Consider the following 57349-nt stretch of genomic DNA (forward strand, 5'->3'; position numbering starts at 1 on the left):
TCAAGAGTGACTTAGAGCATTTTTTCATATGACTGTAGATATCTTTAATTTCTTCCTCTGAAAATTTTTCATATTCTTTGACCACTTATCAATTGGGGAACGACTTGTGTTCTTCTAAATTTGACTCAGTTCTCTATATATTTTAGAAATGAGGCCTTTATCACAGACACTAGTTGCAAAAATTCTTTCCCAGTTTTCTGCTTCCCTCCTAATCTTGGTTGCATTGGATTTGGTTGTACAAAAACTTTTCAATTTAATGTAATCAAAATTATCTCTTTTGCATTTCATAATGTTTTCTGTCTCTTGTTTAGTCAAAAATTCTTCTCTTCTCCATAAATCTGATAAATACTCTATTCCTTGCTCCACTGATTTGTTTATAGTATCAATCTTTATACCTAGATCATGTACCCATTTAGACTTTATTTTTGTGTACGGTGTCAGGCATTGGTCTATGCCTACTTTCTGCCACACTGTTATTCAGTTTTCCCAGCAATTTTTGTCAAATAGTGAGTTCTTATCCCAGAAGCTGGGGTCACCAGGCTGTATTTTTGTACATGTAAGCTGTATTGCAGCTTACATATTAGGAATATAGTAAGTCTAACTGATCATATCAATAACAAAAGTAATGATTCTATCAATAGATGTAGAAGAAGCTTTTGACAAAATACAGTGCCCATGACTGTCAAAGAGACTAAAATCTATAGAAATAAATGAAGAGCATCTTAAAATGTTAGGTTGTATTTTTCTAAAACTAAAACTATGTGTAATGGGGGATAAACTATAAGCCTTTCCAATAAGCTCAAGGGCAAAGCAAGGATGCCCATTATCCCCATTCCTATTACATATTGTACTAGAAATCTTTCCTTTAAGGGTATGATATGAAAAAAAATGAAGGAATAGGCAGATGACATGATGGTATACTTCGAGAAACTTTGAGAGTCTCAATGAATAAACTGAAACTATTAACAACTTTAGCAAAGTTTAAGGATATAATCTAAACCCACACAAATAATTATACATGCATATATATGTGCATATATAATTATTTGTGATATACACATATTATACATACATTTTACATAAAACCAAGAAGGAAGAGATAGCAGAGGAAATTCCATTTAAAATAACGGTAGTTACTATGAAATACTTGGCAAGAGACTCCCAGGAACTAAATGAACCCAAATATAAAACACTCTTCACATGAGAGAGATCTAAATCATTAAAGAAATAATTGCTTGTGGGTAGGCTGAGCTAGTCCAATAAAATTATAATACTATCTAAGTTAATTTACTTGTTCAGTGCCATATCATGGTAATGAAATGCTTTATGGAACTGGAAGAAAAAAGAACAAAATTCTTCTGGAGGGACAAAAGGTTGAGAAATTGAAGGAAAACAATGGGAAAAAAAGTAAAGTAACCCAGCAGGACCAGATCTCAAAACATATGATATAATGTTCATCATCAAAATAATTTGGTACTGAATATGAGGTAGAGTGATGGAGCAATGGAATAGATCAGGTACGCAGACATAACAGTAAATGAGTTCAGTAGCCTAGTGTTACGTAAATCTGAAGATGCCAGCTATTGGGATGAGAACTCACTATTTCCCAAAACCTGTGAGGAAAACTCGAAATTAATCTGGCAGAAACTAGGCATAGAACAATAGTACAAGAAAAATGAAAGTGAAAAAGAATATGCTTCAGTCTGCACTCCAAGTCTGAACTTCAAGTTCATCAATTGTTTCTTCTTATTTCATAGTTTGTCCTATGGACTTTTCTTGGATCATTGTAATGTAACAGAAGCTGTTTCAACATCTGGAGAAAGAAAGGCTTCTACCAAATTCCTTTTACAAACAGAGATGATGAGATAAGACTTAGAGAAAGAAAGGAGCTGAACTGGGCAAATGGGTTACCAGTGAGGCAGCTCAGACTACTCACAGATTATTGTTTGTCTTTCATTTTGGAAGAAGACTATGTCATCGGGAAAATGACATGCAAATGAATTGGGTTTAAGTGAGGGAGGGTTGTACAAGGTCACCAGTTCCACTTTCTCCTAAGGAACCATTTGACTTCAATGCCCAGATAGATATCAGGAAGATTGGAGATGATCCTTGCTGTTGTTGGAGGTACAACTTGGACCAGCCATTCTTGAAAGCAATTTGAAATATTACTAGACTGTGCACATAACTTTTGGCCCAGCAACATTACTGCTAGGTTCAAAGGGCTCAAAGAAAGAAGAATAATCCCTACGTACGAACATATAACTGGCAGTTCTGTTTGTGGTGGCAAAGAATTAGAAACTGAGAAGATTCCCATCATTTGTAGAATGGCTGCACACATTATGGTACACAAAGGTGACAGAAAAATACTGCAATATAAGTAATCACATAAGTAATCTTTTCATAAAACCCAAGGAAGACTTGTATGAATCACTGTAGAATGAGTAAGCAGAGCAGGAGAAAAAATTATCCAATGACAATATTGTAAAGACAAACAATTTTGAAAGATTTAAAAACTCTGATCATCACAATGACCAATCACTTTTTTCAACAGGATTTATGATGACATATACTATCCAAGTTCTGACATTTTATGTGATTGACTTTGTTACTTGTTGTTTCAATGAATAATCTGAATTCCATTCTTTAAACATTGACAGATTTCATCACTTTGCTTTCCAAGGGAATCTCAAAAATATTCTCCAGCACCACAATTCAAAAAGATCCATTCTGTGGCACTCAGCTTTCCTCATATGTTGGAAGTGGTCAATGAAGAACTTGTTCTGCTTGACTATGAACTGTTACTACAAGGATTTTGGAAGTGGAATAGCTAGAAAACAGAGCTTTGGAAAAGGTGACTGTCCTTCCTTAGACTGAATGAGGAAGGATGAGAAGAATCCCTTTGAGTCTGGGCCTTCCTCCCTCCTGTTGTTGAATGTGAATATGTTCATCATGGTGGGGGCGTAGCACTGATGAAGGGGAGATGGTCTTGTTCTGCAAGTGGCCACGGAATTGTAACCAATCTACTCTTTACTCCTTTTCTAAACATGCAAGTGTGTGGACTAGATGAGTTTTGATTGCAAAACCTACACAAGCTAGGGCCACTCCAGGAAAATGTGTATTGTGCCTTGACTGGGGCAGAATAAATGGGCCAGTCCCTTCACCCCAGTTTCCACACATATAAGAGGCGTGTATGAAAGCATCAGCAGCCCAGGGTTGCGGTGAGGTCCCGAAGAGAAAGTCCTCACAAAGGACTTAACAGGGCCCGGGACGCGGGGAGCTCCAGGTAAATGCTGACTGTATATTTCCTCTGATATGTTATACCTTTTTGTCCAACATAAAGTAAGGGTTTAAGATTCAGGTTTTTGATTCCTATGTGCTTTTTGGGTAAATGTTATCTTAAAGTGAATTAAACCAGAGATTGAAAAGGGAGCAGAGTACAAGAGTCTTCTGTATCAGAATACTTGCATTTGAGATTCAGCTGGAATTTTTAATAGCCAATTGACTTAAAGCCTAACTACTGCTGGGAATAAAAATGACTTTTAATAGCCATCAACGGAGGATGAATAAAAAAAGAAATAGAGGAATGCAAGAAAAAAAGAGTAGTGGAGAAACAACAAAGTCTGAAACAAATTATTCTGGTGCAAATGTTACCAAAAGGTTTTAAAAACATAGCTTAGAGGCAAGATCAGAGACTAGTGAAGACCATGTTTCATGTGTGATGGGATGATGGTGATAAGAAGGGATACCTGTGAGAAAGATATACAAATTAAATCTTCTTGCCTTTTGTTTTCTCATTGAAGAATGATGAACTTGGACCTAGGAATGAGAACCCAAAAATTGTCAACAGGACCATGATACCAGAAGTATTAGGAGACAGAAGCAGCAGAGTTTTCCTTTTTTCAATTATTAGCTGATGTTTTTGAGTGTTCTTGACCCCAATAAATCAATGCACTGCTGTGCACCCAGTCTCTAAATGTTGCCCACTCTTTTTCTGACTTATTGAGTAGGATGAAGGTTTTAGTGAAGACTTCACATGATACGAATATAGAATATAATTGAATTTGGGAATTGATTCTGTAAGATTCAGATATTTAGTTTCTAGGAATCTGGGGCCTGAAGGCAGTAAGTGCCTTCCCTTTCTTTTCTTAATGCTGTTTCAGCACTAAGATTCTATCATATAAGGGAATAGTGAGATTGCAGGTAGTGAGGGCCCACTGGACATTACCTAATCTATGGAGCCTCACAGCCACCTCTGCATTACATTTGCCAAGTAGGGCAGAAGTCCCCTTCCCATCTCTCCTTTGTTTCAGCTATAGCTATGCCACATCAGCCGGTAGCTACTAAATAAGGAGATGTTTGGATCGGTTGTGCTTCACTTCCTGGGTCTTGGTCTAGCTCTTCCAGCCTAGATTGTAAGTCCACCTCCAAGACAATGGAGAGGTGGGATAGTGGAGGGCAGGATTCTTTGCTTTAGGATATGTACCGGTGCTTTATTTTTGGCAAGGTGCCTCCTTCCTCCAGTCCATCCTGGTGGAGGTGATGCCCCTTTCTCAGGAGAACTTAATACTTTTTGTTCTTACTTGGAGATACCTCTTTACTTTATAAATTTTTGAGTAAGGGTCTTCTACCCCGCACACTACTGTTGCCAATTGTGTCTTGCCTCAACTTTTCCTCCAAGTTAACAAGAAACTTCCTGCTTAGAGAAGTGCTCTGATGTGTTGACTCTTATCCTTCCAGTACTTCTTTTCTCTTGGGGTTGCAATTGTTGTTGAATGTGAATAAGTTCATCATGGTGGGGGCGTAGCACTGATGAAGGGGAGATGGTCTTGTTCTGCAAGTGGCCACGGAATTGTAACCAATCTACTCTTTACTCCTTTTCTAAACATGCAAGTGTGTGGACTAGATGAGTTTTGATTGCAAAACCTACACAAGCTAGGGCCACTCCAGGAAAATGTGTATTGTGCCTTGACTGGGGCAGAATAAATGGGCCAGTCCCTTCACCCCAGTTTCCACACATATAAGAGGCGTGTATGAAAGCATCAGCAGCCCAGGGTTGTGGTGAGGTCCCGAAGAGAAAGTCCTCGCAAAGGACTTAACAGGGCCCGGGACGCGGGGAGCTCCAGGTAAATGCCGACTGTATATTTCCTCTGGCCTGGACTAGGAAAGGGGAGGGGGCGGGGCCGGGAGGGGCGGGGCCGCCTTTCAGGCAGGAGGAAGGGCCGGGCTCCAGGCATGCGCAGCACCTCAGGGCCATGTTCCGCGCCCAAGGACGGAGGAGGGGACTTCCGCCTTTGACGTCACTTCCCCCTAGTTTCCTCCCGGTTCTTCCTTCCCCTTCTCGGACTTGAGCTGAGGTGTGCGGGGCTGAGGGGCAGCGGAGAGCGGGCCCAGACCCAGGCGGAGGCCGGCTGCGGGGGTGCGGCGGGGTCGGGGCCCCGGGGACAGGGTGGGACGTCACGAGAAGGGGAGGGGCGTCCTCCTGAGAGGTAGGAAGCCCCGGAGGGCTTGGAGGGCCTCGGGGGCGGCCCTAGTGGGGGGCGGGTTCTAATCCTCCCTCGGTGACGCCCGCGTCCCATGACCGGGTGCGGTCCTGCCCCTTCCGGCCGCGGTCCTCCCGCGGTGCCCGGGTCCGAGGACAAGTGCTCCCCACGTGGGCCCGTGTGTTCCTCATTCCGGCCCTCCCTGTGACCTCATCTCCCCCCGGCATCCTCCGGTGCACCCTCCTGCGGGAAGCCTTCCCGGATGTCCCCGGGGGTCCGTGTGGCCCCCTGCTGAGAGGGTCCCAAGCCCTCCAGGTTTGGTTCTAAAGCGACATTGCCCCGCCCCCCTGCACCCCCTCCCTCTCTGATACCCCCCCACCCAAGGGTAGAAGTGGCGATTCCTGGTCCCCGAGCCGGGCAGACCCCCAGCGTGGCCCGTGCTTCTCACTGTTCTCCTTCCCTCCCCAGCCCTGCCCCGCGTGTCCTGTGCCCAGTGGGGGGGAGCCTGCAGGAAGAGGGATGGCCCCTGTGCTGACAGCCAGGCCTGGACAGGTGAGTGCCTCCCGCTGCTCTCCTGACACCCAGTGAGAGCAGAGAGACCCCGGGGTACGGTTCTGCGTCGTGTGCTGTAACCCTAGAAATTGTGGCCACGAGGGAATCAGATTGAGAGCTAAATGACCCCTGAGACCCCCGTTTGTCCTCTCCCCACGTGCAGGAGAGCCTTGTATTTTCTTTGTCCTTTTTTAAAATTACAACTAATTAAGGACGAATAAAAGAAGACATCAGTGTGAAGAAAGATTCGTGGAGAGACAATAAGCCTGAGAAATGATTGTGGAGATCAATGTTCCAAAGAGCTTTTCAAAGCCTGACTTGGAGGCAAGATGAGAAGAGTGAAGACCATGTTTCAGGGTGGATGGGATGCTGGTGATAGGGAGGGACATGTGGGAGGAAGCTCTACAACTGAAATCTCCCTTAGGTTTTGTTTTCTCCTTGAAGAATGATGAACTTGGACCTAGGAAGGAGAGCCCCAGAAGTTGTCAGCAGGAGGTGGATTCAGGAAAAGGAGACAGACAGGATCCAGCTGTTGTGAGAGGAGTGTCTAATGTGCTTCATTGCTTAGCCACTGTCATGTGTCCCTGAAAGGTCTTGTTGAATGGGGTGAGGTGCTGCAGGACTGCAGAAGGGGCCATTTACCAAGTGTGCAAAAGAGGGTCCATTCTGTAAAGCCTAGGCTAGTGAATTTGGTTCTGGCACATTCTTCCAATGTAGTAGCAGTTGGCTGTTGTCCATCATTCTCCATGGGGACCAAAATGACATGGCTGTGTTAGAGTCCAGGTGCAGTGTGTCTGACTGGCTGATCACATGAGTGTGAGCTGGGAATGCTCGCCCACAAGTGTGGCACAAATCGTCCATGTGAACATTTGGAATGGATTCTCTCAGTTAGCACATGTCTTTCTTTTGAGCTACTTCCATTCTGGTTTTCTCATAGAGCACAGTGCTTTCCTTGATGAGGGCAGGCCATGTTGGTGGTCTTGGGCAGGTGTCTCCCAGGAGACCCAGTGAATTCCAAAGTTCTTTAGAGAGATCCTGACAGTGTCCTTGTATCACTTCTTCTGACCACCATGTTAGGGCTTCCCTATGTGAGTTATCCATAAATAGTGCTTTTGGAAAGCATAGTTTTGGCATTGGAACAATGTGGGCAGACCACCATAGTTGTGCTCTAGTCTATAGTCGAATTTGAATGCTTGTCACCAGGAAGTGAGCTTTGTGATCCCTAAAAGGCTACTGAGACACCCTTGGGGCTGGCAAACCCCACTGCTGCTTCCAGTAAGAAGATGACCCTGTGGTGTGAGCTGGCTGTTTGCAGGGTTGTGACTGTAGCTCTTGGTGTATCTGCATTTGCTGCTTCAACATTTGCCTTGTGCCACAGGATTTTGAGATCCATTAAAATGGTAAAGTGGTCTGGGTCATGTCTTTAGATTTCTGTATAAGTTGAATTTAAGTGAGGTAGAGGAGGATGTCAGTCTCTCTTCCAGAGTCATCACAGTCCAGTGGCAATACAAGAGTCAAAAGGACTGATGATGACTCAAGTTGCCATGGATTGCCTTGCTGTCTTCACTGTCTAACCAGGCTCTAAGCACTCCACCAGCCCCTGTTTCACCTGCCTTCTGACCTTTGGAAGAAATTGTTCCCATCCACCCATTCCACCAGGGAAGTCTCCACATCCTTAGGGGTCCACCTCCCACTTCTCTCAGTCACCAACACGTTTTAGACCCCTTGGCTATTCTCAACCTGCTTTAGCCAGTCTGCTCAAAGGTTTTATTGGGGTGTAGACCTTGTGGCCACAGGGGAGAGTTAGGTGGACCAGTGCAAACAGCCCTGAAAAAGGCTCATGGGCCCTCACACCAGAGGTACTAGCCTTCCCTGAACTGACACTGCCCTTACATAATGGTAATAGGGTTTAAATATAGACTCAGATATCATCACCTGCATCATCATCAACATCATTGATCTGATCTGATGCACTTCATGTCTCTCCTCTACACCTGAGTTCATCAGACGTTTCCACATCTCTCTAAGTTTCTTTTACCCACTTCCCAACCCCGGTGACTTTTTTTTTTTTTTGCTATTTTGTTGAAATCTTTCCTTGTTTGAAAATGAACTTGTATTCTAAACTATTGTTAGCTTTCTCCACTTGGTAGATGAAGCCCTGGAATCAAACATGAAATATATAAACCTAGACATAGTTATGTGTGTTCTCTACAAATTTAGAAAGCTACATGTGTACACTTAAGTGTGTTGTTCTGTCATTTTCAGTCATGTCTGATTCTTCTTGAACCCATTGGGGTTTTCTTGGCAGAGATAATGGAGAACTTCACCATTTCCTTCTTCAACTCATTTTGCAGATGAGGAAACTGAGGCAAACAGGGTGAAGTAATTTGCCTAAGGCCACGTAACTTTTAAGTGTCTGTGGCCAGATTTGAACCCAGGAAGATGAGTCTTTCTGACTCCAGGCACAGCACTCTATGCACTGAGGGGTCTAGCTGCCTTCCTAGAGATTAATGTATATTTACACATACATAGATATATGCATACAGTCAAGTTTTTACCCAAAGGAAATCCTCCTTTTCAGTCTAATTCTCTGCTCTTGAAGCAGTGTGGAATGGTAGAAACTGCATGTTTTGTGTTCAAAGGATGTGAGTTTGAGTCTGGACTCTGACAATTATTCCTATTGTGAAACTGGGGAAATTGTTCACCCTCCCTGAGCTCAGTTTTTCAGGAAAATTAGGAGGTTGTAATAGCTGACCTCTGAGATCTCAGATCGTTCTAAATCTGTGATCCTACAATATAAATCAGTGGGCTTCAACTTCATTATGAGAGATTTCAGTGTTGTGGAATCCTCTTTTGATAGGAATAGTCTAGACAATTCTCCAGAAGCTATGCAGATCATCTAGAAAGTTTTCCCAGCGTTGGTGTATTTAAAAGCATCCTAAAGGAACAGATGTTGTATTATCCTAGGCTATTTCCCTGCCCTTTGGAACTAATCTTCTCAAGCAAGGAAAGGTTATGTATGTTAGTATAATTCTGTGGTCTCCTTCCCTGTCCCTCTGAATACTGTGGCCTTTTTCTTAAGACAGTTGCTGGTGTCCACTGCCGATATGACTGCCCCATGCACTGTCTCCTGTGGACTATAACATCAAGATGCCATTCCTTGGATAGTGTTAAATAATTCAGGGTCCTCCTGCCCCCAACATATGCTAAACAAAGAGCTTAGTCTGCTGACAGGCACCTTTAATAAACATGGATTCTATTTAAGCTTACAGCAAATGAATTTTTGAACCCCAAAATATCTTGGTTTTTACTTCTTTTTATTGCTATATGTGCTTCCTTCCCCCAGTCTCCACAGCTACTACCACCACCCCTTTTGATAAAACTAAATTTCATAGGCCTCCGTATATATTTTATGGAAAACCTGATTCTTCTAGCTGCCACAATTAAAACAAAAAGACTGTATGACTCCTTTGACTCCCGTTAGATAGCCTTGATTTTTTTTTTTTTAAAGAAACTATTGTCAACAACAGATTACGTTGAATAAGTCACTTGGTGTGTGTTTTCTGCTCATTTCTAATTATAAATAAGTATCCTAAACTTTTGAAGGTAAATGTAAAACAAAGATAAAATAAAATAAAATCCTGGCTGCTTCAAATCACAAGGTAATTTCTTGCTTTGGGACCCTCCACCCTAGTAGGAGCTTTCATAAGGGGGAGAAAACTAAAGAGGAGTTATTTTGGTTTACCTTGTTTAATGCAATTGGCAGGTCCATCAAAAGTCGTGTTAATCAAATCATATTTTTCAGTACATCAGAGAAGTTTATAGGACCTGTTGTATATTCTTTCATAAAGCAAAACCTCCTTTTATGCATTCATTTGATAGATGAATCATGTTGTTAATGCCAGTAATCATTCCCTTCTTGATTAGTTGAGTCTTTTTAGGTTTAAATGAGCATTTTGTGTATTTGGTTTGGTAAATCAGGGCACCTGTGTAGTTAAAATAGTGAGACGTTTTTGTCATTTTGTTATTGTCATGTGGTAGATTGTTTTGAGACTCTCTGGACAGAATTGTAATCACAACTGTCACAAAGATTTCATGCTCATTGGATCTCCAAACAATGCCATTCATCTGCTTTTAATAGCAATGTGCTATTCACATATGAAGAGGAAAGGAACTTGTCCTCCAAAGTCCTGAATTTAGACTTGCATTAGTGTCTCAGTTAGGCCAGATATATAGCTTGCATTGATCCTTCCTAGGTCCCTTCTTGTTAGATTCAGCTCATTCTTCTAAACTCTTGAAGACTTTTTAAATTCTTCTTTCGTCCAATCTGGATGGAAGGGGTTAAATCACTAGTTCACCAGGGCGTAAAGTCACCAGCCTAGAGTATGAAGAATCAGTGTCTTCTTTACCTTTGTGAAAGTTTCCAAATGTTTGTTGCCTAACACAATTACTGGCCACAGAAGGGCCTTTTTTTAAAGCCCATCTTTTAAAGAAAGCCTGTGAAGGGTGACTGAATGTACACAGTAATTGAAGCAGTTATGGCTCTTTCTCCAAGGAAGGCCACAGCCCCTGAGTTACCTGGCTTTTTTAGCATGTGGCTAACCCAGAGGAGACATGATGTCAGGCTACTGCTATACTGGCAAACAGCTATGTTTGAGGACCTCTTGTGGCTGGAGAGCAGGCTTCACTGAAACATTTAAAGGGTACAAAGGGCATTGGGACAGAGACTGCATCATCAATGTATGGAATGAGTGGGTAGAGAGCAATTAGAAGGGTTTCTTTTGTTCTTTCTGTAAGGTCTGGTGCTTTTTCACCTCAGTCATTTTCTGGAAAAAGACTTCATTTTTCCTTCCTGCTCCAAATTTGATGCTCCTTTTTACCAAAGAAGTACTTGCACAAAAGTCCCAATGATAGTGACTTTACCTGAGTGGTGTCTATTTTCCCTGCTCTCAGAAGTGATAATGTTTTTTATTTCATCTTTAATTTGTGGACTAAAACAAGCTGGATCCTTCCCACCCCTGCCACTCTTGCAGCACAGCTGGGTCTGGCATTCCTTATCAGCAGAGGTTTGTTCAATCTTCCCAGGCTCAAACACCCAACTCCCCTCACTATCCCAGGGGTAAAAGTTCCTGTGGCTGGGGCAGAGGCAGCCCCTCAAACCAGCTAACCCCAGGGCTGATTGTTTGAAAGGAACCTAGCCTAGAGGTGTTTACTCTTCCTGGGGATGAAACCTCAAAATTGTCCCAGGAAGACCCAGGTTGTGCCCCTATTCTTGTTTATCTCCACCCACACTTTGTTCCCCCTTAGGTGCTGTTGTAACTTTTTATGGGGGAAAACCTTGAGAGCTTGTAATTTTCTGACCTACTCCACCATCTTCCCAGAATCTTCTCCTCACTTATTTCTTGTGGCACAGTAGTATTCCATTACAGTCATGTACCACAACTTGTTCAGCCTTTCCTTCATTGATGGGCATCCCTGCAATTTCCAGTTCTGCACCACCAGAAGGAGAGTTCCTGTAAACATTTTGCAACATATGGGTTCTTTTCCTTTATCCCTAACCATCTCTGGAGATTGACCATGGAGTGGTATTGCTGGGCCTAAGGGGCAAAAGCCCAGATTGCTCAGCACAATGGTTGGATTATTTTATGATTACACCAACAATGAAATAGTGTTCCGGTTTTTTCCCATCCTTTGCCATATTTGTCACTTTCCCCTTCTGTGGTTTTAGCTACTGTGGCCAGCACAGTCCAGCAGGTCCGGGGCAGTTATGGGGCTCACAGAGCGAGGATGAAAAGACTGGCGGGACACAGCAGTCTGAACAAGCTGAGTTTATTCTAGATATACTGAGCCAATAAATTAGGGGGTCAGGGTGCTTAAATAGTAAAAAACCATAGGGGTAGCAATTGAGGCATGAAACAGAACAGATTGTGATAAGGAGAAAGGGAGACCTCAAGGCCTCTTTATCGGAATGTTATCGTGTATAGCTGGGGCCCTGATTCCTGGAACTTCAACACCCGAATTCAAGGACTTGCACCTGAGAAGAATATATCACTGAACTTCTCAAGTAAGCTACTCTCCCTTGGAGGAGGGGAACTCTTGATAAGGGGCTCTTTCAAACCCCTCAAGGTTCTCTACATTTAGCCAATCTAGAAATGCAAATGATCTCTCAAGGTTGTTTTAATTGACATTTCTCTAATCAGTCATGACTTAGAGCATTTTTTATGTGACTATAAATTGTTTTGATTTCTTCCCTAGATAGCTGCCTATTTATATCCTTTGACTATCAGTTGGGTAATGATTTATATTCTTATAGCTTTGACAAATTTCTTCATATATTGTAGACATGAGACCTTTATCTAAGAAATTGTCTGTAAAAATTTTCACGCAATTTTCTTCTTTCCATCTAATCTTGATTATATTTGTTTTCTTTTTGCAAAACCTTTTTATTTAATGTAATCAAAATTATCCATTTTTAACTGACATTACTATCTCTTATTTATTCATAAATTGTTCACCTATCTATAAGTCTGGTAAACAATATGTTCATATTTTTGTTTTCTTGTCCTTACTGTTTTACCATGTTTCTTACTTGTAGTTCAGCATCTTTGTTGCTTTTTAGAAAAATTATATTTTTGTAATGTTTTGTGTTTTGTTGTGTTTATTCTGCTTATTTTACACCATGTTAGTGAATATATACTGTCCAATACTTCTCAGAATTCCTCATGTGTGTCATTTTTAAGTGCACAAATGACTGCGATACATATGCTGTTTTTTTCTGGCTGTCTTTTACTGGTGAGAATTCAGATTGTTTCCAGTTCTGTGCTGTCCCAGAAAGTGCTCTTATGAATGTTTTTGTGCAACAGCTCAGTTGTGGCCTTGGTCTTGTTATACAGAAAGGGAATGACAACATGCTACAGTGAGAATAGCCCTGGTTTTTAATCCAGAAGGATCTGGTGTCACAGGGCACATGTACCATTTACTCCCCTTTTGACCTTAAGCAAGTCACTTTCTCTCTCTGGGCCTCCCTTTTCTAAGGTGTAAAATCAAAAAATTGGACTCTGAAGTGTCTTTCAGGTGTAAAAATATGAATTGGAAACCTGTAGTCGTTTTAACACAATTTTCAGCAGTAAAAATTATTCACATGCTGTTACATACAGGAGATTGTAGTCCCCCATGCTCACCTTTGCTCTTGTCGTTGCAGGAGCATTGAACACAATCATGTTCATTTCAGAGGAGCACATTTAAGAAGTGCAGCAATTGGATGAAAAGAGGAAGGTGACTGAATGCCTTAGTTGTGATGAGATCAGGCTGATGGGTGAAGGGGACTGGGCTTGTGTAGATTGGAAGAGAAGACTTAGGACCACAGGACAGCTGTCTTCAACTATTTCATTTTCGTTTATTTCAGGAAGTGGAAAAGGAATTACCCATATTGCTGCTTCAGCTCAGAGGGCAGAAGTAGGAGCCATGGTGCCCATTGTATAAAAAAAAAAAAAACAAAACCACTCACCAAAAAACCCTATACATTTAAAATTAGTGTCTTTGGAACCCTTTACAACAGGAAACTTTTATTAAGCACCTATGTGAGAAACATGCTCACTGTAAACAAAGAACAATACTTGTTGTGAAATCAGGAAAGCTGCTGTTTATCTTTATGTTTCTTCCACTCAATGAATGGGTAGTTTCTCATGGACTGCTACATTTGTTTAGACCAGTGCAAGCTTTTTTATGCCCTGTTTCCAATTCGAATTTCCCACCTGCCTCCCATTGACCAGCACTCCAGGATTCACCCCACTCCACAGAGGCCACATTCCTCCTTTTCTTTATAGAATGATATGATATAAAATCTTTTAAAGGAATTCCTTTAATTGATGTGCAGTCTTTCTAGTTTCGACCTGAAAGTTTATTTAAAGAGGCAAACAGTCTATGTGATATCTTAATGGAATAGGTGGTAAGTATAATAAGATAAGAAAGTTGACAAAGTATCATTGGAAATTACAACCCAGGATATCTGTGTTTTCTTTACCATTAACATGCCACAACATAGTATGTGTCCATAAAATATTTAAAAAAAGTTCCATTATTCAAGATAGTGTCCCAGGTTAAGGATCACATAAAGAATGCTCTTTAGTCAGTCCCATCTGGCCTTGTTGACATGGGAACAGGTATTTTCTGAGTTTACTTAGAAAACAAAGAAACAGTTTGGTCCAGGCTCTTCTTCTGGTTGATTATTTCAGACTCTGGCCCTTGTTAAGGTCCAAAAATGATATGAAATGATTATCACTGGTGTTACAGATATTACATATTTTCTGTGGAAACATAAGTTCAATTCATTTCTCACATCTACAAAGTGCCAGGTACTCTGGTAAGTGTGGAGGATGCAAAGGATGGCAATAATGACTCTTACCCTTAATGATCTTACAAGTTAATCAGAGTGGAATACTTTTCTGAAATTTTTTATTCATTTAATTTTTAACTTATGGAATAAACAAGCATTTCCAAAACAAAGTATGATTAAAAATAAAAAGATGATTGAACATGAAACTTCAAATCTATTATGTACAATTTGCTATTCTTTTCAAACACATACTCAAGTTATCATGTAAATTTCTTTTTTTTTCTCTGTTCTCTCCCTCCACTACCCTAAAGATTGCTACTATTAGATAGAAATCTCTCTTTCTGTTTGTGTGTATGTGTATGTAAAATCATTCTATACATAGTTTTATTTGTCAGTTCTTCTTCTGTTGAGGAATGCTTAAATGCCTGGTGTATACCAGACACTGTGCTGGGATACAGTAAACAAATGAAACAGTGCCTTATGACAAGTGAAAGATGAAATGACGGAGGAAACAAAGGTTCAATCTTTTGGGCATACCAGTTTTATATTAAGCAAGGCATGACAGTTGCAGGACAAACTGGTACCAGGTCCCTTCCTCAAGTTAAAGCTGGATCCAGAAGATCGGGGTACATGTAATTTTATACATTAAAAACAAACAAGACCAAATAATACAATGTTAGATAATCTGATTTCTCATTGGAGGAAAGATTAGGGTCTTTCCATGTTAAGAGGTGGTGATCAACAGGTTTAGTTCCCTGAATTGAGACAAACAGGTGCCCTACTCCCCCTAACTGTTTGCATACAATCAAAACAAAAGAACCCATGAACAATTAGTCACTGTTTACCATCAAGTCAGTTTTCAGAGAATATATACAGGTTGCTTGAGATGTAGTATTGTGAGAATTTCTTACTTGTGTCTTTTTTGGATATTACTGAGTTTCTGGTCAGCGTAACCCAGGTCCTTAGTGAAGGGTCTCTAAACAGCAGGTGGAAGTGATCTGGTTTCCCAGCCATGCAGGGCTAGGTTCAAACAATGCAATAAGGTTTTCTCCCAGTTCCCACAACTGAATAAATTTTTCTCACAAGACAGAGAGTTGACTAGACTTGAACAGAATTGAACAGAAAAAGAAGTGAGCTGCCTCTAGAATTGAGTCACAGAATGTAGTCAGTGTGGTTTGCTGGGGTTGGAAGCTCAATTCCATGTGGACAGTCTCAGGCGGGTAAAGGTGGGAACTTCTAAATCTTAGAGTTCTCACGAGGCCCCCCCAGGAAACACTGGGAATCGAGGTGAACCGAGCTATCTCGTGTACTTCCGCCTCTTCCCATGAGAAACGTGATGGGAGAGAGCTCTCCCTGCCCTCGAGATTGTCCCGGATCTGGGCACACCTAACAGCACGGTATTCAGATGCAAACTATGCGGCTGGAGAGCTTAAGTAGGATCAGGAAAGCCTGAAAGTTCTCTTGGGCGGAGGGGCCACGTGTGAGGACAACAAGGCTCCGCTTTTCCTCTCTCCTCTCTCCCCTCCCCCTCTCTCCCCACTTATACTTCTACTTCCAATCTCTTATTGTAAGATCTTTGCCTCCTTGGGAGATTCTTCGCTCCCTCCTAAGGAAGAATTCCCCTGCACTTGTAACTAGACCCTGAAATAAAGCTCAACCCTTGTTCAACTCTGGAACGTCCTTTCTCTCATCCGGTTTGGCCAACCGAAGACCTCCGATAGAGGTAAGGGAAGACTCGGGTAGCCCACAGGCCTCTAGGCCTGGCAGTGGTTGACTCAGTCCCCTCCATTTCCTGTACCAATTGCTCTCCTAATGCCCTACATTCTCTTACTTTGCTGGCAAGCAGTTTACATTTCAACTTCATAACAATTGGACTTATAGCTGGGTAAACACAAATGTTTTTGGCATTTCAGGAATCATTCACATTCAAGGATGTGGCTGTGGACTTCACTCGAGAGGAATGGGAACAATTGAACCCATCTCAGAAAAAGTTGTACAGGGATGTGATGCTGGAGAACTATAGGAACTTGGTGTCTTTGGGTAAGAACAGCTACCCCTTTGGAGTCTTGATATCTGCTACTTCAGCTTTCAAGATATGACCTGTTGTTCTTTGCCATGCAGGAGTAAACTGTTCCTAATGCTTTTGTAGCCAAGAGGCAGATTACTTGTGCCCCCTGTTTCCAGGAAAAAAGCCCTTTGCTTTGTAAGCCTGGAAAGTGATTTCTTGATTTTGTATTATCCTTGAGAATGTATCTTCTCCTCTCTGTTGCTTCAGATCTAAGATTTTGTTTTTAAGCCCCATGTAGGTTTCAACATATGCAGTGTTCCCACTCTCTAAGCAGGGAGTGAGTTGTCTGAATTGTATTTCCCAAGTCCTACTTTGTAATCCATTCTACCCTAATGTAGAATATCCTTTGTACTATTTTTCAGGTCTTCCTAGCATGTCTACTTTTCCCCCAAAGACGATTTAAACTAGTTTTGAATTCTTTTATTAAGTTTTATGGGTGCTTTTAAAAAAAATGTAATTTCTCCTCCCACTGACACCTCCCAAAAAAATAAAACCAACCCACACCTCCCTGCACCTAGCCCGTTAAGCCTCACATGTTTGAATAACAAAAATCTCAGACAGAATCAGCTACCATAGTGCCCTTGGTGTTATAAGATACATTCATCTCCCTTATTCCCCCACCTTTCTGCTAAGAATTGGAAGCAACATTTCATCTATGTGTTCTATGGTAGAACTATGACATGACTCCCTCACACTTTTTCATTTTCATTGGACAGGATTTGCAGTTTCCAAACCAGATGTGATCTACCAGTTGGAAAGAAAGGAAGGCTCTTGGATGCCAGAGGCAGATGTTCCCAGAAGCAGCTGTTCAGGTGAGTAAATGAAAACCAAGTAGATGGATCATTGCAAATTAGGGATCTGTTGGTCATTTTAGCTCAAAAGTCTTGTAAAATGTTGAACAGAGTGGCCTATCAAAGCTTCTCAGGCCTGTTGAGAGCAGCTGAGAGTTTCAACCTTCATTTTTTACTTCAGCAAGTTACATATTTTATGTATCTCTTTACTGCAATGTACCTGCCCTCTCAAGCAAAGTTGTTGCCTTAGTACAGGGCAGTTATTTCTCTTCTGTTCATTGAGGATTATCCTCTCTTAAACAGGTATCCTCTTGCCTTGCTTCCATGAATCCACTCTCCCTTTTCAAATAAGTACATTGCTTATGATATTAAGGAATGTGTTCTCTTTGCTTCTTAGTTCTCTTCTGATATTTTCCTTTGTTTTATTTCTATGATTATGTTACTTTGCTGCTATTACTTTTCAAAATCCTGACCTCATTCCCATTTCTTCTTTCTGTTAAGTGTCATCCTGTTTTTGTTTATTCTTTGAAATTATGTTTATAAAGACACATTATTATGTTCATGTGACAAGACTTATGTGAGAATAACCCCATCACTGGACCTATAGATTTTGAGTATTTTGCTATTTGACAAAAGGCTGTTGTGAAAAACTTTACTGAGAGTGTTTTGTTTGCTTTCAGTAACATGTTGAGGGGGAGCATACCTAGTACTGAGCCCATTGGGTCAAGAGATATGAGCAGTTTTGTACCTATACCTGAAATTGCTGTTCCTTTTCAGAAAAATGGCAGCAACTGCTTAAATAAGTAGCTATTTCAACATAATTGCCAAAATTTATCATTTTAAAATATCTTTGCTAATCTGATGGCTACTTATTGCTGCCTCCAAATTGTCTTCACTTTTGCTTCCTTGTTTTGAGTTTTGAGTTCCAGAGTTTTGAGTACCGTTTCATGTAATTGTTAATAATTTCTCTTGTCAAAAACACCTGTATGTCTTGGCTCTTACTGTATTCAGTCAGTTCTTTACAAAGTAGATATGGTGCAGTTTTAGAGGAAATTCTTGGCAACAGTTGTCATATTTTCACCCTCATATTTCTTCTTTATTTCGTTCACTTCACATATCTATTTCTCTGCCTCAGTCTAAACTCTATTCTCTATTTTCTTCCTGTTCAGTTTTGTCTCTTCCTATTTTCACCTCAGATGTAAGGATATATTGGCAAGTCTCAAAGTCATCTGTTTTTTTCTGAATAGTCTTATTCCATTCAAATGTTAATCTAATTAAAAACGAGTAAGGGTTCATTCATCCCTCCAGGCAAAGTCATCCCTCATGCTCAGTCAAATCATTTATATATATTACCTTTGAGTCATTGTACTTTCAAATACAGTAAATTGAATCTTGGTAAAAGACTAGTGAGACTAGCCTTTTCAAATGAGAAACCAAGAGAATAGGTATAAAACCTTTGATTAACTAAACACCTTGGGAAAGGGTAAGAAAAACAGGGTTAACTAATTCTTTATTCTTCCTTTCAGAGAGCAGAGAATTTGCTGGACATCAGCCTCATGAATGTAATGAATGTGGGAAGACCTGGAGCAAGAAGCAACTTGCTGTGCATCAGAAAATTCATACTAGTGAGAAACTTTATGAATGTAATGAATGTGAAAAGACCTTCAGATATAAGACAGAACTTACAGTGCATCACAGAATCCATACTGGAGAGAAGCCGTATGAATGTAGTAAAAGTGGAAAGTCCTTTCAGAAGAAATCACATCTTACTAATCATCAGAGAATTCACAGTGGAGAGAAACCTTATAAATGTAGTAAATGTGGAAACTCCTTTTGGAAGAAATCACATCTTACTGATCATCAGAGAATTCACACTGGAGAGAAACCTTATGATTGTAATGAATGTAAAAAGGCCTTCAGGTATAAGACAGAACTTACAGTGCACCAGAGAATTCATAGTGGAGAGAAACCTTATGAATGTAATGAATGTGGAAAGCCCTTCAGATATAAGACACAACTCAGTGTTCACCAGAAAATTCATACTGGAGAGAAACCTTATGAATGTAGTGAATGTGGGAAGGCCTTTAGGCAGAAATTTTATCTTATTGTGCATCAGAGAATTCATAGTGGAGAGAAACCTTATGAATGTAATGAATGTGGGAAGACCTTCAGGAGCAAAAAGCAACTTACTGTGCATCAGAAAATTCATACTGGAGAGAAACCTTACCAATGTAGTAAATGTGGAAACTCCTTTAGGAAGAAATCACATCTTACTGATCATCAGAGAATTCATACTGGAGAGAAACCTTATGAATGTAGTGAATGTGGAAAGGACTTCAGATATAAGACACAACTTAATGTTCACCAGAGAATTCATAGTGGAGAGAAACCTTATGAATGTAATGAATGTGGAATGGACTTCAGATATAAGACAGATATTATAGTGCATCAGAGAATTCATAGTGGAGAGAAACCTTATGAATGTAGTGAATGTGGGAAGGCGTTCAGGAGTAAGAAGCAACTTGCTGTGCATCAGAAACTTCATACTGGAGAGAAACCTTATGAATGTAGTGAATGTGAGAAGGCCTTTAGAAACAAGAAGCAGCTTGCTGGGCATCAGAAAATTCATACTGGAGAGAAACTTTATGAATGTAGTAAATGTGGAAACTCCTTTAGGAAGAAATCACATCTTACTGATCATCAGAGAATTCATACTGGAGGGAAACCTTATGAATGTAGTAAATATGGAATGGCCTTCAGGAGGAAGTCACATCTTACAGTTCATAGAATTAATAGTGGAGAGAAACCTTATCAATGTAGTGAATGTGAGAAGACCTTCAAGGATAAGACAGAACTTACAGTACATTACAGAATTCATACTGGAGAGAAACCTTATGAATGCAGTGAATGTGGAAAAGCATTCAGGAATAAATCAACTCTTACTAAGCATCAGAGAATTCATACTGGAGAGAAATCTTATGAATGTAAGAATTGTAGGAAAGCTTTTCTCTCCAGCTCACAGCTTAATCGACATCAAAAAATTCATTCTGACAAGAAACCTTATTCCTGTAATGAATGTGGGAAGACCTTCAGAGTGGGGATACAACTTACTCAACACCAAATACTTCATTCAAAAAAGAAACCTTAAGAGTATGATGCATGTAGGTTGTCCTCGGGGTAGAGGACACTACTTTTATGTCCATCAGAGAATTAATCCTATTAAGTTTCCTCATGAATGTAAGCAGTTTGGGAAGGCCTTCCACTGCAATTCAGATCTTATTAGGCATCAAAAATTCATGCTGCAGAAAAGCCTTTATATGTAGTGCATGTGGGAAGACCTGTAGGAAGAAGCCATATCTTAACTGTTTATCAGAGGATTCATCCTGAAGAAATTATTCATGCATACTTCTATTACATCAAATCTTTCTCAACGTCAGATAATGCATAGCTGTTGGGAGTGTAAGCTCAGTTTCATGTGGACAGTCTCGGGCAGGTAAAAGTGAGGACTTCCAAACCTCAGAGTTCTCATGAGGCCCCTCAGGGAACAGCTGGGAATTGAGGCATGAGACCCGGGCTATCTCGTGCATTTCCACCTCTTCCCCGTGGGAAACTTGCTGGGGAGAGCATCCCACCCTTGAGATTAATCCATGGTCTGAGCACACCTGTTGTCTAGCTAAGGGCTGAGAGCAGGCACGGTATTCAGGTGCAAACTATGTGGCGGGAGAGCTTAAGTAAGGTCAGGAAAGCTTGAAGGCGCTCTTCCTGCTGAGGGGCCCTTAGAGGGCGGAAGGTCCCTCCCCTCTCCCACTCCCATTCTCTTGCTGTACGATCTTTGCCTCCTTGGGAGGAGGAGGATTCCTCTCTCCTGAGGAAGAATTCACCCTGCACATGTAACCAAGACCCTGAATAAAGCCTAACCCTTGTTCAACTCTGGAAAGTCTCTTCTCTCAATACGTTTATCCGGTTTGGCCGCCGAAGACCTGCGACAGGTAAGGTAAGACTCGGGTAGCCCATCGGCCTTAAGGCTGGACACATAGCTTCTGAATGTAATGCACAAAGGAAGGCATTATGCCTAAATGTATCTTTTATTCAACATATGAACATTCATACTGCAGAGACCGTGTGAATGCAATGAATGTGGGAAGACCTTCAGCCTGAAGGCACAACTTGCCCAGCATCAAAGAATTAATTCTGGAGCGAAGCCTTTGAGTTGGGGAAAACTAAGGATACTACTTTATGTCCATCAGAAAATTCATAATAAAGTGATTCTTCATGATTATAAGTAGTGTAGGAATGTTCTCCCAGCTGACTAGATTGTGATACTGAGTGCCTTGATGCAGTTCCTAGATTCCTTATTTAGGCATCAGGGGAGCAGAAGCTATCTATCCTCTCTGTAAGAGGCCAAGATTTAGTGTTAGCCTACCCTTCAGGGAGGAAGAGGTTATGCTGGCTGAAGCAGAGGTTACTAAGTGAATGGTGGTATTGGGAGATCCTTAGTATTGACTTTAGTCACTGGGTACATGGCATGAAAGACACTTGGGGATGGCCTTTTGGCCACGAGATGAGTCTGAGCCTGATATGGCGAATAAATGTTGACAATACTTGAGGAACATATGATAATGTGAGATGTGTTCCTGATGTTGCTGCTGTAGTTTTTGCTCCTATTCATTTAGGTAGCCACTGTGGAGTGTAAAGATTTAGAGTCACCTCAGTTAAAACAGAGCATCCTTTGTGGCAGATGTTGAAGCAATGTGATTTCTGCTCACTGCTCTGAATGTCAAAGGGAAGAAGTTCATTGAAGTGTAGGTAAATAGCAGGATTATCTATGACCTTATGATAGCCAAATGCCTTGTCATCTTGTTAGTGACACACATGATAATATGAATAAGATCAAAGGAACCAGTAATGATGAAAGAGTGCTCTGAATCAGTATTGATTAAAGAAATGTAAATAGCTTTGAAGTAATATGACACACTATCTCAGTTTGGCCAACATGATAGTAAAGAGAAGTGACAGACTCTAGAGGGGATGTGGAAAAATCAGGACACTATTGCAAAATTCAGAGCTGGTCCAACTCTTCTAGTGTTTGGAAGTCAAATTTTCTTTTCAGCTCTGGTCTTTTCATCAAGAATGCTTGAAAATCCTCTATTTCATTGAAAGACCAATTTTTCCCCTGAAGTATTATACTCAGTTTTGCTGGGTAGGTGATTCTTGGTTTTAGTCCTAGTTCCTTTGACTTCTGGAATATCCTATTCCATGCCCTTCAATCCCTTAATGTAGAAGCTGCTAGATCTTGTGTTATCCTGATTGTATTTCCACAATACTTGAATTGTTTCTTTCTAGCTGCTTGCAATATTTTCTCTTTCACCTGGGAGTTCTGGAATTTGGCCACAATGTTCCTAGGAGTTTCTCTTTTTGGATCTCTTTCAGGCGGTGTTCTGTGGATTCCTTGAATATTTACTTTGCCCTCTGGTTCTAGAATCTCAGGGCAGTTTTCATTGATAATTTCATGAAAGATGATGTCTAGGCTCTTCTTTTGATCATGGCTTTCAGGTAGTCCCATAATTTTTAAATTGTCTCTCCTGGATCTATTTTCAAGGTCAGTTGTTTTTCCAGTGAGATATTTCACATTATCTTCCATTTTTCCATTTCTCTGGCTTTGTTCTGTGATTTCTTGCTTTCTCATAAAGTCCTTAGCCTCCATCTGTGCCATTCTAATTTTGAAAGAACTATTTTCTTCAGTGAGCTTTTGAATCTCCTTTTCCATTTGGCTAATTCTGCTTTTGAAAGCATTCTTCTCCTCATTGGCTTTTTGAACCTCTTTTGCCAATTGAGTTAGGCTAGTTTTCAAGGTGTTATTTTCTTCAACATTTTTTTGGGTCTCCTTTAGCAGGGAGCTGATTTGCTGTTCATGCTTTGACTTCATGTCTCTCATTTCTTTTCCCAGCTTTTCCTCCACCTCTCTAACTTGATTTTCAAAATTCTTTTTGAGCTCTTCCATGGCCTGAGCCCATTGAGTGGGCTGAGACACAGAAGCCTTGATTTCTGTGTCTTTGCCTGATGGTAAGCATTGTTCTTCCTCATCAGAAAGGAAGGGAGGAAATGCCTGTTCACCAAGAAAGTAACCTTCTATAGTCTTATTTCTTTTCCCTTTTCTGGGCATTTTCCCAGCCAGTGACTTGACCTCTGAATATTTTCCTCACACCCACCTCACCTCCTGATCCTCCCAGCCAGTGTTTGGGGTCTGAGATTCAAATGCTGCTTCCAGCCTCAGGGCTTTGGGCGGGGGCAGGGCTGCTATTCAGTGTGAGATTAAATTCAGATGCTCAGGTGAGGGCAGGGCTGCCTCTCAGGCTCAGTTCCCTCAGGGAGTTTATGAATAGACCTTCAACAATGGATCCAGGCTCCTGCCTGCTTGGGGAGCCCTGGTCTGCCGCTGCCCCTTAGCTTCTGTCTCCCGAGGGGGCCCGAGCCATGGGGGCACCCCACTCCCCCCTCGACCCGCCAAAGGGACTCTCTCACCGACCCCCGTCACCTGTGGGTGGAGGTACTTGTGCGGCCGCTGGAGATCCCGTCCCTGAAGCCCGCTCGGATCTGTTCCTCTCGGTGCGGCGGCCACGGCAGGGCTGTACTCAGCTCCCAGTCCCGGCGCCCAGTCCGCAGCAAGAAGGACCTTTTACGAGAGGTTTGCAGGTCTCTCCGGAACAGAAATCTCCCTCGCTCCAATGTTCTGTGGCCTCTGGGTGCAGAATTCGCCGTGAGTTACTTCTTTGTAGTTGTTCTATGGGTTGTGGGTTCGGAGCTATGTGTATGTGCATCTTTCTACTACGCCATCTTGGCTCCGCCCCCCTGGTCCAACTCTTCTAGAGAACAATTTGAAACTGTACTCAAAGGGTTATGAAACTCTGCATATCCTTTGACACAGCAATACCACTTGTAGGTTTGTATCCCAAAGAGATCAAAGGAAAGGGAAAGTACCTGTATGTTCAAAAATATTTCTGCTTCTTTTTGTGGTGGCAAAGAATTGGAAATTTAAGTGATGAACATCAGTTGCTGAGTGGTTGAAATAATGTTTGTATATGATTGGGATGGAATATTATTTTGCTTTGGCAAAGTCTGGGAAGATCTGTATGAATTTAATTTAACAGAACCAGATTAACTAAATTAGTATGGTTATTTCCTACCATTAATTGTGTACCTAATGTGTTCCACTAATCTATGACTATTTCATAATCAGCATTCAGTTATTTTGATGATTACTGTTTTCTAATCCAATGTAAAATCCAATACCAGTAGGCCACCTTCACATTTTTCCCCACTGATTCTGTTGAAGTTCTTGACCTTTTCTTGCGAGTAAAAAACTAGAAATGAGGAAATTTATCTCATAAAATAGGCACACAAGGAAGAGTTTTTGTCTGAACTGGTTCACAGAGGAAAATATATATACATACTTAGGAGGATATGGAAATCTGTCTTACCTAAGAGGCCATTCAGGGGAGAAAGGGCAATGAAAAAGAAAGGGTAAGAAGAGGGAGGTAGTGGTCAGAAGCAAGTCTGACATTTAAGGAAGGTTCAGGGTGAATACTAAGAAGGGAAAATAGAAGATTATTGAATGGAGGGAAATATCCAGTTTGCAACCTGTAAATGTGAATGGGATGAACTCATTCATAAAACAAGTGATAGCAGAATGGATTAGAAACAGAATCTGAAATGATTTTCCAAGAGACACACTGGAAACACAGAGATACATAGTTAAACTAAGGGACTAGAGCAAAATCTGTTATGCTTGAGTTGAAATAAAAAAATAAATTTGAAGTTGAAAAAAATAAAAAATAAATCAGCAGTCACTGTCTCTGAGAAAGCAAATGTAAAAATTGATCTGATTAAAAGAAACGTTCAGGGCAACTACATTTTGCCAAAAGGTACCATAATATCAATAGAAATATATATGCACCATGTAGCATAGTGTCTGAATTATTACAGGAAAAGTTAAAATGTATTTCATGATGAAATAGTAAAATTATGCTAATGGGACACCTCAGTTTACCCTTTTCAGACCTAGATAAATGTCAAGATCAATAAGAGAAAAGTTAAGATAAATAGCATTATAGAAAATTTGTATAGGATCGACCTCTGGGGAATATTGAATAGAAATATAAAGGAATGTAAATATTTCTCAGTTGCACATGGCATCTTCCTCAAAACTGTTATTAGGACTTAAAAACCTCAGAAATACATGCAACAAAAGTAGAAATAGTAAACGGACCTTTTCTGAACTATAACATGATAAAAATTATTTTCACTAGTTTGACGAATAAATTAATAATTCACCGGAGCTTACATAAGTTAATCTTAACTTGAGTTGGTCAAAGAACAGATGATAAAGACAATTTCATTATAGTGACAAAAATGACAAAATACAACAAAATTTGTGCGATGATGCAGCCAAAACAGCAGTTATTCCAACTTTTACATGTCTAAATGATTGGATGAGTAAAAGAGAGAATGAGCAGAACAATGAATTCAGCATGAACAAAAAAAAAAAAGGAACTAAAATTTCCAAATTAAACACTGAAATAGAAATCATAAAAATGAAAGATGGGTTTAATAAAATTGAAAGTAAAGAAACAATAAAACTAAGAGGTAGTTTTATTTAATAAAAAATGTAAACCAATGAATAAGCTCATTTTTTAAAACAATTTGCCAGTAACCAGAAGGAAAGGAGTGCACCAATAAGATCAAATTAAAAGTTATTTGAAGCGATTTTACTGTAATAGATGCCAGCAAAACGGAAAATAAGTGAAATGGATATTTACAGGTAAAACTTTTAGGCACGTAGAATGCCTGAATAACCCTATCTCAGAGAAAGAAATGAGCTCCCTAAGGAAACAAACCGGGGATCAGATGGATTTACATAGGAACTCTATCCAATATTTTTAATGATACTTAATATAATTCCAGTGTCATATAACCTGTTTGAAAAAGACGTAGGCATCCTGTCATTTCTTCCATAACAAAATTGTGGTTTGATATGTAAAGCAGGAAGAACAAAACCAAAAAACTACCTACCAATTTTCCTACTGAATATTGATGGAAAACTTAACAGCATAGGAAGATTACAGCAATATATATTAGAAAAGTTAAACCCACCAGACTGATGAATGCATTGCAGCTTCCACATTAGGAATGTAATAAGCCTAACTGACCGTATCAATAACAAAAGTAATGATTCTATGAATAGGCTTAGAAGAAGCTTTTGATACAATACAGTACCATGTTTGTCAAAGAGACTAGAGTCTATATAAATAAATGAAGATTTTCTTAAAACGTTAAGTTGTATTTTTCTAAAACTAAGAGTACACATTATGTGTAATGGGGATAAACGATAAGCCTTTCCAATAAGGTCAAGAGTAAATCAAGGATGTCCATTATCCTCATTCCTGTTCCATATTGTACTAGAAATCTTTCCTTTAGGGGCGTGATATGAAAAAAAAATTGAAGGAATAAGCAGACAATATGATGGTATACTTTGAGAAACTTTGAGAGTCTTATCCAAAAAGCTGAAACTACTAACAACTTTCACAAGAGTTTAAGGATGTAATCTAAACCCACACAAATTATACATGCATATACACAATGTGATGTAAGAATATATGTATTCTATATAACAAAACCAAGAAGGAAGAGATAGTAAAAGGAAATTCCATTTAAAATAACTGTAGTTAGGACAAAATACTTGACAGTCTGCTGGCCAAATCACTCAGAAACTATATGAACAGATACAAAACTTCACATAAGAGGGATCTGAATCATGAGAGAAATAATTGCTTGTGGGTAGGCTGATCTAGTACAACAAAATGTTAATGCTACCTAAGTTAATTTACTTGTTCTGTGTCATATCGTGGTAAAGAACTGCTTTACAGAACTGGAAGAAAAAAGAACAAAATTCTTCTGGAGGAACAAAAGGTCAAGAATTTGAAGGGAAACAATGGGGAAGAAAAAGTGAAGTAAGGGATCCTAACAGGACCAGATATCAAACCAATTATATAATGCTCATCATCAAAACAATTTGCTGCTGAATATGAGATAGAGTGGTGGAGTAATGGAATAGATCAGGTACACAGACATATCACAGATGAGTTCAGGAGTCTAGTGTTACCTAAATCTGAAGATGCCAGCTTTTGGCATGTGAGCTCACAATTTGCCAAAAACTGCTAGGAAAGCTGGAAAGTAGTGTGGTAGAAACTGGGCATAGACCAACAGTGCAAGAAAAATAAAAATGAAAAAGAATATGCTTCAGTCTGCACTCCACGTTCATCAGTTGTCTCTTCTTATTGTATAGTTAGGCCTATGGGATTTTCATGGATCATTGTGATGTTACAAAAGCTGTTTCAACATATAGAGAAAGAAAGGCTCCTACCAAATTCCTTTTGAAAACAGAGATGATGAGGTTAGACTTAGAAGCAGGCATTCGTTTTTGGTTCAAAATTATAAAAACTATTGACATAATAGACTATATCAATAACATGGACAATAAAAAGAATATGGCTCTATCAGTAGATGCACACAAAGCTTTTGACAAGATACAACACCTGTTCCTCTTAAAAACATAAAAGATAGGAATAAAGGAAAGTTAAGGTTCTCTGAGGTTGTCCCTACCAGCAGATTGGCAGAATTAACAAAAAAGTAAAATGAGAAATTCTAGATGGTCCGTGGGGAAGCAAGTTAATTAATATGCTGTTGATGGTTGTCTTTGAACCTCTTCAAAAACCATGACCTCAGGAAGATGATACCATGACTTGGAAATAAATTGGGTTTAAGTGAAAGAGGTCTATACAAGGTCACCAGCCTCACTTTCTCCTGAGCCATCTGGGTTCCAGTGGCAAGACAGAGATCAGGAAGACTGGAGATGGCACAAGATGCCGTGGGAAACCTTGAGCTTTTGAAGCTAAGGTCCTTAGGAGTTCTCACTTTGACTGAGGCAAAGCCCCATTCAGTGATTAAAGCTGATTTAGAAATGTGGGGAGGAATTGCCCCTTTTATATAACAAAAATAAAGTTAATCTGGGAGGGAAAGACCCTCAGGATTTCTGGCCAGAACAGAAACAGTTAGTATTTAAATAGTAAATGGGTTACTGTAGCCCAAATAATGACCACCAAGTGGTGCTTAGGCTGGCACCTGTTGTTGGCTAATCCATGAGAGCCAGAGTGAATTGTGTTTAAGGTCTGGTTTTTAAGAATGAAGTCTAGCCAGTAACACCCCAGGGAGCCCATGTGGACAGAGGGAGAGACAGGAGGAAAGGGAGAGGAGAAGAAGGAGGTGAACTGGGCATTTGGGTCTCCAGTGGGGCAGTTCAGGCTACTCACAAGCTACTGTTTGTCCATTCTGGAAGAAGACCATGTCATCAGGAAGATGATGCCATGACTTGCAAATGAATTGGATTTAAGCGAGAGAAGGCTGTACAAGGTGATAATATTGAATATAAAATTTTGGAATAATCTCTTTGTTCTCTCTGAAGGAAACTCAGAGAGTGCCTCTTCCTATGTCAACAAAAGCCAGGGCTGACTTGGCATTCCTTCAGAGACCTTTAACCTAAAACACTTTTTCTAAATGATGAGATGTTTTCCATACCTTAATATTTTGTGGACATATGTTGTGGTATGTTAAGGGTAAAGAAAACACATACATCCTGGATTGTAATTTGTGTTTGAGACTTTGTCAAACTCTGTTATATTACTGTATTTACAACCTATGTAATTAAGAAATTCCTTTCTAATGATCCAGTTAATCACTTATGGAGACCATAAATCTAAAGGACACAGAACACCTTCTTTGTTCTAAAACAGATTTAAGGCTGGCTGGTTTTGATATCTGGTAGCTAGATTAATATCTAACTCTGTGGACTCCATGTACTGTTACTTTAAGGGGAATTTAGAATGAATTAATCTATAATAAATAATGAAAATGTATGCATTTAGGCTGTTGCCTCTACTTTAATCAAACTTAAAGGTGTTGACTTGAAAACTTGGTAAAAGAAAAGGCAACAGGCCAAATGCATACATTTTATGATTTAATTAATTAATTGATCAATTCCCTATTAAAGAAAATGGTAACATAATGCATTATGGAGCCACAAATGTTCTGGCTACCAATACAAAGAATTGGACAGCCTTAAATATGTTTTAGGACAAAGAAGTGTTCTGTGTCCTTCAGATTTATGATCTCTATAAGTGACTAACTAGACATTAGTAAAGGAATTTCTTAATTGCTTAGGTTGTAAATAAAATAAGATAACAGAGTTTGAGAAAGTTTCACATAGAAATTACAACCCAAGATGTCCGTGTTTTCTTTACCATTAACATGCCATAACATAGTATATGTCTACAAATATTAAGATATGGAAAACATCCCATTATTCAAGATAGTGTCTTAGTTTAAAGATCTCTTAAGGAATGTTAAGTCAGCCCTGGCTGTCTTTTGGTGACAAAGGAAGAGGCATTCTCTGAGTTTGCTTCAGAGAGAACAAAGAGATTATTCCACAATTTTATATTAAACATTATCAAAAGTTAACAAAGTTCAGCAACCTCACTTTCTCTTAAGGAACCATTTGAGTTCAGTGCCAAGGCAGAGATCAGGAAGACTGGAGATGGCCCTTTCTGCTGGAGGTACAACTTGGACCAACCCTTCCTGAAAGCAATTTGAAATATTACTAAACTGTCCACATAACCCTTGGCCCAGCAATACTACTGCTAGGTGCAAAGGGATCAAAGAAAGAAGAATAACCCCTCCATATGCAAATATTTCCAGCAGCTCTTTCTGTGGTGGCAAAGAACTGAAACTGAGGAGATTCCCATGATTTGTAGAATGCCTGCACACATTATGGTATACTGTTGACCTGAAAACTTTGTTAAGAAAAGGCAACAGGCTAAATGCATACATTTTATTATTTAATTAATTAATCAATTCCCTATTAAAGAAAACAGTAACATAATGCATTATGGAGCCAGAAATGTTCTGGCTACCCAGTGCAGAAATCTTCTGGCTTATATACATTTTGCTGTGAGAAAGGAACTCTCCTAGTTGAACAAATCATAAATTTAGTAAGACAAGACAATTAACAAAGTAATGTTGGTCAGGCCTTGGGATTCCAGCTGGGTAAACACATGTCTCGGTGATAAAGAAGGAAATCCTACCACTAGTAAGTGGCAGGCTTCCTGCCCTAAACAGATAACTGACATAGGCAAGGGTAAACAAAGTTCAATAGAAATTACGACCTAAGATGTCTATATTTTCTTTACCATTAATATGCCATAACATAGTATATGTCTATAAATATTAAGATATGGAAAACATCCCATTATTCAAGATAGTGTCTTAGGTTAAAGGTCTCTTAAGGAGTGTAGAGTCAGCCTTGGCTGGCTTTGTTAACATAGGAGAGGCATTCTCTGAGTTTGCTTCAGAGAGAACAAAGAGATTATTCAAAAATTTTATATTAAACATTATCAATACAAAGTAACATAAGTAATCACACAAGGAACATTTTCATAGAACCTTGTATGAATCACTTGCATGAATCACTGTAGAATGAAGTAAGCAGAGCAGGAGAAAAAATTATCCAATGACAATATTGTAAAGGTAAATACTCTGAAAGATTTAAAACCTCTGGTCACCACAGTGACAAATCTTTTTTTTCAATAGGATTCATGATGAAGTATGGTACCCAACTTCTGATATTTTGTGTGATTGACTTTATTACTTGATGTTCTAATGAATGATCTGAATTAAATTCTTATATTTAAAGAATTATTACAGATTTCACTTCTTTGCTCTCCAAGGCACTCTCCAAAATATTCTCCAGCACCACAATTTAAAAGGATCCATTCTGTGGCACTGAGTTTTCCTCATATGTTGGAAGTGGGCAAGGGGGAATTTGTTCCGCTTTCCTGTGAATTGTTATTACATGGATTTTGCCTATTTTTTGCCCTTCCAATGTGGAGGGGGAAGTGGAAGTGGTAGAAAACAGTTTTGTAAAAGGTGACTCTCCTTTCTTAGACTGAATGAAGAAGGATGAGAATAATTGCTTTTGGTATGGGCCTTCTTTCATCCTGGTACCCTGATATATCATAACTTTTTTGTTTAATGTATAATAAGAATTTAAGACTCAAGTTTTTGATTCCTATCTGCTTTTTGGGTAAGCGTTGTGTTAAAGTGAAGAGGCAGCAGAGTACAAGGAAAAGAACATTAGGTGGTGTATCAGAAGACTTGCATTTAAGATTTAGCTGTAATTTTTAATAGCCTGTTGATTTGAAGCATAACAACTCCTGAAAATAAAAATGTTTTCATAACTATCAATTGAGGATGGATTAAAAAAAGAAATAGAGCAATATTCAAAAAAAGGATTAGTGGAGAAACAACAAAGGCTGAAAGAGATTATTTTGGTGGAAAACAATACAAAAAGCTTTTAAAAACATAGCCTGGAGGCAAGATTAGAGCCTAGTGAAGACCTCCTTTCTGAGGTGATGGGATGATAAGGGTGAGGATGGGGTGATAAGAAGGAAAATCTGTGAGAAAGATATACAAGTTAAAGCTTCCTTGCCTTTTGTTTTCTCATTGAAGAATGATGAACTTGGACCTAGGAATGAGAACCCAAAACTTGTCAGCAGGAACTGGATACCAGAAATAAACAGGGACAGAAGTGGCAGAGTTTTCGTTTTTTTCAGTTAGGTGATGTTTGTGAGTGATTTTGACCCAGAGAAGTCAATGCAGTGCTGTGTATCCAGTCTCTAAAAACTGCCCACTCTTTTTCTGCTCTCGTTGCCAATTGTGTGTTGCCTCAACTTTCCCTCCAAGTTAGCAAGAAACTTCCTGCTTGGAGAAGGGCTTTGATCTGTTGACATTGATTCTTCTAGTATTCATTTTGTCTTGGGGCTGCAGCTTTTGTTGAATGTGAATATGTAATTTAGAGAGGATGTCTGTGATCAGTCCAGCAATCTGTACTACACATTGCCTTCATCAGTCTCACATCCTGTCTGTCTCTTCTCCTTCCAGTCACATGGTCTACTGAATGCCAGTGTTTGCTGTGAGGGTGCATCCATGAAGTTTCCTTGTGTTTAGGGAAAGAGAAGACAGTGTTGTTGATCAGGAGGTCATGAGACACAGCATTCTTCATTTGTAAGTGACCACTGCTGTTGCTGTTTCTAACTTTATTCCTCCCAAGGCCTCCCTGGCATGTCTGGTGGTCTGAGCCTGCTCTAGCAGTAAAGTCACCCAGACTGGGTATCATATTATATAGCAAGTATATAACAAGCTTGTCCTGTTTTGGCACATTAAAGATAAGGCTAGTCTCTAGCTTCATAAAATTTTTCTTTGACCTCATCAGGGTTCATCATGGTGGGAGCATAGGCACTGATGAAGGTGACATGGTCTTGTCCTGCAAGTGGCAATGGAATTGTAATGAATCTCTTCATCACTCCTTTTCTAAACATCCCAGTGTGTTTCCTAGATTAGTTTTGATTGTGAAAGCTATCCAGGCTTCACGATGTTACCCTTCTCAGTGGCCACTCCAGGAAAACGTGTATTCTGCCCTGACTTCAGTAAGGTGGCCATCTTTTACCAGCCTTGTTTGACTCAGGGCTGCTCTTTGGATGTGATGCCTTCTGTGTTCAAGAGCTATTTGTCTTTCAGGTCTACTGGATTATGTGTTGTCTATAAATGCATGCATTCCATGTACCAATGGTGAGTGGCATCATCCTTTCAGGAGTTTTTGTACATTTTTCAGGTGGTCCTGATGAGCACAATCCCTGGACTGAAAGGCAGGCTGCAGGGTGGCAACCAGGGCCACCTGTTGGTCCAGTGCCCATGGTCATTTCTGCATTTTGGGCAATACAGGGATGACAAGGGCCAGAGGGGGCAACAAAAATAGCTGGGGAACTTTCCACATACTTGAGTTACCTCCACCATGCTGGACGTGGTCACCATAACAAGGAAAAACAAAGGTGAAGGCACTCTAGTTATCTTCCTATGATCCAGCAAGTGAACTTACAGGGCTCACTTCACAGCTCTGTGGTCCAGTTTGAGATCTTCTGGTGACCAACCTCATGGAATCATATAAAACAGGGGTCTAATTGATCATCTCTTACAACCTGTGTGGTGGAGACAGGAGGAAGTAAAGGGCATTGTAATGAGTCTTTCCAGCTTTTTCTGAAACTATCCTCCTCCTCACTTCTTAGATCACAGTAGTATCCTATCACAATCATGTATCACATCTTGTTTGTCAATTGGGGAATGACTTGTTATAAATTTTGGTTGTCTACATATTTCAGAAGTGAAGTCTGTATCACAGAAACTTGCTATAATGATTTTTTTTCCGTTTCCTGCTTTCCTTCTAATCTTGGTTGCATTCATTCTCTTTCTGGAAAACACTTGAGTATAATCAAAAGAATCTATTTTATGTTCCATGTTGTTCTCTCTCCTGTTTAGTCATCAATTTCTTCCTTTACTCAGATCTGACAGGTAAAATTTTCCATGCTCCCCTAATTTGCCCTTGCCATGACCCTTTAAGTCCAAATCATGTACCCATTTTGACTTTATTTTGGTATTTGATATGGGAGATGTTGTTCTACACCTACTTTCAGCCAACCTGCTTTCCAGTTTTCCCAGCAGGTTTTCTCAGAGAGTGAGTTCCTGTCCCAATAGCTTATGTGTTTGCATTTATCTAGCACCAGGTGACTGGTCATTTACTGCAGTGTATTGGGTAGCTAATGCTTCCAGTGATGTGCCACTCTGTTTCTGGGTCAGTACCTAATGATTTTGGGGATCACTGTTTTCTAAAACAACTGGGGGGCCACCTTGACGTTTGTTTCCCATCGTTTCCAGTGAAGTGCTTGACCTCTGTTCTTGTGAATAAAAAGTAGAAATGGGGAAATTTATCTCATAAAAGAAGCTCCCAAGAAGCTGGCTGTGTGGCCCTGGGCCAGTCCCTTCACCCCAGTTTCCACACATATAAGAGGCGTGTATGAAAGCATCAGCAGCCCAGGGTTGTGGTGAGGTCCCGAAGAGAAAGTCCTCGCAAAGGACTTAACAGGGCCCGGGACGCGGGGAGCTCCAGGTAAATGCCGACTGTATATTTCCTCTGGCCTGGACTAGGAAAGGGGAGGGGGCGGGGCCGGGAGGGGCGGGGCCGCCTTTCAGGCAGGAGGAAGGGCCGGGCTCCAGGCATGCGCAGCACCTCAGGGCCATGTTCCGCGCCCAAGGACGGAGGAGGGGACTTCCGCCTTTGACGTCACTTCCCCCTAGTTTCCTCCCGGTTCTTCCTTCCCCTTCTCGGACTTGAGCTGAGGTGTGCGGGGCTGAGGGGCAGCGGAGAGCGGGCCCAGACCCAGGCGGAGGCCGGCTGCGGGGGTGCGGCGGGGTCGGGGCCCCGGGGACAGGGTGGGACGTCACGAGAAGGGGAGGGGCGTCCTCCTGAGAGGTAGGAAGCCCCGGAGGGCTTGGAGGGCCTCGGGGGCGGCCCTAGTGGGGGGCGGGTTCTAATCCTCCCTCGGTGACGCCCGCGTCCCATGACCGGGTGCGGTCCTGCCCCTTCCGGCCGCGGTCCTCCCGCGGTGCCCGGGTCCGAGGGCAAGTGCTCCCCACGTGGGCCCGTGTGTTCCTCATTCCGGCCCTCCCTGTGACCTCATCTCCCCCCGGCATCCTCCGGTGCACCCTCCTGCGGGAAGCCTTCCCGGATGTCCCCGGGGGTCCGTGTGGCCCCCTGCTGAGAGGGTCCCAAGCCCTCCAGGTTTGGTTCTAAAGCGACATTGCCCCGCCCCCCTGCACCCCCTCCCTCTCTGATACCCCCCCACCCAAGGGTAGAAGTGGCGATTCCTGGTCCCCGAGCCGGGCAGACCCCCAGCGTGGCCCGTGCTTCTCACTGTTCTCCTTCCCTCCCCAGCCCTGCCCCGCGTGTCCTGTGCCCAGTGGGGGGGAGCCTGCAGGAAGAGGGATGGCCCCTGTGCTGACAGCCAGGCCTGGACAGGTGAGTGCCTCCCGCTGCTCTCCTGACACCCAGTGAGAGCAGAGAGACCCCGGGGTACGGTTCTGCGTCGTGTGCTGTAACCCTAGAAATTGTGGCCACGAGGGAATCAGATTGAGAGCTAAATGACCCCTGAGACCCCCGTTTGTCCTCTCCCCACGTGCAGGAGGGCCTTGTATTTTCTTTGTCCTTTTTTAAAATTACAACTAATTAAGGACGAATAAAAGAAGACATCAGTGTGAAGAAAGATTCGTGGAGAGACAATAAGCCTGAGAAATGATTGTGGAGATCAATGTTCCAAAAAGCTTTTCAAAGCCTGACTTGAGGCAAGATGAGAAGAGTGAAGACCATGTTTCAGGGTGGATGGGATGCTGGTGATAGGGAGGGACATGTGGGAGGAAGCTCTACAACTGAAATCTCCCTTAGGTTTTGTTTTCTCCTTGAAGAATGATGAACTTGGACCTAGGAAGGAGAGCCCCAGAAGTTGTCAGCAGGAGGTGGATTCAGGAAAAGGAGACAGACAGGATCCAGCTGTTGTGAGAGGAGTGTCTAATGTGCTTCATTGCTTAGCCACTGTCATGTGTCCCTGAAAGGTCTTGTTGAATGGGGTGAGGTGCTGCAGGACTGCAGAAGGGGCCATTTACCAAGTGTGCAAAAGAGGGTCCATTCTGTAAAGCCTAGGCTAGTGAATTTGGTTCTGGCACATTCTTCCAACATAGTAGCAGTTGGCTGTTGTCCATCATTCTCAGATTATCATTCAGATATATAGCTTGCATTGATCCCTCCTAAGTCCCTTTTCGTTAGATTCAGCCCATTCTTCTAAACTCTTGAAGACTTTTTAAATTCTTCTTTTGTCCAATCTGGATGGAAGGGGTTAAATCACTAGTTCACCAGGGTGTAAAGTCTCCAGCCTAGAGTATGAAGAATCAGTGTCTTCTTTACCTTTGTGAAAGTTTCCAAATGTTTGTTGCCTAACACGATTACTGGCCACAGAAGGGCCTTTTTTTAAAGCCCATCTTTAAAGAAAGCCTATGAAGGGTGACTGAATGTACACATAATTGAAGCAGTTATGGCTCTTTCTCCAAGGAAGGCCACAGCCCCTGAGTTACCTGGCTTTTTTAGCATGTGGCTAACCCAGAAGAGACATGATGTCAGTCTACTGCTATACTGGCAAACAACTATATTGAGGACCTCTTGTGGCTGGAGAGCAGGCTTCACTGAAACATTTAAAGGGTACAAAGGGCATTGGGACAGAGACTGCATCATCAGTGTATGGAATGAGTGGGTAGAGAGCAATTAGAAGGGTTTCTTTTGTTCTTTCTGTAAGGTCTGGTGCTTTTTCACCTCAGTCATTTTCTGGAAAAAGACTTCATTTTTCCTTCCTGCTCCAAATTTGATGCTCCTTTTTACCAAAGAAGTACTTGCACAAAAGTCCCAATGATAGTGACTTTACCTGAGTGGTCTCTATCTTCCCTGCTCTCAGAAGTGATAATATATTTTTTATTTCATCTTTAATTTGTGGACTAAAACAAGCTGGATCCTTCCCACCCCTGCCACTCTTACAGCACAGCTGGGTCTGGCATTCCTTACTAGCAGAGGTTTGTTCAATCTTCCCAGGCTCAAACACCCAACTCCCCTCTCTATCCCAGGGGTAAAAGTTCCTGTGGCTGGGGCAGAGGCAGCCCCTCAAACCAGCTAACCCCAGGGCTGATTGTTTGAAAGGAACCTAGCCTAGAGGTGTTTACTCTTCCTGGGGATGAAACCTCAAATTGTCCCAGGAAGACCTAGGTTGTGCCCCTATTCTTGTTTATCTCCACCCACACTTTGTTCCCCCTTAGGTGCTGTTGTAACTTTTTATGGGGGAAAACCTTGAGAGCTTGTAATTTTCTGACCTACTCCACCATCTTCCCAGAATCTTCTCCTCACTAATCTTTTCTTGTGGCACAGTAGTATTCCATCACAATCATGTACCACAACTTGTTCAGCCCTTCCCTCATTGATGGGCATCCCTGCAATTTCCAGTTCTGCACCACCAGAAGGAGACCTCCTGTAAACATTTTGCAGCATATAGGTTCTTTTCCTTTATCTGTAACCATCTCTGGAGATAGACCATGGAGTGGTATTGCTGGGCCTAAGGGGCAAAAGCCCAGATTGCTCAGCACAATGGATTATTTTATGATTACACCAACAATGAAATAGTGTTCCGGTTTTTTCCCATCCTTTGCCATATTTGTCACTTTCCCCCCACTGTGGTTTTAGCCAATCTGGAAGTTCCAATGATCTCTCAAGGTTGTTGTAATTGACATTTCTCTAATCAGTGATGACTTAGAGCATTTTTTATATGACTCTAAATTGTTTTAATTTCCCTGGAAACTGCCTATTTATATCCTTTGACTATCAGTTGGGTAATGATTTATTTTCTTATAGCTTTGACAAAGTTCTTCATGTATTGTGGACATGAGACCTTTATCCAAGAAACTGTCTAAAAATTTTCAAGAAATTTTCTTCTTTCCTTCTAATCTTGGCTGTGTTTGTTTTTGGTTTTTTTTTTTGCAAAACCTTTTTAATTTAATGTAATTAAAATTTATCCATTTTTTTATCTCACTTTACTGTCTATCTCTTCTTTATTCATAAGTTGTTCACCTATCTATAAGTCTGGTAAACAATATGTTCATCTTTTTTTTCTTGTCATTACTGTTTTACCATGTTTGTTACTTGTACTTGAGCATCTTTTTTGTTTTTTAGAAAAATTTTATTTTGTAATGTTTTGTGTTCTGTTTATTCCGCTTATTTTACACCATATCAGTGAATGCATATCGTCCAATCCTTCTCAGAATTCCTCATCTTTGTCACAGAAATGACTATGATTCATATGCTATTATTTTCCAGCTGTCTTTTACTGGTGAGAATTCAGATTGTTTCCAGTTCTGTGCTGTCCCACATAATGCTCTTATGAATGTTTTTGTGCAGCAGCTCAGTTGTGGCCTTGGTCTTGTTATACAGAAAGGGAATGACAACATGCTACAGTGAGAATAGCCCTGGTTTTTAATCCAGAAGGACCTGGTGTCACAGGGTACATGTACCATTTACTCCTCTTTTGACCTTAAACAAGTCTCTTTCTCTCTCTGGGCCTCCCATTTCTAAGGTGTAATATGAGGGAATTAGACTCTGAAGTGTCTTGCAAGTCTAAAAATATGAATTGGAAAACCTGTAGTCCTTTAACACAATTTTCAGCAGCAAAAATTATTCACATGCTGTTACAGACAGGAGATTGTAGTCCCCCATGCTCACCTTTGCTCTTGTGGTTGCAGGAGCATTGAACACAATCATGTTCATTTCAGAGGAGCACATTTAAGAAGTGCAGCAATTGGATGAAAAGAGGAAGGTGACTGACTGCCTTAGTTGTGATGAGATCAGGCTGATGGGTGAAAGGGACTGGGCTTGTGTAGATTGGAAGAGAAGACTTAGGACCACAGGACAGCTGTCTTCAACTATTTCATTTTCGTTGTTTATTTCAGGAAGTGGAAAAGGAATTACCCATATTGCTGCTTCAGCTCAGAGGGCAGAAGTAGGAGCCATGGTGCCCATTGTATAAAAAAAAAAAACAAAACCACTCACCAAAAAACCCTATACATTTAAAATTAGTGTCGTTGGAACCCTTTACAACAGGAAACTTTTATTAAGCACCTATGTGAGAAACATGCTCACTGTAAACAAAGAACAATACTTGTTGTGAAATCAGGAAAGCTGCTGTTTATCTTTATGTTTCTTCCACTCAATGAATGGGTAGTTTCTCATGGACTGCTACATTTGTTTAGACCAGTGCAAGCTTTTTTATGCCCTGTTTCCAATTCGAATTTCCCACCTGCGTCCCATTGACCAGCACTCCAGGATTCACCCCACTCCACAGAGGCCACATTCCTCCTTTTCTTCATAGAATGACATGATATGAAAGCTTTTAAAGGAATTCCTTTAATTGATGTGCAGTCTTTCTGGTTTCGACCTGAAAGTTTATTTAAAGAGGCAAACAGTCTATGTGATATCTTAGTGGAATAGGTGGTAAGTATAATAAGATAAGAAAGTTGACAAAGTATCATTGGAAATTACAACCCAGGATATCTGTGTTTTCTTTACCATTAACATGCCACAACATAGTATGTGTCCATAAAATATTAAAAAAAAGTTCCATTATTCAAGATAGTGTCCCAGGTTAAGGATCACATAAAGAATGCTCTTTAGTCAGTCCCATCTGGCCTTGTTGACATGGGAACAGGTATTTTCTGAGTTTACTTAGAAAACAAAGAAACAGTTTGGTCCAGGCTCTTCTTCTGGTTGATTATTTCAGACTCTGGCCCTTGTTAAGGTCCAAAAATGATATGAAATGATTATCACTGGTGTTACAGATATTACATATTTTCTGTGGAAACATAAGTTCAATTCATTTCTCACATCTACAAAGTGCCAGGTACTCTGGTAAGTGTGGAGGATGCAAAGGATGGCAATAATGACTCTTACCCTTAATGATCTTACAAGTTAATCAGAGTGGAATACTTTTCTGAAATTTTTTATTCATTTAATTTTTAACTTATGGAATAAACAAGCATTTCCAAAACAAAGTATGATTAAAAATAAAAAGATGATTGAACATGAAACTTCAAATCTATTATGTACAATTTGCTATTCTTTTCAAACACATACTCAAGTTATCATGTAAATTTCTTTTTTTTTCTCTGTTCTCTCCCTCCACTACCCTAAAGATTGCTACTATTAGATAGAAATCTCTCTTTCTGTTTGTGTGTATGTGTATGTAAAATCATTCTATACATAGTTTTATTTGTCAGTTCTTCTTCTGTTGAGGAATGCTTAAATGCCTGGTGTATACCAGACACTGTGCTGGGATACAGTAAACAAATGAAACAGTGCCTTATGACAAGTGAAAGATGAAATGACGGAGGAAACAAAGGTTCAATCTTTTGGGCATACCAGTTTTATATTAAGCAAGGCATGACAGTTGCAGGACAAACTGGTACCAGGTCCCTTCCTCAAGTTAAAGCTGGATCCAGAAGATCGGGGTACATGTAATTTTATACATTAAAAACAAACAAGACCAAATAATACAATGTTAGATAATCTGATTTCTCATTGGAGGAAAGATTAGGGTCTTTCCATGTTAAGAGGTGGTGATCAACAGGTTTAGTTCCCTGAATTGAGACAAACAGGTGCCCTACTCCCCCTAACTGTTTGCATACAATCAAAACAAAAGAACCCATGAACAATTAGTCACTGTTTACCATCAAGTCAGTTTTCAGAGAATATATACAGGTTGCTTGAGATGTAGTATTGTGAGAATTTCTTACTTGTGTCTTTTTTGGATATTACTGAGTTTCTGGTCAGCGTAACCCAGGTCCTTAGTGAAGGGTCTCTAAACAGCAGGTGGAAGTGATCTGGTTTCCCAGCCATGCAGGGCTAGGTTCAAACAATGCAATAAGGTTTTCTCCCAGTTCCCACAACTGAATAAATTTTTCTCACAAGACAGAGAGTTGACTAGACTTGAACAGAATTGAACAGAAAAAGAAGTGAGCTGCCTCTAGAATTGAGTCACAGAATGTAGTCAGTGTGGTTTACTGGGGTTGGAAGCTCAATTCCATGTGGACAGTCTCAGGCGGGTAAAGGTGGGAACTTCTAAATCTTAGAGTTCTCACGAGGCCCCCCCAGGAAACACTGGGAATCGAGGTGAACCGAGCTATCTCGTGTATTTCCGCCTCTTCCCATGAGAAACGTGATGGGAGAGAGCTCTCCCTGCCCTCGAGATTGTCCCGGATCTGGGCACACCTAACAGCACGGTATTCAGATGCAAACTATGCGGCTGGAGAGCTTAAGTAGGATCAGGAAAGCCTGAAAGTTCTCTTGGGCGGAGGGGCCACGTGTGAGGACAACAAGGCTCCGCTTTTCCTCTCTCCTCTCTCCCCTCCCCCTCTCTCCCCACTTATACTTCTACTTCCAATCTCTTATTGTAAGATCTTTGCCTCCTTGGGAGATTCTTCGCTCCCTCCTAAGGAAGAATTCCCCTGCACTTGTAACTAGACCCTGAAATAAAGCTCAACCCTTGTTCAACTCTGGAACGTCCTTTCTCTCATCCGGTTTGGCCAACCGAAGACCTCCGATAGAGGTAAGGGAAGACTCGGGTAGCCCACAGGCCTCTAGGCCTGGCAGTGGTTGACTCAGTCCCCTCCATTTCCTGTACCAATTGCTCTCCTAATGCCCTACATTCTCTTACTTTGCTGGCAAGCAGTTTACATTTCAACTTCATAACAATTGGACTTATAGCTGGGTAAACACAAATGTTTTTGGCATTTCAGGAATCATTCACATTCAAGGATGTGGCTGTGGACTTCACTCGAGAGGAATGGGAACAATTGAACCCATCTCAGAAAAAGTTGTACAGGGATGTGATGCTGGAGAACTATAGGAACTTGGTGTCTTTGGGTAAGAACAGCTACCCCTTTGGAGTCTTGATATCTGCTACTTCAGCTTTCAAGATATGACCTGTTGTTCTTTGCCATGCAGGAGTAAACTGTTCCTAATGCTTTTGTAGCCAAGAGGCAGATTACTTGTGCCCCCTGTTTCCAGGAAAAAAGCCCTTTGCTTTGTAAGCCTGGAAAGTGATTTCTTGATTTTGTATTATCCTTGAGAATGTATCTTCTCCTCTCTGTTGCTTCAGATCTAAGATTTTGTTTTTAAGCCCCATGTAGGTTTCAACATATGCAGTGTTCCCACTCTCTAAGCAGGGAGTGAGTTGTCTGAATTGTATTTCCCAAGTCCTACTTTGTAATCCATTCTACCCTAATGTAGAATATCCTTTGTACTATTTTTCAGGTCTTCCTAGCATGTCTACTTTTCCCCCAAAGACGATTTAAACTAGTTTTGAATTCTTTTATTAAGTTTTATGGGTGCTTTTAAAAAAAATGTAATTTCTCCTCCCACTGACACCTCCCAAAAAAATAAAACCAACCCACACCTCCCTGCACCTAGCCCGTTAAGCCTCACATGTTTGAATAACAAAAATCTCAGACAGAATCAGCTACCATAGTGCCCTTGGTGTTATAAGATACATTCATCTCCCTTATTCCCCCACCTTTCTGCTAAGAATTGGAAGCAACATTTCATCTATGTGTTCTATGGTAGAACTATGACATGACTCCCTCACACTTTTTCATTTTCATTGGACAGGATTTGCAGTTTCCAAACCAGATGTGATCTACCAGTTGGAAAGAAAGGAAGGCTCTTGGATGCCAGAGGCAGATGTTCCCAGAAGCAGCTGTTCAGGTGAGTAAATGAAAACCAAGTAGATGGATCATTGCAAATTAGGGATCTGTTGGTCATTTTAGCTCAAAAGTCTTGTAAAATGTTGAACAGAGTGGCCTATCAAAGCTTCTCAGGCCTGTTGAGAGCAGCTGAGAGTTTCAACCTTCATTTTTTACTTCAGCAAGTTACATATTTTATGTATCTCTTTACTGCAATGTACCTGCCCTCTCAAGCAAAGTTGTTGCCTTAGTACAGGGCAGTTATTTCTCTTCTGTTCATTGAGGATTATCCTCTCTTAAACAGGTATCCTCTTGCCTTGCTTCCATGAATCCACTCTCCCTTTTCAAATAAGTACATTGCTTATGATATTAAGGAATGTGTTCTCTTTGCTTCTTAGTTCTCTTCTGATATTTTCCTTTGTTTTATTTCTATGATTATGTTACTTTGCTGCTATTACTTTTCAAAATCCTGACCTCATTCCCATTTCTTCTTTCTGTTAAGTGTCATCCTGTTTTTGTTTATTCTTTGAAATTATGTTTATAAAGACACATTATTATGTTCATGTGACAAGACTTATGTGAGAATAACCCCATCACTGGACCTATAGATTTTGAGTATTTTGCTATTTGACAAAAGGCTGTTGTGAAAAACTTTACTGAGAGTGTTTTGTTTGCTTTCAGTAACATGTTGAGGGGGAGCATACCTAGTACTGAGCCCATTGGGTCAAGAGATATGAGCAGTTTTGTACCTATACCTGAAATTGCTGTTCCTTTTCAGAAAAATGGCAGCAACTGCTTAAATAAGTAGCTATTTCAACATAATTGCCAAAATTTATCATTTTAAAATATCTTTGCTAATCTGATGGCTACTTATTGCTGCCTCCAAATTGTCTTCACTTTTGCTTCCTTGTTTTGAGTTTTGAGTTCCAGAGTTTTGAGTACCGTTTCATGTAATTGTTAATAATTTCTCTTGTCAAAAACACCTGTATGTCTTGGCTCTTACTGTATTCAGTCAGTTCTTTACAAAGTAGATATGGTGCAGTTTTAGAGGAAATTCTTGGCAACAGTTGTCATATTTTCACCCTCATATTTCTTCTTTATTTCGTTCACTTCACATATCTATTTCTCTGCCTCAGTCTAAACTCTATTCTCTATTTTCTTCCTGTTCAGTTTTGTCTCTTCCTATTTTCACCTCAGATGTAAGGATATATTGGCAAGTCTCAAAGTCATCTGTTTTTTTCTGAATAGTCTTATTCCATTCAAATGTTAATCTAATTAAAAACGAGTAAGGGTTCATTCATCCCTCCAGGCAAAGTCATCCCTCATGCTCAGTCAAATCATTTATATATATTACCTTTGAGTCATTGTACTTTCAAATACAGTAAATTGAATCTTGGTAAAAGACTAGTGAGACTAGCCTTTTCAAATGAGAAACCAAGAGAATAGGTATAAAACCTTTGATTAACTAAACACCTTGGGAAAGGGTAAGAAAAACAGGGTTAACTAATTCTTTATTCTTCCTTTCAGAGAGCAGAGAATTTGCTGGACGTCAGCCTCATGAATGTAATGAATGTGGGAAGACCTGGAGCAAGAAGCAACTTGCTGTGCATCAGAAAATTCATACTAGTGAGAAACTTTATGAATGTAATGAATGTGAAAAGACCTTCAGATATAAGACAGAACTTACAGTGCATCACAGAATCCATACTGGAGAGAAGCCGTATGAATGTAGTAAAAGTGGAAAGTCCTTTCAGAAGAAATCACATCTTACTAATCATCAGAGAATTCACAGTGGAGAGAAACCTTATAAATGTAGTAAATGTGGAAACTCCTTTTGGAAGAAATCACATCTTACTGATCATCAGAGAATTCACACTGGAGAGAAACCTTATGATTGTAATGAATGTAAAAAGGCCTTCAGGTATAAGACAGAACTTACAGTGCACCAGAGAATTCATAGTGGAGAGAAACCTTATGAATGTAATGAATGTGGAAAGCCCTTCAGATATAAGACACAACTCAGTGTTCACCAGAAAATTCATACTGGAGAGAAACCTTATGAATGTAGTGAATGTGGGAAGGCCTTTAGGCAGAAATTTTATCTTATTGTGCATCAGAGAAATCATAGTGGAGAGAAACCTTATGAATGTAATGAATGTGGGAAGACCTTCAGGAGCAAAAAGCAACTTACTGTGCATCAGAAAATTCATACTGGAGAGAAACCTTACCAATGTAGTAAATGTGGAAACTCCTTTAGGAAGAAATCATATCTTACTGATCATCAGAGAATTCATACTGGAGAGAAACCTTATGTATGTAGTGAATGTGTTAAGGCCTTCAGTAACAAGAAGCTACTTGCTAAACATCAGAAACTTCATACTGGAGAGAAACCTTATGATTGTAATGAATGTAAAAAGACCTTCAGACATAAGGAACAACTTAAAGTGCATCAGAGAATTCATAGTGGAGAGAAACCTTATGAATGTAATGAATGTGGAAAGGCCTTCAGATATAAGACACACCTTACAGTGCACCAGAAAATTCATACTGGAGAGAAACCGTATGAATGTAGTGACTGTGTGAAGACCTTCAGATATAAGCCACAACTCTTGGCACATCTGAGAATTCATACTGGAGAGAAACCTTATGAATGTAGTGAATGTGGGAAGGCCTTTAGGCAGAAGTTTTATCTTATTGTGCATCAGAGAATTCATAGTGGAGAGAAGCCTTATGAATGTAATGAATGTGGGAAGACCTTCAGGAGCAAGAAGCAACTTGCTGTGCATCAGAAAATTCATACTGGAGAGAAACCTTATCAATGTAGTAAATGTGGAAACTCCTTTAGGAAGAAATCACATTTTACTGATCATCAGAGAATTCATACTGGAGAGAAACCTTATGAATGTAGTGAATGTGGGAAGACCTTCAGATATAAGCCACACCTTATAGCGCACCAGAAAATTCATACTGGAGAGAAACCTTATGAATGTAGTGAATGTGGAATGGACTTCAGATATAAGACACAACGTAACGCGCACCAGAGAATTCATACTGGAGAGAAACCCTATGAATGCAGTGATTGTGGAAAAGCGTTCAGGGATAAATCAACTCTTACTAGGCATCAAAAAATTCATACTGGAGAGAAATCTTATGAATGTAAGAATTGTAGGAAAACTTTTCTCTCCAACCCACGACTTAAGGAACATCAAAAAATCCATACTGATGAGAAACCTTATTGCTGTAATGAATGTGGGAAGACCTTCAGAGTGGGGATACAACTTACTCAACACCAAATAATTCACTCAAAAAAGAAACCTTAAGAGTATAATGCATGTAGGATGTTCTTGAGGTAGAGGACACTATTATGTCTATCAGAGAATTAATCCTGTTAAATTTCCTCATGAATGCAAGCAGTTTGGGAAGGCCTTCCACTGCAGTTCAGATCTTATTAGGTATCAAAAATTCATGCTGCAGAAAAATCTTTATATGTCGTGAATGTGGGAAGGTCTTTAGGAAGAAGCCACATCTTAACTGTTTATCAGAGAATTCATACTGGAGAAATTATTCATGAATGTGAGTAGTATGAGAAGTTCTTCATACTGGAGAAATTATTCATGAATGTGAGTAGTATGAGAAGTTCTTCATACTGGAGAAATTATTCATGAATGTGAGTAGTATGAGAAGTTCTTCTGTTACATCAAATCTTTCACAACGTTAGATAATTCATAGCTTCTGAATGTAATGCACAAAGGAAGGTCTTATGCCTAAATGTATCTTTTATTCAACATATGAACATTCATACTGCAGAGACCTTGTGAATGCAATGAACGTGGGAAGACCTTCATCCTGAAGACACAAATTGTTCGGCATCAAAGAATTAATTCTGCAGAGAAGCCTTTGATTTTGGGAAGACTATGGATAGTACTTTATGTCCATCAGACAATTCATAGTAAAGTCAGTCTTCATGATTGTAAGTAGTATGGGAAGATTCTCCCAGCTGACTAGATTGTGATTCTGAGTCACTAGAAGCAGTACAGAGATTCCTTATTTAGGCATCGTGGGAGAAGAAGCAGTCTCTGTAGAGGTCTCTGAAGGGGCAAAGATTTAGTGTTATCCTACCCTTGAGGGAGGGAGAGATTATGCTTGCTGAGGAAAAGGTTACTGAGTGGATGGTGGTATTGCGAGATCCTTAGTATTGACTTTGATCCCTGGGTACATGGTATGAAAGTCACTTGGGGATGACCTGTTGGCCATGAGATGAGTCTGAGCCTAATGTGTGATGAATAATTGTTGACGATACTTGAGGAATATATGATAATGTGAGATGTGTTCCTGATATTGCTCCTGCAGCTTTTGCTCCTGTTCATTTAGGTAGCCACTGTAGAGTGTAAAGATTTAGAGTCACCTCACTTAAAACAAAGCATCCTTTGTGGCAGATGTTGAAGCATTGTGATTTCTGCCCACTGCTCTGAATGTCAAAGGGAAGAAGTTCATTGAAATGTAGGTAAATAGCAGGATTATCTATGACCTTATGACAGCCAAATGCCTTGTCATCTTCTTAGTGACACACATGATAATACGAATAAGGTTCCCATTATGGATTGGGAATATAAACAGATTTTTAGTGAAGAAATCGACGCAATCACTAATGATGAAAGAGTGCTCTGAATCAGTATTGATTACAGAAATGCAAGTAGCTTTGAAGTAATATGTCACACTATCTCAGTTTGGCCAACATGATAGTAAAGAGAAGTGACAGACTCTACAGGGGAATGTGGAAAAATCAGGACATTAATGCAGAATTCAGAACTGGTCCAACTCTTCTGGAGAACAATTTGGAGGTGTACTCAAAGAGTTATAAAATTCTGCATATCCTTCGACACAGCAATACCCCTTGTAGGTTTGTATCCCAAAGAGATCAAAGAAAAGGGAAAGTACCTGTATGTCCAAAAATATTTATACTGGTTCTTTTTGTGGTGGCAAAAAATTGGAAATTTAAGTGATGAACATCAGTTGCTGAGTGGTTGAAATATTGTTTCTATATGGTTGGAATGGAATATTACTTTGCTTTAACAAATGAAGGGGATGGTTTTGGCAAAGTCTGGCAAGACCTATGTGAATTTCATTAAACAGAACCAGATTAACTACATTAGTATGGTTATTTCTTACCATTTATTGTGTACCTAATGTATTCCACTGATCTATGACTGTATTTTGTAATCAGCATTCAGTTCTTTTAATGATGACTGTTTTGTAATAGAATGCAAAATCCATGACCAGTAGACCACCTTCACATTTTTTTCCCACTGATTCTGTTGAAGTTCTTGACCTTTGCTTGTGAATAAAAAACTAGAAATGAGGAAGTTTATCTCATAAAATAGGCACATAAGGAAGAGTTTTTGTCTGAACTGGTTCACAGAGGAAAATATATATACATACTTAGGAGGGTATAGAAATCTGTCTTACCTAAGAGGCCATTCAGGGGAGAAAGGGCAATGAAAAAGAAAGGGTAAGAAGAGGGAGGTAGTGGTCAGAAGCAAGTCTGACATTTAAGGAAGGTTCAGGGTGAATACTAAGAAGGAAAAATAGAAGATTATTGAATGGAGGGAAATATCCAGTTTGCAACCTGTGAATGTGAATGGGATGAATTCACTCATAAAACAAGTGATAGCAGAATGGATTAGAAACAGAATCTGAAATGATTTTCCAAGAGACACACTGGAAACACAGAGATACATAGTTAAACTAAGGGACTAGAGCAAAATCTGTTATGCTTGAGTTGAAATAAAAAAATAAATTTGAAGTTGAAAAAAATAAATAAATCAGCAGTCACTGTCTCTGAGAAAGGAAAAGTAAAAGTTGATCTGATTAAAAGAAACATTCAGGGTAACTACATTTTGCCAAAAGGTAGGATAATATTAATAGAAATATATATGCACCATGTAGCATAGTACCTGAATTCTTACAGGAAAAGTTAAAATGTATTTCATGATGAAATAGTAAAATTATGCTAGTGGGACACCTCAATTTACCCTTTTCAGACCTAGATAAATGTCAAGATGAAGAGAAAAGATAAATAGCATTATAGAAAATTTGTATAGGATCGACGTCTGGGGAATATTGAATAGAAATATAAAGGAATGTAAATATTTCTCAGTTGTGCACATGGCATCTTCCTCAAAACTGTTATTAGGACTTAAAAACCTCAGAAATACATGCAACAAAAGTAGAAATAGTAAACGGACCTTTTCTGAACCATAACATGATAAAAATTATTTTCACTAGTTTGATGCATAAATTAATAATTCACCGGAGCTTACATAAGTTAATCTTAACTTGAGTTGGTCAAAGAACAGATGATAAAAACAATTTCATTATAGTGACAAAAATGACAAAATACAACAAAATTTGTGCGATGATGCAGCCAAAACAGCAGTTATACCAACTTTTACATGTCTAAATGATTGGATGAGTAAAAGAGAATGAGCAGAACAGTGAATTCAGCATGAACAACACGAAAAAAGAAACTAAAATTTCCAAATTAAACACTGAAATAGAAATCATAAAAATGAAAGATGGGTTTAATAAAATTGAAAGTAAAGAAACAATAAAACTAAGAGGTAGTTTTATTTAATAAAAAATGTAAACCAATGAATAAGCTCATTTTTTAAAACAATTTGCCAGTAACCAGAAGGAAAGGAGTGCACCAATAAGATCAAATTAAAAGTTATTTGAAGCGATTTTACTGTAATAGATGCCAGCAAAACGGAAAATAAGTGAAATGGATATTTACAGGTAAAACTTTTAGGCACGTAGAATGCCTGAATAACCCTATCTCAGAGAAAGAAATGAGCTCCCTAAGGAAACAAACCGGGGATCAGATGGATTTACATAGGAACTCTATCCAATATTTTTAATGATACTTAATATAATTCCAGTGTCATATAACCTGTTTGAAAAAGACGTAGGCATCCTGTCATTTCTTCCATAACAAAATTGTGGTTTGATATGTAAAGCAGGAAGAACAAAACCAAAAAACTACCTACCAATTTTCCTACTGAATATTGATGGAAAACTTAACAGCATAGGAAGATTACAGCAATATATATTAGAAAAGTTAAACCCACCAGACTGATGAATGCATTGCAGCTTCCACATTAGGAATGTAATAAGCCTAACTGACCGTATCAATAACAAAAGTAATGATTCTATGAATAGGCTTAGAAGAAGCTTTTGATACAATACAGTACCATGTTTGTCAAAGAGACTAGAGTCTATATAAATAAATGAAGATTTTCTTAAAACGTTAAGTTGTATTTTTCTAAAACTAAGAGTACACATTATGTGTAATGGGGATAAACGATAAGCCTTTCCAATAAGGTCAAGAGTAAATCAAGGATGTCCATTATCCTCATTCCTGTTCCATATTGTACTAGAAATCTTTCCTTTAGGGGCGTGATATGAAAAAAAAATTGAAGGAATAAGCAGACAATATGATGGTATACTTTGAGAAACTTTGAGAGTCTTATCCAAAAAGCTGAAACTACTAACAACTTTCACAAGAGTTTAAGGATGTAATCTAAACCCACACAAATTATACATGCATATACACAATGTGATGTAAGAATATATGTATTCTATATAACAAAACCAAGAAGGAAGAGATAGTAAAAGGAAATTCCATTTAAAATAACTGTAGTTAGGACAAAATACTTGACAGTCTGCTGGCCAAATCACTCAGAAACTATATGAACAGATACAAAACTTCACATAAGAGGGATCTGAATCATGAGAGAAATAATTGCTTGTGGGTAGGCTGATCTAGTACAACAAAATGTTAATGCTACCTAAGTTAATTTACTTGTTCTGTGTCATATCGTGGTAAAGAACTGCTTTACAGAACTGGAAGAAAAAAGAACAAAATTCTTCTGGAGGAACAAAAGGTCAAGAATTTGAAGGGAAACAATGGGGAAGAAAAAGTGAAGTAAGGGATCCTAACAGGACCAGATATCAAACCAATTATATAATGCTCATCATCAAAACAATTTGCTGCTGAATATGAGATAGAGTGGTGGAGTAATGGAATAGATCAGGTACACAGACATATCACAGATGAGTTCAGGAGTCTAGTGTTACCTAAATCTGAAGATGCCAGCTTTTGGCATGTGAGCTCACAATTTGCCAAAAACTGCTAGGAAAGCTGGAAAGTAGTGTGGTAGAAACTGGGCATAGACCAACAGTGCAAGAAAAATAAAAATGAAAAAGAATATGCTTCAGTCTGCACTCCACGTTCATCAGTTGTCTCTTCTTATTGTATAGTTAGGCCTATGGGATTTTCATGGATCATTGTGATGTTACAAAAGCTGTTTCAACATATAGAGAAAGAAAGGCTCCTACCAAATTCCTTTTGAAAACAGAGATGATGAGGTTAGACTTAGAAGCAGGCATTCGTTTTTGGTTCAAAATTATAAAAACTATTGACATAATAGACTATATCAATAACATGGACAATAAAAAGAATATGGCTCTATCAGTAGATGCACACAAAGCTTTTGACAAGATACAACACCTGTTCCTCTTAAAAACATAAAAGATAGGAATAAAGGAAAGTTAAGGTTCTCTGAGGTTGTCCCTACCAGCAGATTGGCAGAATTAACAAAAAAGTAAAATGAGAAATTCTAGATGGTCCGTGGGGAAGCAAGTTAATTAATATGCTGTTGATGGTTGTCTTTGAACCTCTTCAAAAACCATGACCTCAGGAAGATGATACCATGACTTGGAAATAAATTGGGTTTAAGTGAAAGAGGTCTATACAAGGTCACCAGCCTCACTTTCTCCTGAGCCATCTGGGTTCCAGTGGCAAGACAGAGATCAGGAAGACTGGAGATGGCACAAGATGCCGTGGGAAACCTTGAGCTTTTGAAGCTAAGGTCCTTAGGAGTTCTCACTTTGACTGAGGCAAAGCCCCATTCAGTGATTAAAGCTGATTTAGAAATGTGGGGAGGAATTGCCCCTTTTATATAACAAAAATAAAGTTAATCTGGGAGGGAAAGACCCTCAGGATTTCTGGCCAGAACAGAAACAGTTAGTATTTAAATAGTAAATGGGTTACTGTAGCCCAAATAATGACCACCAAGTGGTGCTTAGGCTGGCACCTGTTGTTGGCTAATCCATGAGAGCCAGAGTGAATTGTGTTTAAGGTCTGGTTTTTAAGAATGAAGTCTAGCCAGTAACACCCCAGGGAGCCCATGTGGACAGAGGGAGAGACAGGAGGAAAGGGAGAGGAGAAGAAGGAGGTGAACTGGGCATTTGGGTCTCCAGTGGGGCAGTTCAGGCTACTCACAAGCTACTGTTTGTCCATTCTGGAAGAAGACCATGTCATCAGGAAGATGATGCCATGACTTGCAAATGAATTGGATTTAAGCGAGAGAAGGCTGTACAAGGTGATAATATTGAATATAAAATTTTGGAATAATCTCTTTGTTCTCTCTGAAGGAAACTCAGAGAGTGCCTCTTCCTATGTCAACAAAAGCCAGGGCTGACTTGGCATTCCTTCAGAGACCTTTAACCTAAAACACTTTTTCTAAATGATGAGATGTTTTCCATACCTTAATATTTTGTGGACATATGTTGTGGTATGTTAAGGGTAAAGAAAACACATACATCCTGGATTGTAATTTGTGTTTGAGACTTTGTCAAACTCTGTTATATTACTGTATTTACAACCTATGTAATTAAGAAATTCCTTTCTAATGATCCAGTTAATCACTTATGGAGACCATAAATCTAAAGGACACAGAACACCTTCTTTGTTCTAAAACAGATTTAAGGCTGGCTGGTTTTGATATCTGGTAGCTAGATTAATATCTAACTCTGTGGACTCCATGTACTGTTACTTTAAGGGGAATTTAGAATGAATTAATCTATAATAAATAATGAAAATGTATGCATTTAGGCTGTTGCCTCTACTTTAATCAAACTTAAAGGTGTTGACTTGAAAACTTGGTAAAAGAAAAGGCAACAGGCCAAATGCATACATTTTATGATTTAATTAATTAATTGATCAATTCCCTATTAAAGAAAATGGTAACATAATGCATTATGGAGCCACAAATGTTCTGGCTACCAATACAAAGAATTGGACAGCCTTAAATATGTTTTAGGACAAAGAAGTGTTCTGTGTCCTTCAGATTTATGATCTCTATAAGTGACTAACTAGACATTAGTAAAGGAATTTCTTAATTGCTTAGGTTGTAAATAAAATAAGATAACAGAGTTTGAGAAAGTTTCACATAGAAATTACAACCCAAGATGTCCGTGTTTTCTTTACCATTAACATGCCATAACATAGTATATGTCTACAAATATTAAGATATGGAAAACATCCCATTATTCAAGATAGTGTCTTAGTTTAAAGATCTCTTAAGGAATGTTAAGTCAGCCCTGGCTGTCTTTTGGTGACAAAGGAAGAGGCATTCTCTGAGTTTGCTTCAGAGAGAACAAAGAGATTATTCCACAATTTTATATTAAACATTATCAAAAGTTAACAAAGTTCAGCAACCTCACTTTCTCTTAAGGAACCATTTGAGTTCAGTGCCAAGGCAGAGATCAGGAAGACTGGAGATGGCCCTTTCTGCTGGAGGTACAACTTGGACCAACCCTTCCTGAAAGCAATTTGAAATATTACTAAACTGTCCACATAACCCTTGGCCCAGCAATACTACTGCTAGGTGCAAAGGGATCAAAGAAAGAAGAATAACCCCTCCATATGCAAATATTTCCAGCAGCTCTTTCTGTGGTGGCAAAGAACTGAAACTGAGGAGATTCCCATGATTTGTAGAATGCCTGCACACATTATGGTATACTGTTGACCTGAAAACTTTGTTAAGAAAAGGCAACAGGCTAAATGCATACATTTTATTATTTAATTAATTAATCAATTCCCTATTAAAGAAAACAGTAACATAATGCATTATGGAGCCAGAAATGTTCTGGCTACCCAGTGCAGAAATCTTCTGGCTTATATACATTTTGCTGTGAGAAAGGAACTCTCCTAGTTGAACAAATCATAAATTTAGTAAGACAAGACAATTAACAAAGTAATGTTGGTCAGGCCTTGGGATTCCAGCTGGGTAAACACATGTCTCGGTGATAAAGAAGGAAATCCTACCACTAGTAAGTGGCAGGCTTCCTGCCCTAAACAGATAACTGACATAGGCAAGGGTAAACAAAGTTCAATAGAAATTACGACCTAAGATGTCTATATTTTCTTTACCATTAATATGCCATAACATAGTATATGTCTATAAATATTAAGATATGGAAAACATCCCATTATTCAAGATAGTGTCTTAGGTTAAAGGTCTCTTAAGGAGTGTAGAGTCAGCCTTGGCTGGCTTTGTTAACATAGGAGAGGCATTCTCTGAGTTTGCTTCAGAGAGAACAAAGAGATTATTCAAAAATTTTATATTAAACATTATCAATACAAAGTAACATAAGTAATCACACAAGGAACATTTTCATAGAACCTTGTATGAATCACTTGCATGAATCACTGTAGAATGAAGTAAGCAGAGCAGGAGAAAAAATTATCCAATGACAATATTGTAAAGGTAAATACTCTGAAAGATTTAAAACCTCTGGTCACCACAGTGACAAATCTTTTTTTTCAATAGGATTCATGATGAAGTATGGTACCCAACTTCTGATATTTTGTGTGATTGACTTTATTACTTGATGTTCTAATGAATGATCTGAATTAAATTCTTATATTTAAAGAATTATTACAGATTTCACTTCTTTGCTCTCCAAGGCACTCTCCAAAATATTCTCCAGCACCACAATTTAAAAGGATCCATTCTGTGGCACTGAGTTTTCCTCATATGTTGGAAGTGGGCAAGGGGGAATTTGTTCCGCTTTCCTGTGAATTGTTATTACATGGATTTTGCCTATTTTTTGCCCTTCCAATGTGGAGGGGGAAGTGGAAGTGGTAGAAAACAGTTTTGTAAAAGGTGACTCTCCTTTCTTAGACTGAATGAAGAAGGATGAGAATAATTGCTTTTGGTATGGGCCTTCTTTCATCCTGGTACCCTGATATATCATAACTTTTTTGTTTAATGTATAATAAGAATTTAAGACTCAAGTTTTTGATTCCTATCTGCTTTTTGGGTAAGCGTTGTGTTAAAGTGAAGAGGCAGCAGAGTACAAGGAAAAGAACATTAGGTGGTGTATCAGAAGACTTGCATTTAAGATTTAGCTGTAATTTTTAATAGCCTGTTGATTTGAAGCATAACAACTCCTGAAAATAAAAATGTTTTCATAACTATCAATTGAGGATGGATTAAAAAAAGAAATAGAGCAATATTCAAAAAAAGGATTAGTGGAGAAACAACAAAGGCTGAAAGAGATTATTTTGGTGGAAAACAATACAAAAAGCTTTTAAAAACATAGCCTGGAGGCAAGATTAGAGCCTAGTGAAGACCTCCTTTCTGAGGTGATGGGATGATAAGGGTGAGGATGGGGTGATAAGAAGGAAAATCTGTGAGAAAGATATACAAGTTAAAGCTTCCTTGCCTTTTGTTTTCTCATTGAAGAATGATGAACTTGGACCTAGGAATGAGAACCCAAAACTTGTCAGCAGGAACTGGATACCAGAAATAAACAGGGACAGAAGTGGCAGAGTTTTCGTTTTTTTCAGTTAGGTGATGTTTGTGAGTGATTTTGACCCAGAGAAGTCAATGCAGTGCTGTGTATCCAGTCTCTAAAAACTGCCCACTCTTTTTCTGCTCTCGTTGCCAATTGTGTGTTGCCTCAACTTTCCCTCCAAGTTAGCAAGAAACTTCCTGCTTGGAGAAGGGCTTTGATCTGTTGACATTGATTCTTCTAGTATTCATTTTGTCTTGGGGCTGCAGCTTTTGTTGAATGTGAATATGTAATTTAGAGAGGATGTCTGTGATCAGTCCAGCAATCTGTACTACACATTGCCTTCATCAGTCTCACATCCTGTCTGTCTCTTCTCCTTCCAGTCACATGGTCTACTGAATGCCAGTGTTTGCTGTGAGGGTGCATCCATGAAGTTTCCTTGTGTTTAGGGAAAGAGAAGACAGTGTTGTTGATCAGGAGGTCATGAGACACAGCATTCTTCATTTGTAAGTGACCACTGCTGTTGCTGTTTCTAACTTTATTCCTCCCAAGGCCTCCCTGGCATGTCTGGTGGTCTGAGCCTGCTCTAGCAGTAAAGTCACCCAGACTGGGTATCATATTATATAGCAAGTATATAACAAGCTTGTCCTGTTTTGGCACATTAAAGATAAGGCTAGTCTCTAGCTTCATAAAATTTTTCTTTGACCTCATCAGGGTTCATCATGGTGGGAGCATAGGCACTGATGAAGGTGACATGGTCTTGTCCTGCAAGTGGCAATGGAATTGTAATGAATCTCTTCATCACTCCTTTTCTAAACATCCCAGTGTGTTTCCTAGATTAGTTTTGATTGTGAAAGCTATCCAGGCTTCACGATGTTACCCTTCTCAGTGGCCACTCCAGGAAAACGTGTATTCTGCCCTGACTTCAGTAAGGTGGCCATCTTTTACCAGCCTTGTTTGACTCAGGGCTGCTCTTTGGATGTGATGCCTTCTGTGTTCAAGAGCTATTTGTCTTTCAGGTCTACTGGATTATGTGTTGTCTATAAATGCATGCATTCCATGTACCAATGGTGAGTGGCATCATCCTTTCAGGAGTTTTTGTACATTTTTCAGGTGGTCCTGATGAGCACAATCCCTGGACTGAAAGGCAGGCTGCAGGGTGGCAACCAGGGCCACCTGTTGGTCCAGTGCCCATGGTCATTTCTGCATTTTGGGCAATACAGGGATGACAAGGGCCAGAGGGGGCAACAAAAATAGCTGGGGAACTTTCCACATACTTGAGTTACCTCCACCATGCTGGACGTGGTCACCATAACAAGGAAAAACAAAGGTGAAGGCACTCTAGTTATCTTCCTATGATCCAGCAAGTGAACTTACAGGGCTCACTTCACAGCTCTGTGGTCCAGTTTGAGATCTTCTGGTGACCAACCTCATGGAATCATATAAAACAGGGGTCTAATTGATCATCTCTTACAACCTGTGTGGTGGAGACAGGAGGAAGTAAAGGGCATTGTAATGAGTCTTTCCAGCTTTTTCTGAAACTATCCTCCTCCTCACTTCTTAGATCACAGTAGTATCCTATCACAATCATGTATCACATCTTGTTTGTCAATTGGGGAATGACTTGTTATAAATTTTGGTTGTCTACATATTTCAGAAGTGAAGTCTGTATCACAGAAACTTGCTATAATGATTTTTTTTCCGTTTCCTGCTTTCCTTCTAATCTTGGTTGCATTCATTCTCTTTCTGGAAAACACTTGAGTATAATCAAAAGAATCTATTTTATGTTCCATGTTGTTCTCTCTCCTGTTTAGTCATCAATTTCTTCCTTTACTCAGATCTGACAGGTAAAATTTTCCATGCTCCCCTAATTTGCCCTTGCCATGACCCTTTAAGTCCAAATCATGTACCCATTTTGACTTTATTTTGGTATTTGATATGGGAGATGTTGTTCTACACCTACTTTCAGCCAACCTGCTTTCCAGTTTTCCCAGCAGGTTTTCTCAGAGAGTGAGTTCCTGTCCCAATAGCTTATGTGTTTGCATTTATCTAGCACCAGGTGACTGGTCATTTACTGCAGTGTATTGGGTAGCTAATGCTTCCAGTGATGTGCCACTCTGTTTCTGGGTCAGTACCTAATGATTTTGGGGATCACTGTTTTCTA

General features: G+C 39.7%; 1 protein-coding gene across 1 annotated transcript; it reads left to right on the forward strand.

Annotated features, from left to right (window-relative positions):
- Nucleotides 1-5206: 5206 nt before the first annotated feature.
- On the forward strand, nucleotides 5207-47690 carry LOC140522210 (uncharacterized). Its single transcript, XM_072637388.1, is given in 6 exon segments — nucleotides 5207-5416; nucleotides 5949-6032; nucleotides 16281-16407; nucleotides 17152-17247; nucleotides 18753-20320; nucleotides 44298-47690. Coding segments are annotated over 5 exon segments (3423 nt in total). The 5' UTR covers nucleotides 5207-5416; nucleotides 5949-5999; the 3' UTR covers nucleotides 45897-47690.
- The last annotated feature ends 9659 nt before the right edge of the window (nucleotides 47691-57349 follow it).

Source organism: Notamacropus eugenii, chromosome 1 (assembly GCF_028372415.1).
Source record: "Notamacropus eugenii isolate mMacEug1 chromosome 1, mMacEug1.pri_v2, whole genome shotgun sequence".
NCBI lineage: Eukaryota > Metazoa > Chordata > Mammalia > Diprotodontia > Macropodidae > Notamacropus > Notamacropus eugenii.